This window comes from Curcuma longa, chromosome 1 (assembly GCF_044706935.1).
Source record: "Curcuma longa cultivar G26 ecotype Majalengka, Jawa Barat chromosome 1, ITB_CL_G26_1.1, whole genome shotgun sequence".
Lineage (NCBI taxonomy): Eukaryota > Viridiplantae > Streptophyta > Magnoliopsida > Zingiberales > Zingiberaceae > Curcuma > Curcuma longa.
The window spans coordinates 7,059,166-7,131,254 of NC_133861.1; the positions used below are offsets into that span (position 1 = coordinate 7,059,166).

At 36.0% G+C, this 72,089-nt stretch overlaps 4 protein-coding genes across 5 annotated transcripts in view; 2 read left to right on the plus strand and 2 right to left on the minus strand.

Moving 5' to 3' along the window:
* The window catches only part of LOC141846878 (serine/threonine-protein kinase STY46-like), a 13,673-nt gene extending 4,047 nt beyond the window's left edge, over positions 1-9,626 (minus strand). Inside the window, exons 1-12 of one of the 2 annotated variants that reach the window (XM_074734910.1) lie at positions 9,154-9,626; positions 8,656-8,770; positions 7,413-7,456; positions 6,963-7,079; positions 5,187-5,241; positions 4,348-4,458; positions 3,624-3,674; positions 2,173-2,303; positions 1,983-2,090; positions 982-1,055; positions 703-878; positions 1-61 (exon numbers count right to left, since the gene is read on the minus strand). The exon at positions 1-61 is cut by the window's left edge and continues 35 nt beyond it. In XM_074734910.1, the coding sequence (XP_074591011.1) occupies positions 1-61; positions 703-878; positions 982-1,055; positions 1,983-2,090; positions 2,173-2,303; positions 3,624-3,674; positions 4,348-4,458; positions 5,187-5,241; positions 6,963-7,079; positions 7,413-7,456; positions 8,656-8,770; positions 9,154-9,380 (1,270 nt within the window). In that variant the 5' untranslated portion in view covers positions 9,381-9,626. Of the gene's footprint in view, positions 62-702; positions 879-981; positions 1,056-1,982; positions 2,091-2,172; positions 2,349-3,623; positions 3,675-4,347; positions 4,459-5,186; positions 5,242-6,962; positions 7,080-7,412; positions 7,457-8,655; positions 8,771-9,153 lie in introns of both variants that reach the window. The other variant, XM_074734903.1, reaches the window with a different exon arrangement.
* A 7,565-nt stretch (positions 9,627-17,191) lies between these two features.
* On the plus strand, positions 17,192-19,820 carry LOC141812163 (adenylate kinase isoenzyme 6 homolog). The gene is made up of 3 exons (XM_074700203.1): positions 17,192-17,386; positions 19,162-19,307; positions 19,463-19,820. The coding sequence occupies exons 1-3, from the start codon at positions 17,192-17,194 to the stop codon at positions 19,644-19,646; spliced, it is 525 nt and encodes a 174-aa protein (XP_074556304.1). The 3' UTR covers positions 19,647-19,820.
* Positions 19,821-20,885: 1,065 nt separating this feature from the next.
* Positions 20,886-57,325, plus strand: LOC141833052 (dolichyl-diphosphooligosaccharide--protein glycosyltransferase subunit 1A). Its single transcript, XM_074720448.1, has 10 exons — positions 20,886-21,016; positions 22,575-22,619; positions 24,406-25,040; positions 25,127-25,274; positions 25,380-25,556; positions 27,952-28,020; positions 28,101-28,190; positions 28,983-29,141; positions 30,867-31,091; positions 56,914-57,325. Exons 1-10 carry the CDS (start codon positions 20,918-20,920, stop codon positions 57,103-57,105), a joined length of 1,839 nt encoding a protein of 612 aa, XP_074576549.1. The 5' UTR covers positions 20,886-20,917; the 3' UTR covers positions 57,106-57,325.
* A 13,508-nt stretch (positions 57,326-70,833) lies between these two features.
* Positions 70,834-71,665, minus strand: LOC141823357 (AT-hook motif nuclear-localized protein 27-like). The gene is given in 2 exon segments (XM_074710634.1): positions 70,834-70,854; positions 70,856-71,665. Coding segments are annotated over 2 exon segments (831 nt in total).
* Between the last annotated feature and the right edge of the window lie 424 nt (positions 71,666-72,089).

Below are 72,089 nucleotides of genomic sequence, written 5' to 3' on the forward strand. Positions count from 1 at the left end.
CAGTCATAACTCCAGACTCCACTTTGACACGTGCAACACCAAAGTCTGCAACCTTAACCACCTGCCAAATGGATTAGTAAATAAAGTATGAACAAAAGAATGTAGCTAAGAAAATTCCCAGAGGTCAATAGGGTCAATGTTTGGTGTTCCACTCATTCAAAGCAAAACAACTACAAAAAATGAGATATGTATACAGACATCAAATACAAAGAATGCCAACAAAGAGGATACCATACAACATACTAGTTTCAAGGGACGTGCAAATATCATCTGGTTCTCACTAGAGTAAACTTATAATCCACAAATAAGCTTTAGATTAGTAAAAGAAGAGTTTAGCAACACTGGTGAACTAAGCAGACCTAGAACAAGATAGTAAATGCTGAATCATCATCATCTACCTCAAAGAACAAAAAACATGTTCTACCACTAGTTTTGAAAGTCAATTTGCGAAAAGATATGTTTTTACAATTCAGCAACCAATATTATTCAATCATCTAAAAGTATATGCAAGTCATCTGGATGTTATGGAAGGGCTGATCACAGATACATACACTGAGCGAGACCAAGTAATAGTTTGCATAATTACCACAAAACACCAAGCAAAATAGCATGGAATGAAGAACCATAACCAGATTGGCTATAAAACTTCAAAGAGAACCAATCTAAAGGAACCAGAAGAAAGGTATCCTGAAATTTACTTGCCTCATTCTCATCCATCAGAAGATTGGCAGCCTTCAGGTCTCGGTGAATAATGTTATTTTGATGCAAGTAATTCATTCCCTTGGATATGTCAATTGCTACTCGGAGCAAAGCTGGGAGCTTGAAAATTCCTTTCTGTTTGTGAAGATAGTCATAGACACTACCCCCTGACATAAATTCTGCAAGAATATACAGAAACAACGAGGGAAAATTTTGAGAAAACATGTCTATATCTTGAAAAAGATAGACATACATAATCAAAGGTTTTCAAGATTGTATTACCTGTAACAATACATAATTTTGGAGGTCTAGTACAAGCTCCAATAAACTGAACCACATTCTTGTGACGAACCTTCCTGGAAAACAAAGAGAAACAAGCAGTATAGGTGCAGAGTTAGATAAGAAACCAAAGAAGCATAACCTCAAGGGGCTTATTGGTAAGATATTTGTGGCAATCAGCACAGCAGCAAAGTCTAAAACAATTTATGGCAGGGAGAAATAACATGAAGAAATGGCAAAAGGAACATCTTAGAGGAATATCTCATGAAAGATATAAAGACAAACCTGATTACAAATCAAATCACAAACTGCAGCTACAAATGGTTTTAGATTGTACTGCCCTATACTATACCATCCAATGGCTTCAATGTTGCAACTTCCCAAAGCATAACTTTATGAACACAACAGGTTAATCTAAGATTTTATTCATTTCTCCAAATTAACAAATTTATGCAACACAATCATTTTATGTTCTTTTCAGGAAAATGAGCAGCTACTCCTCAAACGTGCTGGCAAAGAGGGAAGCAGAGAATGCCAACAGAGAGAAAAGAAAGAGAGACAGAAAAGATCATGAATGGAAATCTAGGCAATGTATTACAAGACCAAGAAAGAACTACCATATGTATAGAACTTACTAGTAAACATTAAAAATAAATAAAAAGAAGAAAAATAAAGGAAGCAACTTTAACAAAGAAGAGGATTCTTCAGCATGTATTTCCATAGATCTAGAAAAAGCAAGGAAGCATTCAAGTTTCAAGGTTATTAAATATTAACTACCCCTGATCCAACATTCTATGCAAGAATTTGTATAAAACATAAGAAAATAGCAATATATGTCAAAGCACATCCATAATGTAGTTTTGTGTACTACAGAAGAAATAATAAGACAAGCATGTCGTGTTTGAGCTGTCTTAGAAGTTCTGGTGGAGCAATACCCATTCAGGCAATTGGATGCAATAAAAGATTAGTTCTAATTGCTTATGTACAAGTTAGCTTTCACTGACCGCATGATAAATACTTCCTGCGCAAACTCTCGCTGCATATCTATGTTTACACACTCAGGCTTTAGTACTTTAATTGCCACATCCTGGCTATGGTAGGTTCCACGATAACTGGAAATGAATAAACTAGTAACTGGCAGGAGAACATAAACATCTCATTATGCTACCTATGTTAGTCAATAGTGAAACTTACAGATCACCGTATGATCCAGATGCAACTTTATTTCCAAACTTAAGAAGCTGAAAATCAATTTCCCACACATCAATTCCATCTGTTGGTATCTGAACATGTTCTGGCAGAGAGTTGCCTTCATGTAGTGGACTCTGTATTTGAAGAGACCATGCTTGAGACTTTGACCAAGTTTGTCTCTGAATAAGAAGAATTGAATAATCTTAACTCTTAAGCATCACAATCTTATTAACAAGATATGAATTACAAAAAGACATCATAGTTAATTAATGCATGAGTTGATATATACTGAAGGATACTGCACAAGTTACAACAAATTGAATAAAATATAGAAAATAGTAACTATTAAATCGCATACTCAAACACCGCAAACTTTGGTCCCAATTCCAGATGAAAATAGTGAAGGGTTGAATTAGGCCATAATAGCCAGTATAAACTTATGTCAAAAATGACAAACATGGATCTCAACAGTTGCATTTGCGGTAAAAATCATCATTCTGAACGACCTAGTGATTAGACAAATAGAGCTTAATGGTGGGACCAGATAACATCTGTAAAACCTACCCTAAATACTTAGGAGACATGGCCAAATATTATTGTTTATTTTATCACATTTGTAAGAGATCACATTTTATCTATCCACTTCTAATCATTAGTATTCTAATATAAGCACCTAAACAAGAAACTAATTGGAAAAAACAGACATGATTTTTTTTAGTTTACTAAGATAAATTAACAGGAAAAAAGCAGAATCATTAAGTGCCTCATTATGGTCATCTGAGAAAAAGTAATTTGATGACCCCTCTACTATGAAATAAGCAATGAAATATAGGAGATCTCAAGGATAGCATTGATCCATTTGTAGTTTAGATTTAAACTTCAAGTTTAAACATAGTAGAGATCCTGATGAAATGTACAATTACATTTCAAATCAAGGAAAGGTTTTACAGCCAAATCCAGTAGGAACTATTTAATGTCTAGCTATGCTTCTAAACAATTTAATCTATGGTTCTATTCATTAAAATTTAAAATCTTGCAGTTTTATTTAATGATATCATTACACACAGTAGCATCTCTTGCAACAGCTTCCATATACTTCAATAATTTACATTCTTCACAAATTCCCCTTATGCATACTGCAATACATTTTGTCCTACTAATTGCACAAACTAAGTACTTGTTTAGTCCTAAGCTAAAATCTAGAAGGGAAATAGTATACAAAAAACAAAAAGTAGATAGAATAAACTTAATAGAGACATAAGAATAAGTCTTCAAAAAGTGTTCAGCTTTGGGGGTTTAAGAGAAGAAATAAGCAAAAATATTAGCTATCATCATAAGCAACTATATCAGTTACAATTTATGAGTTCATAAGAAACTTAAAGTTCATATTAATGGACTCATTGATGATCCATTGAGTAAAAGGATTTTTAAGAAGAATAAAGAAAGGATGTTACCCCCATCTTGTGAATTTCCTTCTGTAACAAATCCCTCAGTTGTTCAGTTTCCTGTATATTGAACAGTTTGCAAGTATTAGTAAAACATAAAACTAACACCAACAACTACCTATTGGATGCACCCATAAAAGGAACAACATCATGGTCCAGTTGTAAGTAACAAAGTATAGCAAAAACAGTTGTATGAGCAAATTATATTTCCCCCGTGTTTAAAAAGAAAAGAGTGCAAAATGGACGAAACTTCAAATCAATATAGTAGATTGTGAGAAGTTTCCATCTTATCAAGTTAGTGTAAACTTTGATAGCTGTTGTTAATATCCTGGGTTAAAAACCTATCTCAACTGAAATTAAGGCTTGCTTCCATATGCCTTATCAAAAAAAATATTATAATTGGATTGCAAAAACACTAGTCATATTTTACGGGAAAAGAGTACAAAGATTCAACTAATAAAGTTTTTTCAAATACGACTGGACGACTGTTTAAAAATAATAAAGATTTGAAAAAAAAAATACAAGTATAGCAGTCAAATAGTTATAAACAACTTATTTTATGGTGACTACAACAACAACAATAACCAAGTCTTACCCCACTAGGTGGGGTCGGTTATATAGATCCTTCTACGTCATTGGATTATCCCCTACTATATTGTTTCATGGTGACTAAATGTGGACAAGATCATTAGGTAAGTTAACAAAACATTGCAATAAAATTTACAAGAGTTACCTCGTAAGGCCAACCCTCAACAACAAACACATCCAAGGAGTAGCCATCATTTGTTGAGAATGCATGTGCTTCTTGAATATTAAGGCCAAGCTCACCAAGCAATGAAGTCAGCTGGAATACAAAAAATACATCAATTGACAAAAGTATACTTTAAAATGCAAGCTACATTTGTATGAGATTTCATGATTCCATCATCCTTCAAACTTAAAATGGAATATCAACAAGTCCATATTTACTGAAACTGCAAATAGAGAAGTGAAATATCATTGAAATACAACAATGAAAGCACTTAGGATTCCATTCCTCGTGTACTGCATATTACCAAATTCAGTTTTAAAAATAGTTAAAGGAAATTATGATTTACACTATTCCCCTCAGGCATCATAAACATGAGTACAGTTTAACAAGAACTTTGAAAAAGGATGTCAATCCCACCCATCACAGCTTGTCCGTCCTTGGGAAGTTAGTATATATTAATTCATATTAAAGAAGGTTGCCAGACATGTACAATCCTTGTGCAAAATTTAAAATTTTCTAAGCATTTTCAACAAATGACGGCAACCAAAAAGAAAAAAAAAATCTTAGTTCTTGCATTTCAAAAATGATGCATCCTCCAAATATATGAATGGGTAAACAGAATGAGGACATGATACAGAGCCAATTGGCAGGAAAAAGTTACTAACAACCTAAGAACTTTGGTTCAAGAGTATGAAAAGTTAATAAAGCCATGATTTCTCATAAACTAATATGTTAGAAGTGACAGCAACAAATAAAATATATTAGTATCTCAAAGGAGCATCTTTTGTATGTTCAAATTTGAATAAGATAATGTTTAGTACCAAACTCAAAAGCTTTGGTTTGTCATTAGTTGAAAAGGTGATCTCATGCATTGGCCTGCAACCAAACAAATCTTCTGTGGTTCAGTAGTAGAAACATAAGTTGAATGGCGACATGGACATTAAAAAAACTGGCATAATTTCTAACTGCATATTGATATTACTATTAAAAAGGAAATATTGCCTTTGATAGAACACATCAAAATGAGAGGTTACAAACAAATATAATTCTGTATTCAATGATATTACTGAATCTTCTCGCATCTGAAAAGTTTCTACCAGGAAAAAGGATATAAGTAATCTATAGATCTTATTTATCTTATTCCAGAAACAAAAATAGACTTTCTAGTTTCTATGCCTGCCCTAGTTTTTCCTGATTCAAGGATCATGCCTTTGCAAACACAATCTGGCAAGATCACCTCCTCTGAGATCCCTATCCAAGGTATCTTTAGATCTAAGGCTCCATTACAAATTCTGAGATTAATATAAATTAGTAATTGAAGGCTGTCTTGTTCAGTTAACTAACCTCCATCAGTTACAATTCAAAGGTTTGACTTTGATTACTTCTATATATGTATCCCACACTCTTCCTGATAGAATCATTAAAAAGAGAAAGAAAATATATGGGCAATGACTTGGCATTACATCATTAATTTTTTTCATATCTCTAGAAGTTTGATCATGAAAAGACTTTTTTTTTGTTGCTTGCTGATTGAGTGGAGCTAACTCAATTGATCGGCATTATTTTTCTCAAATTTTTTCTTGACTGAATCAATCAATTAGGTTATATATCCAAATATTCCAAAACATGAAGACCAAATCAAGTATTTTACATAAGTATGACATTTCTTTCAATATTTTAAACTAAATTGTATGCAAAAGTTTCCAAAAAGTTAACAAGGTTTATTATCTACATTTCTTGTCAAACAATATTTTCAAGAAAGAAATCATTTTGGATGCATTAGTAAGTATGATGTGATCACCGTTTCTTTTCTTTTTCTAATATTATGTAATCATTGAGAAAAGCATCCTGGTTAATGATAAGCAATCAACAATCTCTACTATGAGAGATAAAAAAGAATGAAATCACTTAAAGTTTCATGAGCAGCAGTCATATGACAAACAATACGGCGACATGAAATACTGCACATATAACAAAAATGGAATGAATTTGTCTTTAAATTAATGGTAAGTTTAAGATCAGATGATACATTTAGATTTGTTAAAGTTGATTGGCTATCCACTTTTCCCAAAGCTCAAGTTGTTGGAAAAGGGACCGATTATATATTTATATCCTTAATACTACCCCTATGGGTATACTTCACTTGATTGACCCAAAACCATTGGTAAGATATTTCTTTTTGACATGGGCAGGATTTGAACCCTGATCTCCTGATTTGATATGATGCTACAGTCTGTTGGTCAATCACTTCTCCTAAAAGTAAATGTTGTTAGGAAAGGAACTAATTTTTCATTTATAACCTTAATAGAAACTAATTGGTCACACTGCAAAATGAGCATTAAAATCATATGAATACAACAAGGGGCAACACAGAAAAATGTTTAGAAAAAACATGTACATCAGGGTTTCTGTCTATAGAGCAGTCAAATGCAATGCAACTAGCATTGCAGTGAATTTAAAGCCTATTGAAATGTTGATGAGAAGTATAACAGTCATATATATCCTAAAGAATTTTTAGTGTGTTAGTTTTGTTTATTTTACAGAAAAAGCTGGAATCATGAGATAGAATTAGCAAAATTACAGGACTAGCACAAAACCTAGGCAAGTGTGCAGAGTTTGCATCACTATCACCATCTTCAACATCTTGCCTGCTGGCTTCAAGAACAAGAGCCCCGAGATTAGGAGAAGAACCAAAGGCAGGAGGAGGATGAACGCTGAGGGAAATATGGGTGTGAAAATCATTATTAGCATACCATTTGGAACAAGAAAGAGAAAAATACAGCATATCCAATAAAAATTAGAAGACAAGTTAACATAAAGGACAATCTGATGCATGAAACTTCCACCAATACGGATTCCCAGGGAAGGGTCCATTGTACACAGTCTTACCCTGCTTTGCAAGAGATTATTTTTGAGACTCGAACCCATGACCTTTAGGTCACACGGCAGCAACTTTACCGTTGCGCCAAGGCTCCCCTTCAGAAGACAAGTTAACATGCATAGAGAAATTTTCATCTGTTGGAAAACTTTGAAACAAAGAAATATACCTATGTTTGAAGTAATTGGAAGTTGATTGCCCTTCTCCTATTATCTGTGCAATAGAATTAGAACTATTAGCTTGGTTTTTATCAGGACTAGAAGAAACCTAGAGAAGAATTCAATCAATCTAAACAAACGAATTGACTGAGAACAAATAAACAAAAAAGACTAATCAACATAGAACGTATGAAGAGATCTGTCACAAAGTAGAAGCTTGGAAAAGCAATGTTCAATTACAAGAAATCAAATTCATTAAGTTCATTGTGCAGATGTTTAAAACCCAAGATCAAGATTAAAAATTCTTTCATCTTAATACATAATTTTATGTAATATTGTTAAAGCTGTGTGACAAAGTTCTGCATAAATATGATCAAAATAACTTCATGATACCAAAGTGAATCATATTTCCTAATGATGCATTTGAGTCATGCACAAAACAACAGCACAATTTTTCAGTCAAAAGTTGTTTAATCAACACAGTGAAAAATGTTTGGTTGCCATTTCCTTGGGTAACCAAATTGCAAAAACATAACCACAAGCAAAACTATAAAGATTTTTATAACAAAAATAATTTGTAATTTCATTAAGATATCAGTGATATATATTTTTGACATTTAAAATAATTACTTTAAAGATATTTGATGGTCATGCATGAAGAGTTGAAGACCATAAAAGCATGCTTCAAAATTTGGAACTAGGTTAGGTATCCAGAAGATAGTAAAAGTCAAATCTTAAAATAAATAGTCCCCTTCAGAACTCATCAAGGTGACACTGACACCCATAAAAACTAAATATAAAAATGTAAAACTTGGCAGTAAGAAACTGTTTGTTAAAATTCCCTAAAACAATTACAGCATTATTTAGTAAATGTCCGACAATATGTAGTTATGTACAGTGAAATATTCACTAAGCTGCAACAAGTGTTTTACTGATCCTAAAGTTAATGAAGTTATCCCATGCCATTACGTCAACAATTTCAAATGCATAATAGGGCTCAATGACTAATTAACCAAAAAAAATATTATATCCAGCATCACGTTGCTCAAACTGCATAGGAAGGATATCCATTTAATTCAACTCTTCCCACATGCATGCAATTAATTACAGGAAGTAAATCTGTCTTTGATGCGTAGGATCAAATAAAGGGATATCCCTGATGTCTGGAATGGACCACCATAGGCTCTGCCTCCAATAAATATTAAAAGTGAAATCTTACATACACATAAAAGAGGTAGATTGTGAATTGTTTACCTGGACCAAGCGCACGGCAAAGACAGGCCTATTTGCAGGTTCTTCAGCCAGTTCCAGCAACCTTTTATGAGTCAAGACATCTTCTGCTCTCTCCACGTTAACATCCAAGGCATAACTAAGACGAGGGAAAGAAAAAACTATAGGATCAGGGTAGATTCAATGGCAAAATGCTTTACCAAAACCAAGTAAGTACAGTAATAGCTTCAACTCGTAGAAATTTACATTTGTAGATCTGTGCCAACGATAATCAACCACGAAAGCTACCAAAATTCAGTAATTAACCAGAATTCGAAGGATTGAATTCTCAAACAGCCAGGAAAAACATTTCTATAAGTAACTCTACTGCCTCGAGAAGGAACAAAGTCAAGGAAAAAAACACTCATAAGTAAGCGCATCGTGAACGATCTTCCAGAACCCAAATCCGCCAAAAAGTCGGATCAAAATATCAAGTAGTTAATGGCATCAGAACCCAAGAACGGGAGTGAGAAACGGATCTACCGTGCAGGAAGACGATTGAAGTGGTTCCACAACCCGTCCTCGAAAGACGGCGCCAGCACCTCCGGTAATCCGGCTTCCCTCAGGCGGCGGAGGACCTCGTTGTACACATCCAACTTATGGCGCTGTTGCTGTTGCTGCTGCTGCTGAAGCTTCTGCCGACTGTGCACTGGAGACGAATCCGCCGCCGCCCAACTCCCGCAGCTCTCCGTCGCATCCTCCATCGCCATTCAACAATCCAAACCCCAAACGACGGCCGGAAAACCGACGAATGCAAAATTTTAAAAAGAAATCTTCTCCCAACGACCTGGTTTCAGGCGATCGACGGGAGGCGGTCCCGATTGGCCAGGATCCACGTGAGACGAAGCCTTCTCCCAACAACCTGGTTTCAGGCGATCGACGGGAGGCGGTCCCGATCGGCCAGGATCCACGTGAGACGAAGCGACAGCACCGTGAAAGGATTGGCTTTAAACAAAAGTAACGGAAGCGGAGAACAGCACGAGAGAGATGCGAATCTTATATACTGCGCGAGGGGCCGAGGGTTGAGTAAGTCCATCTGGCAATTACCGCAAAACCCAAGGGTTCAAACAAATAAACCGCAAGCCTGATACTTATGCAAACACGCCCTTGCATTATTAGTAATTTGTTTTCAAACTTATCGTAGCGAGACGAGGCACCAGTTTTGAAATTTCTATAATAATTTATACATATTAGAAAACTCATAGTGGTAAATAGTGAAAGTTATAGGAGTTGTTTAGTAAATTCCTTTTTATACATAGGACCTGGTTTTTAACACAATTGCTGTTATTAGAATTTGCATGATAAAAGTAATGCTTATCCATTTTATTGGTCCAAAAAAAGAGTGTGAGAATGAGTCAGCATTGTCTCACCTTCCTATCTCCTCTCCGGGAAAGTTTTCATTTTCGCCCTACAATGTTTACTATTTTAAATTTTCAGATTGTTTTTCCTCTAATGACATTTTCAGGAATTTACAAATTTATAAGATTTTAGGGAATATTTTTTAATTAATATTTCCAAATTTTACAACATTATTTAATTAATTTGACTTATGTTATTTTATTTTTTAAATAAGAGAGTCAGCTATTTAATTGCCCAAGGGTGACGTAATTAGATTAGGCAAGAGAATTAAAACAAACTAAATCATAATCTAATTAATGGATAGACACGTAGTTGAATAGCTGAATTCATCGAGATAAAACTAAAGTAATTAGTCGATAATTAAAATTAGAGCTAAGTATTTGATTAAAATTGAATCGAATTAATCAAAATCAAATTGAACTGATTTTTTTTGAATTAATCGAATCGATCAAATTTTCAAATAAAAACTGAACAAACAAAATCAATAAAATATCGATTAATTTGATTTTCGACCAATTAACTATAATCAAATTTTTTAAATATTATAAAATTTTTACCAATTAATTAAGAATTTACTTACTTAAAAATTTATAAAATATATTTTTTATTTCAATTAATTTGGTTTATTCAATTTAATTAAATAAAAAAATTTAAAATCGAAATTGAACCAAATTAATTGATTTATAAAAAAATAATCAAAATTTTGAAATAATCGAATTGAATTTTTTAAATTTGATCGATTTATTCAGTTTAACTAAATTTTTACTTACTCCTAATTAAAATGATAATGGTATTTAAGAAATTTAAAATGATAATGGTGTTTAAGAAATTTAAGCCCTCATGTTAGTTGTTAGATTGGATATATGTCATGGACGGAGAAGCGTTATTCTCGTGCATGAGGTGGTCCAAGAAACGTAGACAAGGCAATTAAATATAATAATTTAAAATAATTGAGTTGAGTGAATTAAATTATTAAAATAATTATTTAAATTTAATTTAATTTCGTTTATATAAATTTGAATTTGATTAAAATTAAATTTGATTTTGATTTTATTTAAATTTATTTGATTGGTAAATAAATTTAATATCATAAAATTATTTTTTCAGTTTGAGAGTTTATTTATCTATTTAAAAGTTTGATATGAGTTATAAATATGGTTAAACATTAACTAATTATTAAATTTATTTATAAATTTATTTATAAATTTTTTTAAATTTATTTAATAATAATAATAAATCGTTTTTTATTTTGGAAAGGAAGTAGCTGAACAGGCAACAATGTCCATTGTGACGTGGTCGGAGGAAGCGTACAGAAGAGGGAGACACGTTTTCTTTACGTTTTTTTTCTTCTGTTTTGGCCGTCGAAACGTGGCTATTTAAATTACGTGGAGAGTTGGCTCGGTTAGTAAAAATGGCTCTTGGAGGTCGCGAAGGGCCGCCGACAAGCCCTGCGCCGCCGCACGTGCCTGGGAAGTTTGCTGGCGGCGCGGCGGCCGGCCGGCGCAGGCTCATGCTCGTCAATTCAAACACTATGTGCTTGTATTTGTAAGGATAACTTAAAATAATAATGAGCGGAGAATGGGCCCACCGGTGGAGATGACAGTTGGATATATACAGATTTTTATATCAAAAATTATTTAAAGGTTAAATAATTTTAAAAATAAAATATAATTATTATAACAGTCATTAAGACTATTATAATAATATAACAATCATTTAAAATGATTTAATCTTTTTAAAATTAAATGATATCAACTAGATTGATAAAAAAAATTATATATAAAAGTGCTCTGCGCTAAAATAAAGATATCTTTTATATAATAAGGTGCCTTTTGACTTTTGTTTTTTTAGAAATAAGAGTACGATAATTCAGATAATTAAAGTGTCTTTTTAATTTTTTAAATAAAATTGAAAATAAATAACAAATATTAAAATATCTTATCTTAAAAAATTGGTCATTGGTCGGCAGACTGGGAAGAAACAAGTCAAAATTTTATCTCTTCTTCTTCTGAAATACTTAAGAATTATTTTTCAACTATTTTATGGTTGTGATGGAATTAATACTACAAGTATTTTTTTTTCTCAAAAGAAAGTCAACGTTGACCAACATTTAAGGATTGAGTTGGACCTCGATCCAATCCGGAAAAACCAATGCAACTAAAAAAAGAGGACGACAGTTTTCCACACAATTAGTAATCGGAACGGCTCTTTCACTTTTTTAGTGTTTTTTTTTGGCATCCCATGTCTCCCGTCTTTGTCTCTCATTCTTCAAATCAAATCAATTAACTTTAGTAATTAATCTGATTTCCATAAAAAAATTTTATCAGTTTTTAAAATGTGTTTAGTTTAAAATATTATACATAATATGATAATGTGATTATCAGGTAATTACATAATCAAAATTATAAAATATAAAATATAATCTAATATTATTTGGTTCAGTTTATTTATTTAGAAAGAATAAAATATAATCAATTTAATATTTATTATATTATCCTTAATTTAATTTAATTTAAAAATAAAATAAATTAAATAAATAATATTAATAATATTAATGATGATAATAAATTGATAATATATAAATAAATAAATATAATTTATTTATATTTTTTAAATTTAAAATAAATTTATATATTTTTAATAAAATAATTTATTAAATTAATAAATATAATTCATTAATTTTATTTTTTAAAATTTAAAATAATTTATATATTTTTATAAAATAATTTATTAAATAATTATTTTAATAAAATAATTTATTAAATTAATAAATATAATTCATTAATTTTAATTTTTAAAATTTAAAATAAATTTATATATATTAATAAAATAATTATGTTAATAAAATAATTTATTAAAATAATCAATATTAATTTTTTTTAAAATTTTAAAATAAATTATCTCTTTTAAATTTATAAATATTTAAATTAAAATTTATTAAATTAATTAACTGATTTCAATTAGATTTTATGGTACATTTTAATTAACTCAATTTTAAAATCGAAGGTAATCATAAAAAAAATTCATTAACCTCCAGAATCATAAAAACCCTTAGGTTGCTAATGTAATCATATTCTCAGGTTATAATCGATTTGCTGATGTGTCAGTGATGTTGCATTATTTGAAAATCAATCATAACATAAACTAAACAAGGTTATTGATATACCTTGGATAAATAACCAAAATTATCAATGGTAATTCCCAACCAAATGCCCCCTAGGTAAATCTCAAATCCAACTAATTGTAGAGGGTGATCAATCTTAAATTTTTCAAACTAATTAATTCTAAGGTATCTCAAATTCTTTAAACTAACTAATTTTGAGGTGACGATTTGATCCTATGAAAATTTCTTAACATATCTCAAATTCTTTGAACTAACTAATTCTAAGGTATTTAAAATTCTTCGAACAAACTAATTCTGAGATGATCGACTCGACCTTATAAAAATTTTTCATTGCTCTCTCAGGATAAATCTGGATATCACTCTAATTATTGGACACTGACGACCAGACATGCATAATCTGCCCTCACTAGAACTAACCATGCTCCAATAGGTACTCAACCGTGGCTCACAAGGAAATCTATGCTTTTCCTAATTCAAGTACTCAATCATGACCTACAAGGAGAATTCTATATTTTTTCCTTATTCAAGTACTCAACCATGACCCTGCCCATATGTGTTTCATATTTTTCCTACCAAAGAGCATAATCTTGTGCAAGTTGAGATTTGACTTGTAACACCATAGATAGCCTCCATATGTCCTTATCACTACACCGTGTCCTGGGTAGCTCTTTCACTAATCAACAACTAAACCAGTGATATTTGGTGGAAATAATAAATAACCACGTGGTTTTGACTTTAGATCGTGAGAGATAATTAAAAATAATAATGCACAGAATATAGTCGATAATTAAGATTAGCTTTGCGAGGAATGCCATATTAATTAATAGGTTTAGGCGTGCCTAACAATTCGAACGGTCAAGATCGGATTTGAAAAGTTAGGTCACTTAGGCCAATTGGTTTGCTATGCTAATTATATCGATCGATTTGACTCACTCATGGCACTTGTAGTGATTGACAAGTTTGCATTGGGGCGATTAGCTTATGAGCATGCCACTAGTTCGTAGTCAGACAACCATTGCAAGCTCATGGTACTGTCATCATCAAGGAGACAAGGAGACAAGGACGGCACGGTGTCATTGCCTCCCATTCGACCCTGGCCACCATCCCGTCGGCTCCGTCCTTGATTTTCACGAGGAGGGGGACCTTGTCGTCACCTCCAATGCGCCCCCACCATCCCCTTGGCTCCGTCCTTAATTTTCACGAGGGAGACTTTGTCGGCGCCCATACGCCTCCACCATCCCCTTGCCTCGTATTGAAAATTTGAATGGAAATAAAATGTGGTGGAAGAAGAAAGCTCATTTATAAATGAGAATATAGTTATACATTGGAAATTTCAAGACATAGTTGTTAGTTTATATTGTGTCACAAACATTGATATTGTGAACAAATACATGGGGAGAGATTCTCTCATGCGTGGGCGCGCAGAGGGGTGCAAATCTAGGGCCTAGATTGCACTACCCGCAAAGTGACTTGTGTGCGAGCACGACCTGTGCACATTGAATGTCGGACCGGTCAGGATAAAATTTATCTAAGCGAATGAACCAATATTTTACCACTTAAAAATATATTTTTTTGCTCAAATGATAAGTATGCAACTAAATGCATGAACGTATGGATGCAATTGAATGCATGAACGTATGAATGCATGAATGCAATTTAATGGTATGAATGCTTGCAATGTATAGATGAGAAGCTCTATATAAGACTCCGAGTCTTAGCAAATAAAACATTTGAAAGAGCTAAGTAAATCCACCAGCAACCCCATCTTTCATTCTCTCGTGATAGTGTTCGGATACTATCTTAGTTCGCCGTGATTTGTCTGTGTTTGGTGGTCATCGCGGTTCTATCGTTGTATTTTAGAAAATAGACGTCTGTCGTGACCTCTAAGCACCGTCGAAGGGAATGAATCTATTTTAAAGAAACTGCGTTGAACGCAGGTCTCGACATCATCCACTCGCCACTCAGCGTTTTGGCCACTCGACGTCTCGGCCAGACGTCTCGGCACTCGGCGTCTTGACCACTCGGTGTCTCGGCTACTTGGCGTCTCGGCGTCTCGGCTACTCGACGTCTCGGCTACTCGACGTCTCGGCTAGACGTCTCGGCACTCGGCGTCTTGACCACTCGGTGTCTCGGCTACTTGGCGTCTCGGCGTCTCGGCTACTTGACGTCTCGGCTACTCGACGCCTCGGCACTCGGCGTCTTGACCACTCAGTATCTCGGCTACTTGACATCTCGGCGTCTCGGCTCTCGGTAGTCGTCGACTCGGCCACTCGGCCCTCTCGACAATCAGCGACTCAACCATTCAATTGACTCAGTACCGTTGATCAAAAAAATACCAACTCCTACCGGTAGTTTAAAATTATCAATTCAAGTCGTATCTATGCGATAAATTAAATTGTCTTATAATTTAATTTTTGTACAACACCTCAGTCCTTGGTCATCATGAGCTCACGATGGTGGCATAAGACATACTTGGAAGGCACTAGCTCTAAATTGTTGTAAGAAAATGTTTAATTAAATCATAAAAGTTAATTGAAATCAATTTGCAAATAAATTACGTTATAAAAATCTAACTCTAGTGAGCTGGATAGAAACTTTAACTCAAATAAAAAGTTTGATTCCACTCAACGATTTGGTGTGATTTTTTTTATAGTGCAATCTTTTCTCATGCCTAATTAATGTATTTTTATATATATGATACTTTTGTTACAAATATATAACTGATTTGACATTCCCATGGAATAGGATTATATTAACCCGTGAAGGTGCCAGAGTTAGATTCAATGAATCTGGACGCAAATTTAAACAAGATCCCTACGGATCACAATCCGAGTAACATTCATTTATGATCATGCATTAGAAACACTAAATCCAGGATTTGTTGAAAATTAAGAGCAATATGAGATTGATTGTGTGACCATTCTTAAAAAAACTTAAAATAAAAAAAAACAATAAAATAAAATAAATGTAGTCATTAATCATTCTTGGCAAATCCTCATCTAGACCTTGGCTGAAATTAACACAGAGACCTAGCTCTAAAGAAAAATAAAGAGTTGATAAAGCCCAAGTATGGTTGATCGAAATAAAATAATTGTCTTCCTCTTTCATATTAATTTATTATTGTAATTAATAATTATATTTATACAACATCAATTAAACAGCTAAAGCCCAAGTAAAATATGACAAATAAAGTAATAAAAATATCCTGAGCACTAACAAGCACACACATACATGAACAAGTCCCCTGTATTTTGAATACAATAATTATTTGCATAATTGAAATCAATTAATAATTATCATATTGAAATCTTATAAGTTGATGCAAAACATGATAACATTCACATTAAATATCTATCGTCAATTGATTTATTGGGTGAGTATGTTTGAGCATTTCATCGAACGAGAAATGGGCCCCTCACCTTACTGATTGGAGAGGCCGTCAATTGAACCCACTTAGTTTATTTTTTATTTTTTTAATAATCTATATATTTAATTTTTAGATCCAATTAATTAAAAAAATGATCCATCTAGTCACATAAAAAATTTCCACTCCATCATTATAATAAATTGAAAAGCACTTCATACTCCTCATATATAATATATCTTGAAGGAATTTTTAACCTTTGTTACCTAAAAAAATTATTTTATTTTTTACCGTAGCACTATAATCCTAATCCTAAGATAGTTTACTTGAACTAATAAAAAATATAAGTCCAATTAGTGCATTGACCTAACTAAAGTGATTGTTCTAGTCAAAATGGGTTAGCTGTTAAAGCATTGATACCCAAATTATTTCATTAGTGAATTAATAATATTAAAAATGAGAGGTGATATTTTATCGATACAATGGCATAATATTAGAATTTAGATATTTTATAGATGCGGTACATTAAAAATGCTGAGATAATTTGAAAATTCCATGGCAAGTTTGCGATTGAGTCCGTTACTTATGTGGCCCGGCCCAGGTTTAAGGCCTGAATAGTAAGTAGGCGACCTTAAAGACGAGCAACTTCGCTTGCCGACTCATTATTTGGTGCCATGGCCGACGGCGGAAGAGCGAGGCCGAACATCCTGGTGACCGGGACGCCGGGGACGGGGAAGACGACGACTTGCTCGCTCCTCGCAGAAGCCACCAACCTCCGCCACATAAACGTCGGCGAGCTGGTCCGGGCGAAGGATCTCCACGACGGCTGGGACGAGGAGTTCGAGTGCCACATCATCAACGAGGATCTGGTCTGTCTCTCCGTAGCCCTAAACTTCGTATTCATCGTCGATACCCTATATTTTGCTTTTGAGATTCCTTTTCGTTGTCCTTCGTTCGCGATCATTCGATGACTAAAGTTGCAATTTTCTCTAGTATCTCAGAGGAGAGTGTTCGATCGAATCTTTCCTAGTTGTAAATTGACGATTAGAGACAAACTAACTGTTAAAAATACGATGAGATGGTCAAATTTGATCACGGAAGTAGGTTTTGATGGAGTAAGTGTGGAAAATATTAGAATATGAAAGATGGCTCTTTTCCTATTGTTCTCACTATTTTTGCACATTGACCTTGAGTGAGCGTTAACAATAATGTGATTTCTCACTGGCTTCCACTATCTGATTCTTGGTCTTATTGTTCTTCATACCATTTGGTTATCCTTATGCTCTCTATTATTTGCATTATACGCTGGTACAATTGGTGTTCTCAGAAGAAAAAGGGTAGTGAAAGTAACACCAAAAGAGAAGTCACTTAAACTTCTCCAGATCAAGTCTATGTATCATGGATTTCTGCGTTGTGGTGCGCAGTAGCTTTTCCAAGTTTGTACATTTAATTCTTTTTGCTGGAGAAAGCTATAGCCGATCATCTCTCGTTTCATGCTAATAGTGTTGAGAATTTAATCAAGTTTCTGATGCTTTGGATATATGTTCCATAAATATGGGAAATGGGCAAAGCTAAAAAGAGGTGCAGATGATGAATGTAGAGTAGAAACAAGAAATGAAAAGAAAGAAACTGGAGTTAATATGATCTCGTAGAGTTTTACTGCTCAGTATCAAAGGTTTCACTTTGAATCTCAATATGCAAACAGCAAAACTGCCAAGCACAAAGATCGAGCAAGCCCTAACAGTTGGCACTAACAGTTGTTGATTAAGTGTCGAATGATCTCCGCTCGTCGTGAATTACTAATTGATCTTACATGTATGATTAGTCACAATCGTGTTATGTCAACTTTATCTAGTCCACAAACTATTATCTGTTTAATCATGTCTGCATGGCGCCATGGTCATTTACTAATGTGCACTCTTTTCAAAACTTGATATTTCCGAACATCTTAATTGTTTTGGTTCATGTTAAAGTACTTGTTCATTATCTGATTAATTTATAAGATAGTTTTAATTTGCATAGCCATCTGAAGAAGCCGGAAAAGGGGACAACTACAAATATATTTCTAATTTTTTATGGTATTTTTTTCTGCAAAAAGGTTTCTTGGATCTTTCAGATCTTCATAAACCTTCCTTCATTGTTTGCTTAATCCATGTGTTATTTTCAGCGTGTAGAAGTATTTTATGCTTCCAAACTATCCTATTTCTAGTTTACAAGATCATTTTCAGATATATCACCTTTTTCATTTAACAATAAAGCCTCTTACTGTCATAGTCAATAACTGTTTCAAATTATGGCAATGAATCATCATGAACTTGTTTTCGTCCGAGTAAATTAAATTGTTACCACACCTTCACTTAGCACACCATTGGATTGGAATTTGAGACGTGAATCATCAGAAGAATTAGAGCAGAAGGTGATATTCATAAAATTAATTGTAGCAACACACAGTTGGATGATCTACTGTCTTCTATGTATGATATTTATCTTGCTTATGATGGAGAGAGCAATTGTTCAGTGCGTCCCTTGCAGACCACTTTTCCTAAGCTTCATTTGAATGTTCAAATCAATTAGTCTCATGGTGCATTTAATTTGCCGACTGTAGGTCTCATGGTACATTTAATAAGCTGACTGTAGTTTGCAGGTGTGCGATGAAATCGAGGATAAGATGGAAGATGGTGGTAACATTGTGGACTATCATGGGTGTGATTTTTTCCCAGAACGTTGGTTTGATTGTGTGGTGGTTCTTCAGACTGACAATTCTATTTTGCACGACCGTTTAAGTAGCAGGTATTCCTTCCCGTTCACATCTTTCATGAACATAAGAAGTGCTATGTTTCCATTTGATTCCTCTTCAGAAAATCTGGTGATAAACACAACAGATTTTCCTACATCACAGTTCTTAGTTTCCTAACTTGTATTTGTCATTCTTTAACCGCCCACAGAGGATACATGGGTCCAAAGCTGATGAACAATATCGAATGCGAAATCTTTCAAGTCCTACTAGAGGAGGCCAAGGCAAGTTATGCCGAAGAAATTGTAGTAGCATTGCAGAGTGACACTGTTGAAGATATTAGTAGGAACGTAGCCAATCTGACCGAATGGGTGAATAATTGGACTCCTCGTTGATTCTATTAATTCGATATGGTCATTGTAGCTATTACTTCCGAGTGCAGCTATTCTGTGTGACATAAAGCTGAAGAGTGATTAGTTTGGAAGGTTAGTGACCAAATAAATGTTGGTCCCAAGAGTTTGTAGTTTGTACTTGTGATATTTGCTATTTATTTAGTATTTTGCTGTCAATTTACGATGTTTTTGGCTGTTTAAATCTTTTCTTACTAAAATTTCTCAGTTTTGAGAAAAAAAAAAGTGAATTAATAGATTTGTTGAACAACTTAGTGGATGTTAGAAACACTTGTGACTGTAATGTTTATATTATCTTGTCTTGCAAGTAGGACTATTGGTAATATATTGCAAAATAATATTTTACTCGTGTGTGATGCTAGGAATAATAGAATAGAGAGAATACTTTAGAGATTGGTTTTTGACTGGGTATGAAAAAGCTGTACTTTGGATATATATATATATATATATATATATATATATATACATACAGATATATATATATATATATATATATATATATATATATATATATATATATATATATATATATATATATATATATATATATATATAAAGTTTAGGGGTTGAATTGTAATATTAAGTATAATTTTTTTTTGATTCTTATAATTCACTTAATTTAGAGATGATTAATTTGATATTATGAAAATTTTTCATCGGCGATCAACTTCAGCATAAGGTGAAATCCATCGTCTAGTGGCTCCATACAGTCGATCTTATGATCATTTATAAAAAAATAAATCAAGAAATTACAGTTGATCACGACGGATAAGATATTTCCTCGGCATCGTCATAAAAAAAATAATAAATCCCAGTTAGTCTCATAGACTCAATCCCTGGGGGTGGCCGGTCCGGTCCGGAAGTTTCCCACTGACCACCAGGGTAAATCGGGAAGCGCATACGGCGGCCAATACAGATGCCTAACATCTTTTGATTGCGTTCCCCATTTGGAAGAAAATTCTTGCAAATACACTGTAGCTGGGGATCGAATCGCGAGTCTCTGGGTCACAACCCGGATGTCCTATCGTTGCACCATTGCTTCGGGGACCTTGGCATCGTCATAAACACTTTAACCTTGGGAGCTAAAATGAATGCAATTATGCAAAATGGGCTGTGAAGTTGGGCTGACTAAAGAAACTTTTGGCCCAATAAAATTGAACACCGTCAACAGCCTGCCAAGGGTTTTTATCGTGACTGGTATTTTGGGCAGCCGAAGACCTCGTCGAGGGGACTCTCGGTCCGATCCCGATAGTGCCATGGCGACGTCGTCTAGATTCGCCTTCTTCCTCTTCTGCCTGTCACTCCTTCACTCTACCGCGCTCTCCGACCTCGTGATCTCGCGAGTCGATCGACGGGTGAGCAGATCTGTTTCTCTCGCCTTGCTTTTGGCGGATCGTTGGTTGACTAGGATTATTTTGCCTCGAATTTGATCGTTGGATTACATATAGGTTGAATGTGATGCTCTTGTTACTGATCTGTTTCACGAAAATATATTGCTTTTTGTAGAAGAAAAACTTTGTGATGTGGTAGCTAGGTGAACGTACGAGGTTTGAAGAATGGAGTGGTTGTTGGATTACCTTTCTTCTTCACTCGGTGCGCATCATGACGTATATTTGATGGGTTAGTCATCGGGGTGTCAAAAAATTTCGAGTTTGAATTTGTCCTAGTGTATAATTTATCGCGAGTTGAAAGAATCTTATTTCTGAGCATTTTGTATACTTGGAAGCTGTATGCCAATGGATGGGCTAGCTCTCTCCATCTTTGGACTGACAGAGATCTGTTTTAAAATGTTTAATCGCAGTGCTTTGGTGCTGTGACTAAAAGGAAAAAACGTCTTGAATTTGTTATCTCTCTGTCGTAAGCTTCTTGTTGTTTTGGATCGAAAGCAAGCAGAGATCCAGATAAGTTAAATTAGATGCCTTGGAAGTTATAGGTTAATATTATTAGAGTTCTCGATGTGAGATACTATTATTATTATTAATGAAAATCAGGCTCACAAGCAATGACATTATATCAGGCAAGATGAACTCAGTCACATTTCCTGGTAACTGTAACCATGAAATTGATTATTAGTATTTCTTGAACTTTTTTAGTGGAATCAGTGGTTACATATAAGTAGGAGAAGGTCCTTTACATTAAGATTGTCCAATAGACTCAGATAGATTTGGAGCAGTATTTTTGACCAAGTTCAGTGTGAATCTGTAGAATCAGATCAATCACTCAAATGACTGGTCTAAATTGTTTTGATATGATGAAAAGTTAACTTGAAAATGATTACCGAATAGATGAGATTAGTCACAACTTATTTAAGTAAGACTAACTGATTCTTGTTGTTCTCTGACTAACTATTTTGTTCCTCACTACAATGACGCACTGGCAGATGTATCACTTGATAAAGTTACAAGTCTAAGTCACTAATATTTATTGATAATGTCATCTTTTCAGGTCTCGAATTTTTCATGAAAAACTAGAAGTTTTCTTCATTGCAATATGCTTATACAGCAGATGGATGTGTGCTGATTAAAATATAAAAATTTATTGTTTCTTTTTGCAACATCCTCTTGTTGTATAATTGTTTTACAACAGATTTTGTTAATCTTCTTGTCAATCTTATATGAGGACACCACAATTTGTTTCATGTTTGAAGCGCTTTTGATTACATTGATCTTATGTGGTTGCATGCTTGTTTAGTTCTTCATTTTAGCTTTAGTGCCCCTTATAAATCATTGTCTCTAGCTATGATTCTGAGAGACAGATAAGGTAATAACTAATAAGGCCGGTTCTGCTTTGTCATAGATATTCTTGGACACTTAACATTGTTTATCCTTTTTGGTTCCTAGCCTTATTTTGTTCTATATTCATGTTTCTTGCCACCTTCGTATTTCCCATGAATGAAACATCTTTTTCCAACAGGTGGATTTGACTTCCCATGTTGTACGGATATTGTCCTCGTTAAAGGTAATTGATCACTTCTCTACATATTTTTCATGATCTTTATGATACTGATTGGGATTTTGTTGTACCATTTGATATTTACAAGTTTTTGCCAGCTATTCTCTGTGAGAATTGCTATAGTTTGTCTTTATTATTTTCTTGTTTTCAAAACCTAGCCATTTCTTTCTACCATATGCACAATATTTCAAAGTTAAAATTGAGATAAATTAGTAGCCATTTCCATTGGTTTTTATATCTGTATTATTAGGTTGAGTTGTCGATGTGAATGAAATTCTAAAGAATCACCATTTCAGAATAATCTCTGTTGACAATTGTTCTTGTTGATTCTTGTGTTCCAAGATGATTTCTCTTTTAAGAATTATTAAATAAAAGAATCATGATTCCAACTTCTAAAGTTTTAGCCTAAGTTTTAGAATTCATGTCTCTTAAGGTAGAAAGGTTATTGTCTCCATTGAAATCATTCTGTTATGTTAAAAATTCAACCGACGAATTGGTTATCCCCTTCAATCATTCTAAAGCTTGTTCTCACTGTTATACTAATTAGATTAGCATTGCACTTCCATGGATGAATGTATTTTCAACAGCAGTGACCTCAACATAATGCTACTGTTCCTCGAAGAATCAAACACTTCTATTGGATATGTGATCAATATGAAATTCACTAGCACTACCATAAACATATCTTTTTTTTGTCTGTGCTTAGATCCCATGAAACTAATTCGTAAGTCCTGTTTTTTTACTTTCCCAGCATATGCTAAAATGCCTTTTCCTGCATGTAGATTTTCTAAATTGTGAAAGCAATGTGAATGCAACTATACAATTTGCTAGTGTTGATACTAGTTTTTAAAATTTTAATTGGTAAAAATATTTTTATCAATTTGTACAAGTCAGGTTATGCAATACTAGTCTCAGGAACTATCAGAGGCTCTGCTAATTTGTATCAAATGTTTTCTAGGAAAAACTTTTACAAGAAAAATGAATTATTTTCTGTTGTTGGGATATGATAATAAAATATGTTAGAAAACATTTTTTTGTGTTTGCTGCAAAGGAGAAAACATATTTGGTCCGGAGAGGCCTGGTTGAGTCAGGTTATCTGGTCGGTTGATCCGGCTGGGTTGGGTGAGTTAGTCAGCCTAGTTGGGTTAAGTTGGTCAGATAAGCTGGTTGTGCCAGTCAAGTTGGGTTGGTCAGATATTTGGTCCGGAGTGGTCTGGTTAAGTTGGGTTGGGTGGGTTGGTCAGTTCAGTGGGTCGGTCCACTTGGGCCCGTCAGTCTGGTTGGTTCAGTTCAGTTGGGTTGGGCAAGGCCGGTTGGTTTGCTTTGGAAGTATGGATCAAGCTCCTGATGCAAAAATGTTATTTCATACATAATGCTTTATGGTAAATCATTTAGTTATTGTGTCAGACTCCCTGGAAGTATGGAACCTTGCCTGCAAGATAAGAGATTGTTTCCCTGATTCCCTTGCTGCTTGTGTCACAACAAACAACCATATAGTGATTTCATGATGCAGTGTGAAAATGCAAACGTTAGTATAATTCAAAACATTTGCTAGCAAAAAATTTTAGGAGAAAGAAGTATCTTCAGAATATTAACAAATTTACTATGACATGATAACATTTTGTCAACCCATTTGAGATAATCCTCCTTTCTTAGTCTCTGGGAATCATGGGTTTCACAAATCAATTTAATTAGGTTTGTGAACATATATTTTCTTTTTTAGTTTTGAGGTTCTGGAAATGATTTACACATTGATGTCTAATCTGTTTATTTATTTATTTTCTCTTGCTAGGTAGAGAATGTTGGTAATGAAATTGCATCAGAAGTTTTGCTGGCATTTCCTAATATGCAAGCAAAAAACTTGGCAGCTATTAAAACATTTTATAGTGAAGGAAAAGGAAAAGAAAAGGGTTCTAGTGTTAGTCTTCCTACTACACTAGTTGAACCAAAAGGAATGCCCCAAGAGTTGACTTTTTATTCTGTGTCCTTACCTAAAGGTTTAGGAAAGGGAGGAGCTATTACTTTGGATGTGCTTACTGTATTCACTAATTCTCTGCAACCATTTCCTGAAGAAATTACTCAAGCTGATGTGCAACTTGTACTCTACCAGGATAGTGCCTACTATTTGTCTCCTTACAAAGTGAAAATGCAGACTCTTGGTATTAGATTGCCTGGTGGAAGAGTTGAATCTTACACAAAACATCCAAATTCAAAGCTTGTTGATTCAGAAATTAGATATGGCCCATTTGAAAACCTTCCTGCCTTCTCCTACTCTCCTATAGTTCTTCATTTTGAAAATAATAATCCTTTTGCAGTTGCACATGAATTGTTGCGTGAGATTGAGATTTCTCATTGGGGTAATGTTCAAGTTACTGAACACTATACTCTTGTCCATGGAGGTGCCCGAACAAAGGGAGGATTTTCCAGGTAGATTTCTGCTGCATTGCTATTTCTGTTTATAGTTGATCCATTTAAATTTTGTTAGTGAAATTTATTTTATCCTTTTTCTACAGGCTCGACTATCAAGCCAGACCGTCAATAAGAGGGGTTTCATCATTTAATCATTTAATTTTTAGATTGCCACCACGGGCACATTCTATATATTACAGAGATGAAATTGGAAACATTTCAACCTCACATTTGTGGGGTGATTCTAGAAAGGTGATCTCTCATTCAGAAGAGCCGCCATGTATGCGGGTCATTGTAAGATTAGATTAATTTTATGGCATTCATATGCTCTTAAATGAGATTCTGTTATCTCTGCAGACACAACTAGAAATAGAGCCAAGATTTCCAATATTTGGTGGTTGGCAAACATCATTCACTGTTGGCTATGGTTTACCATTGCAAGATTTTCTATTCAAGTTGGATGGAAAGTATATGCTCAATATTACATTTGGCAGTCCTATGGATGAGGTTGTCATTGACAATCTCATCGTAAAGGTAAATTAATTTTCTATTCTATGTTCTCATGCGGCATTTGATTTTTAACATATTGCAGATTGTTGGATGTGCTGTCTTTATTTTTAGAGTGTCAAGAACTGAAAATACCTGATGATTAGTGTTTTATGTTTTTAACTGAAATACCAGATGATTATTTTACAACTTCATGGAACTTCTAAGTATTTATTAAAAATACATGAAATATTTCGAGAGCAGATCTTGGTGCTTTTGATGAGACTTAGTTAAGGGTTTGATGAAATTACTTCCATATGTAAGTAATCTAAAAAACATTCTGTGTATTATAAGAAAGATCTGAAACCTTGAGCCAAGTCGGGATTTCACTCCCCTGTCGGCTCGAGATGGTTCTGTGTGCCAATCACGTGCCGATGATGTGTCAAACACCATAAGAGGAGGACAAGGGGAAGAAGATGAGGAAGAACTTGCTTCGATTTTGGATGTCTAAGAGGAGGAAGAAGGGGAAAAGAGAGGAGGGAGCAGAAGAAGGGGAAGGAGATGAATATGCTTTGTTTTGCATCTCTCTGGTTTTGTCATGCCCCACAGTTTGGGTTTCATTGCGTCACTCAGGTTGCATCTGCGTGTTGGCGTTAAAAGGAGGAAGAAGGGGGAAGGGGAGGCCAGGTGGAAGGTTTAGTGCCGTGGTGCAGGGCTGTTCCACGTGCTGGAATTGGCGGGCATAACAAAATGTTTCACTCGTGCCAACTGACACAGAACCAACTTTAAATACTGATAATAAGTCATCCAGTCCCTAGTTGAGTTGAGAGTTTGGATTAATTTCAGAGATGGGTCCAGTTTTGGCATCTAATTTTGAGATATTTTGGTCTAGACTCTATATATTGTAAGATTGGTGGAAATACATCAATCAGAATCCTAGTAGCATTCCTAGACAGGCTGAATTTTGCTGGTCTTTATTGTAATCAAAGAAAACCTAAATTACTTTATTGATTATTGATGTAAAAATAGGCAATGTCTTAGATGACGTATTGTTGAAACAATAGTTGTTAAACTTGGTTGATCCCAATAAGGTTCAGGCAGGATCAGCAAGAGCCAATCCAATTCTTACCAATATCTCAGACATCTGTCCAATCTGGAATCGTAAAGAATCAATGAAAAGTGATTGAGATCCCGCTAAAAACAATTGTAGGAATTGAAAGATGTCTGGCAATATTTATTCAAAAAATGATCAATTTTAGTAGGATTGGAGGATCTGGTCTGGAGAAAAGATCCATTCACTGCTGGATTTTCAACAGCAATGTGGTTCAGTATGGGAGAAATATGAACAACTAACCCAAATTGCCACCAATAGAAATAAGTGTGTTTGGTATGCAAGAATAGAATGAATAAAACTAGGAACACAATGGAATGAAATTAAAAATGATTCATTCAGCTCTTTTATTTTGTTTTAATTATGGAATGGTACAATATCATGTGATTCATTGTATGTTTGACGTATTTTTTTTTCTTCTTTTAATTCATTCACCCAATTTGACTTAATTAGTCTATTGGGTATGTTTTGAGTGCCCAATATGCCTTGTACTTTTGAGATACCCACCTTGGTCGATCCACCTTACTTGCGCAACGTTGTTGGTCCATTCAACACATTTATCATGTTCAATGGCCTTCCTTATCTCACTCAATCAGTGTGAATGGCATCTCTGGCTTGATCCATTTGCCCGACATGACCGTCTTGATCAGTCAATGTTGCTAGATTGGCCTTGTTGGGTCATGTGATGCTCAATCGACTCGAGTGGTTCATCCTGAATAATCAGATCAATAATCCCTGTTAATCACCAACCTACTTAGCTTGAGTGGTCGATCAGCCTGCTCCTCTTGACTGATCCCCCTAGTTTTTTTGGCTTGACTAACCAGATAGATCTGTATGACCCACCCAAATCGGTTGACCTCATGATTCACTCATTCTATTTATCTTTATTTCAGTTATGAAATGATAATTTGTTAAGTTGTATTATATTTGATGGAAGTGGAATGAAGCTTTTCATATTTTAAATTATGGAATGGATAGAATGGAATGAGTCATTCATTGAAATGGATGATTTTACTTCAAATTGTTCATCCAAAGAATTTAATTAAATCCTGAAGGGAGTGAACAATTCCCACTTCATTCCATCCCCTCTATAAATCAACAAGGCATCCTTTCTTTGTCCTCACGATTTTGTCAATTTTTTTAGCTGAAAAGATGATGTGGATTTTGAGAATGTTGCTCCAACTTTAGTGAAATCTTTACTAGTTGAAGTACACTGTTGATATTTGAGATCACTCATCTCAGAGTTGGATTTATTAGTACTAATAAATATTTTTAGTTGATCTTGGTGTTTCGCTTGGATTAGAAATCTTAAATTAAAGTCACTGGATGCAGATTGTCCTTCCAGAAGGTTCAAAAGGAATTATTGCTGCTGTTCCCTTTCCTGCAAAACAAGCCGAAGAGGTTAAGGATTCTACCTTGAATTTTAATGACATATATTCATCCTTAGCCAGAATATGATGAAATGATTTTTCCTTTTACAGATTAAATATTCCCACCTTGACATTGTTGGAAGGCCCGTTTTAGTCTTGGAAAAGAATAATGTTGTTCCAGAAGATAACATCTATTTTCAGGTATGCTTTGACATTGGCAATCCAGTATTAACATAGCCTAATCTAGTAATCTATTCGTCAATTTGTAGAAACCTAATCTTTTGGTTTGTGGTAAACTCAGAGATTGTTTTGCAAGTTTGATTTGATTTATTTAGATATCATCATAGATGCATATAGTTGTTGCATAGTTTTAACACAACCATGTTGATCTGTTGTTTCTAGAAAAAAAATCTGGCTTGAACCATATGTTGCCATTGATCTTAAAAGTAACTCCTTTGCTTCGGTAAGAATCTGAGCTAAATTTTATGTTGATGCTGATTTGAGAGGAAACTCCTTTTCCTTTGTATATCCAGTTTCACAAATTGTCATCAGCAGATCTGTGCCTCACGAGTCTTACCTTTATGATTTTTATTTATTTTGCCAAAGACTCCTTATGTTTTATCATATATCAGCAAAATGTGGAATATAGCTTAAATGAGATGCAAATTGGTTTTGAAGACAATATTCACCAAAAATAAGCTCTGAAAATTCATATAAACTCTGCTCTTACGTGTTTAAAGATAATTTTTCTCTAGCCTTGCTCCACTCATATGGTTGCCTCATTACTTGGTTTACCAGATATTGAGTCAACCAAATAATGTTGCATATATTGACTCCTGATTTCCTGCATCTCTCTACTAATTGGGGAATTCTATTGATTACAAATTTATGATGTTTAATTCACAGAATTTGCTAGTTTGTTATTATTGTGTGGTAATATCACTGTTGATTAAGTGTCATTAAGTGGATTAATGGATCTCATTTGACTTTTAGGTCTACTACCAGTTCAGCAAGATCTCATTGCTAAGGGAGCCAATGATGCTAATTTCTGGCTTTTTCCTCCTTTTTGTTACTTGCATTGTTTACATTCACACTGATATGTCAATCTCGAAGTCTTCCGCTTCATATATTGCAAAAATTCAATCAGAGGAGGTATTAAACTTTTTTTATTTCTGCATCTTGTCCTCATGGAGTTAAATTCATAGAAACAATTTCTCTTTGATTGGGGTAGCAACAACATGATTTACATTATGGATAGTTTTATTCATATTGCAGAACAAAGATTCTTAAGTTCTGTGTTTATATAATAAGTAGCAAATTTTATAGCACGAATGTGAGATACAAGATGATGATAATAACAATAATTTAAAAATATTCTTTTGTTTTGGAGTTAAAAGGAATCTTATATTTTTGAAAATTTTCTTAAATGCTATGACATGGAAAAAAATATTTTCTATACTAAATATCCCTCTTTAAAATGTCTAATTGAATGTACAAATTGATTTATCTAGTTGTGCTTGTTGGGATCTAGATCCTGCATAGGAACACTAAATGAAATATCATAGGTTTGATCCTGCCCTAATTCAGATCCGATATAGGATCTGGATCATGTAGGTAGTTTGGACTGTAAGATTGTAAGATCGGGATTGCAATCTTTATTACTATGGTTACATTACTATGGCATCCATCTCTCACCAGAAGGGAAGCCTCCACAAAATGCAGCATAGATGTTCCTAAACCTAAATTGTAGCGTCAGGAATTCTCTAAAGAAATTGCATCTAGCAAGGCGATTTAGGATTGATGTTATTGTTTATATGATTGTTATACTTACCTTCTGGTTGAGAGTTTAAGCATGATATCTTGGATCACTTTTTTTGGTTTTTTTATTCTTGATGATGCTGTTATGTTATGAGGAAGGTTTTAATCGCTAGGATGACCGAGCTAAAAATATCTGGATAACCTAAATAAATTGGAATTCCTGTCTTTATTGTTTATTCTTATCAAGTATCAAGAACCAAGGGAGTAAGTTATTTTTTTCAAGTGTAAATTTTCAATAAACAATTCAATTTTTGTTTTGAATGATACAGTGATAGATATGACTATCTCTTACCTTCCTAACCTGCTACTCTTCTTGATATGTATTGTTTGTTTCTAAATGTTTAACACAGATGCATATTCTTATTTTGCTTAACTACTTAGGTCAATTACAGAAATAAAAAAAGATGATTGTAATGTGTACATTCATAACTTGACATCAGATATCTAAAATCCCCCATGCCTTCATGTCCCGGAGGAAGCAATGTATGACTATGATTAAAAGTGAAGGGACTGTGTAAAGAAGAAAAGATGCATAGCGTTTCCTATCCAGAATGTAGAGGGTTTTTATTCCAAATAGAGACTCCACAAGTTATTCTCACAACCCAGGATTAGTACTTACTGCTATATAAAAGATTTTAATGAACCAGAACTATACTTGGATTGTACTTGCAAATGAGATTTAGATTATTTTCATGTGGGGTCGAATCATTAACACAATAATTTTTGTCTTTGTTGGCATGTATTGATATTTGGTTTGCATCTTTATCAGAGGGTTTGTCTTTGATTTAGTTTTCAACTACTCTTACTGTTATCATTTTAATCCTTTAGACCAGTTATTACATTTCCTCTCGAGTTTCTTTTGTGGTCAATTGCTATGTTTAAATGTTTCAAAGTTTTTCTCAGTTGCATTATGTCATTTGATTAGGCAGTTCCACATATTAAACACAATTCTTTTATACTTTTTCATATTTTCTGACTATCACAGTTTACAATATCTTCTCCAATGATGCCCAAATTGAGGTGTGCTTTAATTTGACGACCATATTGATTTTGTTGCAGGTGCAAGCAACAGTTCAACAGGTGCTTAATATCATCAACCAATGTTTAGCAGTGCATGAGAAGCTGGAGGCCTCACTAAGAGATCTCTCAAGGACAGGAGATGTCCAGTCTTGTAAAACACTTCGTAGGACAGCTGATGCACAGCTGAAAGAATTGGTCAAGGAGTTGAAGCCATTGACAGCATTTTTACACCATTCTCCTCAGGCTTCCCATATATTACCAAAGGTAATAGCATTTTTTATTTATAAACATGCAATGTGGACTCTTCCTTCTCGTATAAACTATGATGGTGTAACTTTCTCATAATGAAGTGGTCTCGGGAATATTAGAGTTGACATTTGACGCTATTAAAATATTACAGTCAAGCATTGGTTTAATGGTGGCTAAACTTTTCATACCTGTGCTCGCATTGAAATTGGTCAACTAGTTCATATGTGTAGAGAATGAGAATGAAAAAAAAACAGTTACAACAACAACAACAACAACCAAGTTTTATCCCACTAAGTAGATCGGCTATATGGATCTTTTTTACGCCATTGAGCTCTATCTCCTATTATATCATCATTTATATTTAAATAAATTTTATCTTGTTTGTATTTCCTTCACAAAGTCTTTTTTGGTCTACCTCGCCCTCGTTTGATATGCGTATTTGTCATAAGTTTAAGACCGCCTAACTCGGGACCATTATCGGTCGTCTAAGTACATGTCCGTACCACCTTAAACGTGTTCTCACGGAGTTTTTTCTCAATAGATGCAACTTCAACTTTCTCTCTAATGCTCTCATTTCTTATTCTGTCCATCTTCGTATGTCCACACATCCTCTCTTAACATCCTCATCTCCCGCAACTCTCATATTTTGCTCATGTGCTCGAGTCATAGCCCAACATTCAGCGCCATATAACATGGCAGGTCTAACTGCCGTTTTATAGAACTTTCCTTTAAGTTTTAGAGGCACTTTACGATCACATAAAACACCTGATGCTCTCCTCCACTTCAACCATCCTGTTTGTATTCTATGTAAGACATCTCTCTCAATCCCTCCATCGGCTTGCAAAAATGATCCTAAATATTTAAAACTCTCAGTTCCAGACAACTCATCATCTCCTATTTTAATACTTGTCTCATTACGTTCAATATTGCTAAACTTAAATTCCATATATTCTGTCTTTACTCTACTAAGCCTAAAACCTTTCTCTTCTAGTGTTTCTCGCCAAGATTCTAATTTAGCATTTACTCCCTCACGTGTCTCATCTACCAATACAATATCATCTGCAAACAACATGCACCATGGTACGGTATCTTGAATGTGTCCAGTAAGTTCATCCATGATTAGTGTAAAAAGATTCTTCACATTTGACCTGAAGGTTTTAAAACCTGACATGCGTTTGATATTATTTAATCATGAGAGGATGAGGTGCTTACATAACCATGCCATGCAGCGGAACTGGGGGCACTCGCCAGTTGAAGTGGCTGGGAGAGTGCCCTATGTTGTATGCGTTCTGCGATCACTTTTTCCGCTGAGATGGTTACACCTGGATATACACCAGCAGTAAGTGCAAGAGGATGGGCCTCGAATGTAGAGGAAGCCTTGCTACCAAAGAAGCCTACAAGGTGGAATAATAGTTCTGAATGGTTTCAGTTACCTCATGCTAATATCAACAGAGGATCCATATTTGTCATGCCCTATGACTTCGATGTTAAGGTATTTGAAAGATGGGAAAGCTCTACTTTATTATTAATGGCTGACAAAAATATTGAGGATGCAGAAAATAAAATCCTGTACATAGAAAATTTGCTGGGTGAATCAGAAAAGAAAATGTTCATGACTTGGAGGATGAGTTATCCGACAGAATATGAAGCATTAAAATCTTCTGCATTAGGACAAAATGGAACGCAGAATATCCTTAATCAAATAAGGATGATATTCTTTCTTGAAAATCCCAAAGTTGGCACTACAGATGAACAAGATGCTGCATACAAGACACTGAAAAGCCTGGTTTGCAATGAAATGACAGATAAGGCTTTATTTAGATATATGAATGATTATTTTCATTTAGCATCTAAATGTGGCAGGCCATGGGCAGGTGAAGAATTATCTTCTGAATTCTTTACTAAAATGCCTAGGACGCTGGGTGACAGAATTGAGAAGGCGTTCAAGGAAAGGCATCCTACTAACACGGTAGGAGTATCTGCCCGAATTGTGTTTACAAAAAATTACCTTATTGATATGTGCCAGGAAGCAGTCTTCCAAAGCAGACTGAAGAAGATGAACTTCTGCAAAGACACCTCTGTCCATGGTGTCTATGGAAAGGAGAAAATGTAAAGAAATATGGTGCGCGCAAGAGTACTACCTACAATGGTAAACCTCACAAATCCCATATAAGAATAGAAAAGCAGAAATACTTGGCAAAAAGAAAAAAGGATTGTAAGTGTTTGTATGCCTGTATTGATTAATTTATGTGAGTAAGGTGGTAGAACCGCACCTTCACAGGCAGCTAGGTCATAGCCAGCAGCTCCCTCGGTTTTCCTCTGAGGTAAGAAAGCCAAAGGATGTGACCTGAGTACTTTCAGTGTAGGAGCATCTTCAATCAGTTCTGATTCTGGAGGCTTCCTTTATTTGCCTCCTATAATCTCTGGCATTTCTAAGGTATCTTCTACCTGCTGCAGAATCATGCTGAGAAGTATTATATGCAGGGGATTCCTGTAAAGTCATAACCTCAAGAGAAACAATCTGATTGTCTTCATTTTCAGATACAGAATAAATATCCGATCTATCAGATTCATCCATCCCAACCGAGACAACCTCCATACCATCATCTAGCTGAAGGGATTCAAGAATAGATACCCTATGCATCAACTTCTTAGGGTTAGTGCATTCAGATGCATAATGACCAATTTCTCCGCAAGCAAAACACTTACAATCCTTTTTTCTTTTTGCCAAGTATTTCTGCTTTTCTATTCTTATATGGGATTTGTGAGGTTTACCATTGTAGGTAGTACTCTTGCGCGCACCATATCTCTTTACATTTTTCTCTTTTCCATAGACACCATGGACAGAGGTGTCTTTGCAGAAGTTCATCTTCTTCAGTCTACTTTGGAAAACTGCTTCCTGGCACATATCAATGAGGTAATTTTTTGTAAACACAATTCGGGCAGATACTCCTACCGTGTTAGTAGGATGCCTTTCCTTGAACGCCTTCTCAATTCTGTCACCCAGCGTCCTAGGCATTTTAGTAAAGAATTCAGAAGATAATTCTTCACCTGCCCATGGCCTGCCACATTTAGATGCCAAATGAAAATAATCATTCATATATCTAAATAAAGCCTTATCTGTCATTTCATTGCAAACTAGGCTTTTCAGTGTCTTGTATGCAGCATCTTGTTCATCTGTAGTGCCAACTTTAGGATTTTCAAGAAAGAATATCATCCTTATTTGATTAAGGATATTCTGCGTTCCATTTTGTCCTAATGCAGAAGATTTTAATGCTTCATATTCTGTCGGATAACTCATCCTCCAAGTCATAAACATCTTCTTCTCTGATTCACCCAGCAAATTTTCTATATACAGGATTTTATTTTCTGCATCCTCAATATTTTTGTCAGCCATTAATAATAAAGTAGAGCTTTCCCACCTTTCAAATACCTTAACATCGAAGTCATAGGGCATGACAAATATGGATCCTCTGTTGATATTAGCATGAGGTAACTGAAACCATTCAGAACTGCTATTCCATTTTGTAGGTTTCTTTGGTAGCAAGGCCTCCTCTACATTCGAGGCCCATCCTCTTGCACTTACTGCTGGTGTATATCCAGGTGTAACCATCTCAGCATCCTGTGGAGGTCTATAGGAACTAATTGCAGATTCATTAGTAGATAAGACCTTTTCAATATTCTGTAATTCAGGATAATCATCAAGATGATTAATTTCATAACTACTTTTAAAGGATTCTGAGTAAACCATGGAGCTTTTGCTGCTTTCACAATCATAATCAGTCTCGTATCCTGCCACGAAGTCATCATCCTCAGACGAAATTTGTTGTTGTAGGAATGATAAAATTATCTCTTCCTCCTCTTCTTCTCCCACCATGCTTTCTGGACAAGAACTTGGTTCGATGTCCACAGCTGCCAATACTGGATAGTCATCTGCAGAATCATCCAGAATTGTTATGACAGCAACTATATGTTGCTCATCATCTGTCTCATCATCATGAGCATTGTAGTGAGGTGGTTTTGATGAGGACGCCATTTGGTAGTTATTGAATTGAAGCGTCTGACTGCCATCATAGTTAGAAGAGGCAATTAATGATGAAGGTAACATGGGAGTAATTACCCTTGATGGCCTTAAGTTCCATGAAAGCCTTTGGAACTCCTTGGATGACTGTTTTGAAGCATCCAAAGCTTTAACACCTTTTGATCTTAGGTATTCTGCTACCTTGCTGACTTGGAATGCAAATCCAACATTTGGGGTGTTGGACAATCTTGCAGTAATACTTCTGGTGATTAGTAGATTAGCTTCGGCTTCAGTCCATGCTTCATAACCACGAGTCTGTATGGAAATCTGTATATGCCTATAGAAATCCTTTATAGTCATCATTATATCAGGCATAATGTAAATTAATTGATTTCCTTCTGCTAAGTCAACTTCCATAGCCGCTATGATACTTCGCTCATCAGTGCTCCAGCGAGTATCTCTGAAAACAATTAGTGCCATAGTTCCAGCATACCTTCTATGAAGTATTTGGAAACGTACCTGAAGTATACCCATATGGATATATTCTAATTCAGCTTGAGCAAGGCGCTCAAATGAGTCTTCAACAATGAATGTTCGATCTTGTTGGTCTGTGCCTGTGACCAACATCCTTTCTTCCGCCCTGAAATGATAAACTCTGTGATGTATAGTGTCCCGGCGGGTCATATATAATACTTCTGCAGGTACCGTCCGTGCACGTTGTTGCATTGATCTCCTGAGCTCAGTCTCAGGATTCATTATAAGGGCTAGGGTGTGCTCCCTAGGTTGCCTTCCAACGATAGTTCTTCCTATGTTGGCAATACTCCGACCGACTCTCTGTGCTTCATATCTGGCATGCGCAGCCCGTCGGTAGTCTCTAATCTGATCTTCCACAAGTGGTGCTCCAGGAACTCTATTTGCTGTAGTCACTTCAGTTCCCGTGATGGATGGAAGATATGACCTCTCAGAAGTCATTTTGAAATTTCTTTCAGGATGTCAAAGGGGTTTCTGTATACTTTGATGGTCCCCTTATTCTTCTGAAATGATGCCCCTTGAGGACTTAGATGAGTCCTGTTGAGTTGCTCAATTATGGAGAGAGATCTTGAGCAAGGGCTTTGTCTCTTTTGAGCTCCGCAACTTCTTGCCTAAGCTTAATAACAGTGAAGAGTATAGAGTTAAGTTGTCTAGAAAGAGATGCTAGGTTTTGTACCGTCTCCTTCTCTGTTATACCCACACCGCTTTCTGGCCAGCCTTGAGATGTAGCACCAATTGCTTCTTTGTATTCAGCTGAGTCCTTTAATGGGTTCATCCCATAATGGACTCCTTCAAGAGATGGATCAGCTCCTCCACTTTATCAACTTTCTTTGATAGTTCTTCAGTAAGAGCTTCCGTCTGCCTGTTGATGAACTTAGGTTGCTCACTGATTTTAACAACCAGTTCCTCAACGTCCTCCTTAGATAAAGGTCGTCTTGTGAGATAATCTTGCCTGAGATGCAAGATTTCTGTCTTCAACAGGTCTTGCTTGGCTAACAAGTCTTTTAGATCAGCTCGCTGTTGCTTTACAATTTTTGCAAGTTTAGGAATTTCTTGCAACTGCTGCTCCTGTTCCTGCAATTTAGTTCGTAAATCTAAGAATATGTATGCAGTTTTGTTTGCTTATAGCAAAGAGAGCTTTATTGCCCAAATCAACCCTGTATGCAGTAACCTTCAGGTTATGAGCAAAATCTGCCTTTGAAGTGGATTCTAGGTTTAAGTAATCCAAATTTTTTCTTTCGTACCAGTGATTTTTCCACAAATTAAACTGGTTTTCAAATTCTCTAAGGTCTGAGTTCATGCAATTTTTATGACAAGATTTAAAATTAACAGAATAGGTTTACCTTTCATAGGATGCTTACCATTGCTTCTTATTTTTCTTCTGCTTTGTACGTCTTACCAGGCATGTGTAATTCTTATGATTCTTAAGAGGCAACTATCATGCTAAGTATAACAAGTACTTCACGTAGTTCTACTTTCCTGATGGAGGATACTAGAAGATCTCCGAGTTTTGACACGGTCTGAACGCCCTCCTTGGCTAAAGCGACCTTAAGCAAACAACTCCTCTGCCTTCCCAACTCCATTTCTTTAGAATGTAGATCATTTTTCTTCACCATACTTAGCATTTCAAGAATACCTCTTCAGTTTCATGAAGAATAATATACCTGTTCGACTTATAGAAGCATTAGAGTAATAATAACAAGTATAGGCAGAGCCTAATAAGGCCCCTATTCTTAAGGTTTTACCCCATCAATGCCATATGAACTAACTCCCTTATTCACAAACCTTAGCACTCTGATACTCAGAAAAGTAAAGGTAAGCACAACAAAGAAGAAACACACCACACAAGCAGTTAACAAAGACTTCACTTATTTCAGATGAAGTTACAAAATAATACTTACAGGACCTTGTTTTCTACTAGAAGACTCGAACACTTGAGCTCCTTTCAAAAACGTCAAGTGAAATAGGCAGAAGGGGTGATGTTTTTCGTGCCTGTAACACTATGAACTAACTCCCTTATATAGAGTGCGGGAGTGAAGAGTCTGGAGACAGCCAGATTCTCTTCTGACTCAGCATGTGCTGTAAAGCGACATAAAGTACCCACTAAGAAAAGATAAGCATGTGCTGTAAAGTAGCACTACTATAAAGTAAGCACTCATAAAGCTAGTACTATAGATAAGCTTTCGGTGGGGTGAGTGACATAAAGCTAGTACTATAGATAAGCTTTCGGTGGGGTGATAAGATTCTTTGGGCCCACCATGTCCGCCTAGTCATCTTGTTGGTGGAACAATCCAGAGTCCTCAGGAGGGTCATCTATCTCAGAGTTAGCCCAATCCTCTTCATTTAGTACTTCTGGTTCATCAATTGGGTCTTCGTCTTCAGGAAACCAAGGCTCATTGTTGTTGATATTATTTGCCATAACGTTATCTACCATAAGCCTTTGTTGCACATAATTTTCAATCAGATCAGCCCAGTACCATACATGACAGCGGTTATCCGCACATTTGTAGAATCTCCTTCCAGGGTTCCTACTGGTATGGGATGTAAGATAAGCTGCATCCTTTCCACAGGCGCATTGAAGAGCCATAGGCGGCGCCATAAAGTATACTGGAATACTTTTAAGAAGCATTTTGGATATGCAGGCAGCCAACCTTTTTTCTGCTTGTAAATTTTCAGTTCTTCCAGTGACCTCAGCAGTAGCCTTAAGAAGAGGTATGAGCGAAGGATGCTCAAACCTTTCCATTATCAGGGCTTGAACAAGCCTTGATAACTCATCAGCTAAGAGGTTTTCCTTTCCATCAATATGTTCAAAGGAAACCTTAATACCGCAACCAGAAATATAATCTGAGAGAGTCATCCATCTTATTCTGGACGGTTTATGCTCAGAACACTTCTCGTAAAATTTGACAATAGCTTTACTGTCAGTCCTGATAATCAATTCAGATTTGTCAAGGTAATAGATCTTAAATTTTTCAAGACTTAAGATTACCGCCTGAATTTCAGCATCAATTGCACCCTTGATAGGATTGAAGCGTCCACTAGCATAGGCGCAAATCTTTTCCTTCATTCTTGTTTCGCTCTTGTTAAGCTTCCACTTGCAAATCCCTCCCCAGCCTTCCATGCAACCATCTGCTTCAATAATCATTATTGCATTTTTAGGGGGAACATCTAAGTCTGGAAGTTTGCAAACCTGATCTTTAATTTGCCTTATTATCTTCAAGTCTTGTTGGTTAAGCCTTCTTTCTCCTTTCCCTGAGGTCTTTGAGTATAGAGGCCCTAGAATTTTTCCCAGGTTTGGGATATATGCTCTGGCATAATTGAGAATACCCAACCAGCGCCTTAAGGCTTTAAGCTCAGTAAGACTTTCTTCCTTTGTGTCAAGGATTTTCCTTATAATATGCTGCTGTAATTTGATTCTTGAATCTCCAATAATTGCACCAAGGAATTCCACCTGCCTGACACCAATCTTCATCTTCGTTGGGCTTAGAATGAGTCCATTAGCCTCGCATATAGAAATCAAAATCTTCAAATGCCCTTTGTGGGCTTCCTTTGTCTCAGAGAATACCAGAATATCGTCCACATATACTGCTATGAAGGCCTCAGTACCTTTGAAGCAATTATCCATTTTCCGCTGGAAGATAGCTGGTGCATTTTTAAGGCCAAATGGCATAACCAGCCATTCATAAAGCCCATCAATAGCCCAGAAGGCGGTCCATGGAATTGATTCCTCTGCCATAGCTACTTGATGAAAACCGCTTTTCAAGTCAAACTTAGAATATATCTTAGAATGACTAATTTTTGCAATAATAGTATTAATGCCAGGTAAAGAATATTGATCCTTTTCAGTATTATCATTAAGTCTTTTGTAATTAAAGACTAATCGTTCTTTACCTTTTGTTTCCTCACCAGTTATAGGATTTACCTCAGTACCAGAGTTCACTATTATTGCTGTGGTACGATGTCTACTGGTGGAAGGTCGAATCACCTTGAGTTCCAGAAGTTTGCTTACATGCCTAGTCATGGTCTCCTTTAGGCTTGGAGTTACGTGCTTTAAGGGACGATCTTCAATTGTCAGATTAGGATTCATAATCTCCAATTTGCACTTGATTTTGTTTTTGGCCCAGTGCTTTAGGGGTTCTTCGCCAATGACACAAACCTTGCTCTGATACCAACAAAGAAAAACACAACACAAGCAGTTAACAAAGACTTCACTTATTTCAGATGAAGTTATATACTTACAGGACCTTGTTTTCTACTAGAAGACTCGAACACTTGAGCTCCTTTCAAAAACAACAAGTGAAATAGGCAGAAGGGGTGATGTTTTTCGTGCCTGTAACACTATGAACTAACTCCCTTATATAGAGTGCGGGAGTGAAGAGTCTGGAGACAGCCAGATTCTCTTCTGACTCAGCATGTGCTGTAAAGCGACATAAAGTACCCACTAAAAAAAGATAAGCATGTGCTGTCATAAAGCAAGCACTAACATAAAGTAAACACTCATAAAGCTAGTACTATAGATAAGCTTTCGGTGGGGTGAGTGACATAAAGCTAGTACTATAGATAAGCTTTCGGTGGGGTGAGTGACATAAAGCTAGTACTATAGATAAGCTTTCGGTGGGGTGATAAGATTCTTTGGGCCCACCATGTCCGCTCAGTCATACTGTTGGTGGAACAATCCAGAGTCCTCAGGAGGGTCATCTATCTCAGAGTTAGCCCAATCCTCTTCATTTAGTACTTCTGGTTCATCAATTGGGTCTTCGTCTTCAGGAAACCAAGGCTCATTGTTGTTGATATTATTTGCCATAACGTTATCTACCATAAGCCTTTGTTGCACATAATTTTCAATCAGATCAGCCCAGTACCATACATGACAGCGGTTATCCGCACATTTGTAGAATCTCCTTCCAGGGTTCCTACTGGTATGGGATGTAAGATAAGCTGCATCCTTTCCACAGGCGCATTGAAGAGCCATAGGCGGCGCCATAAAGTATACTGGAATACTTTTAAGAAGCATTTTGGATATGCAGGCAGCCAACCTTTTTTCTGCTTGTAAATTTTCAGTTCTTCCAGTGACCTCAGCAGTAGCCTTAAGAAGAGGTATGAGCGAAGGATGCTCAAACCTTTCCATTATCAGGGCTTGAACAAGCCTTGATAACTCATCAGCTAAGAGGTTTTCCTTTCCATCAATATGTTCAAAGGAAACCTTAATACCGCAACCAGAAATATAATCTGAGAGAGTCATCCATCTTATTCTGGACGGTTTATGCTCAGAACACTTCTCGTAAAATTTGACAATAGCTTTACTGTCAGTCCTGATAATCAATTCAGATTTGTCAAGGTAATAGATCTTAAATTTTTCAAGACTTAAGATTACCGCCTGAATTTCAGCATCAATTGCACCCTTGATAGGATTGAAGCGTCCACTAGCATAGGCGCAAATCTTTTCCTTCATTCTTGTTTCGCTCTTGTTAAGCTTCCACTTGCAAATCCCTCCCCAGCCTTCCATGCAACCATCTGCTTCAATAATCATTATTGCATTTTTAGGGGGAACATCTAAGTCTGGAAGTTTGCAAACCTGATCTTTAATTTGCCTTATTATCTTCAAGTCTTGTTGGTTAAGCCTTCTTTCTCCTTTCCCTGAGGTCTTTGAGTATAGAGGCCCTAGAATTTTTCCCAGGTTTGGGATATATGCTCTGGCATAATTGAGAATACCCAACCAGCGCCTTAAGGCTTTAAGCTCAGTAAGACTTTCTTCCTTTGTGTCAAGGATTTTCCTTATAATATGCTGCTGTAATTTGATTCTTGAATCTCCAATAATTGCACCAAGGAATTCCACCTGCCTGACACCAATCTTCATCTTCGTTGGGCTTAGAATGAGTCCATTAGCCTCGCATATAGAAATCAAAATCTTCAAATGCCCTTTGTGGGCTTCCTTTGTCTCAGAGAATACCAGAATATCGTCCACATATACTGCTATGAAGGCCTCAGTACCTTTGAAGCAATTATCCATTTTCCGCTGGAAGATAGCTGGTGCATTTTTAAGGCCAAATGGCATAACCAGCCATTCATAAAGCCCATCAATAGCCCAGAAGGCGGTCCATGGAATTGATTCCTCTGCCATAGCTACTTGATGAAAACCGCTTTTCAAGTCAAACTTAGAATATATCTTAGAATGACTAATTTTTGCAATAATAGTATTAATGCCAGGTAAAGAATATTGATCCTTTTCAGTATTATCATTAAGTCTTTTGTAATTAAAGACTAATCGTTCTTTACCTTTTGTTTCCTCACCAGTTATAGGATTTACCTCAGTACCAGAGTTCACTATTATTGCTGTGGTACGATGTCTACTGGTGGAAGGTCGAATCACCTTGAGTTCCAGAAGTTTGCTTACATGCCTAGTCATGGTCTCCTTTAGGCTTGGAGTTACGTGCTTTAAGGGACGATCTTCAATTGTCAGATTAGGATTCATAATCTCCAATTTGCACTTGATTTTGTTTTTGGCCCAGTGCTTTAGGGGTTCTTCGCCAATGACACAAACCTTGCTCTGATACCAACAAAGAAAAACACAACACAAGCAGTTAACAAAGACTTCACTTATTTCAGATGAAGTTATATACTTACAGGACCTTGTTTTCTACTAGAAGACTCGAACACTTGAGCTCCTTTCAAAAACAACAAGTGAAATAGGCAGAAGGGGTGATGTTTTTCGTGCCTGTAACACTATGAACTAACTCCCTTATATAGAGTGCGGGAGTGAAGAGTCTGGAGACAGCCAGATTCTCTTCTGACTCAGCATGTGCTGTAAAGCGACATAAAGTACCCACTAAAAAAAGATAAGCATGTGCTGTCATAAAGCAAGCACTAACATAAAGTAAACACTCATAAAGCTAGTACTATAGATAAGCTTTCGGTGGGGTGAGTGACATAAAGCTAGTACTATAGATAAGCTTTCGGTGGGGTGAGTGACATAAAGCTAGTACTATAGATAAGCTTTCGGTGGGGTGATAAGATTCTTTGGGCCCACCATGTCCGCTCAGTCATACTGTTGGTGGAACAATCCAGAGTCCTCAGGAGGGTCATCTATCTCAGAGTTAGCCCAATCCTCTTCATTTAGTACTTCTGGTTCATCAATTGGGTCTTCGTCTTCAGGAAACCAAGGCTCATTGTTGTTGATATTATTTGCCATAACGTTATCTACCATAAGCCTTTGTTGCACATAATTTTCAATCAGATCAGCCCAGTACCATACATGACAGCGGTTATCCGCACATTTGTAGAATCTCCTTCCAGGGTTCCTACTGGTATGGGATGTAAGATAAGCTGCATCCTTTCCACAGGCGCATTGAAGAGCCATAGGCGGCGCCATAAAGTATACTGGAATACTTTTAAGAAGCATTTTGGATATGCAGGCAGCCAACCTTTTTTCTGCTTGTAAATTTTCAGTTCTTCCAGTGACCTCAGCAGTAGCCTTAAGAAGAGGTATGAGCGAAGGATGCTCAAACCTTTCCATTATCAGGGCTTGAACAAGCCTTGATAACTCATCAGCTAAGAGGTTTTCCTTTCCATCAATATGTTCAAAGGAAACCTTAATACCGCAACCAGAAATATAATCTGAGAGAGTCATCCATCTTATTCTGGACGGTTTATGCTCAGAACACTTCTCGTAAAATTTGACAATAGCTTTACTGTCAGTCCTGATAATCAATTCAGATTTGTCAAGGTAATAGATCTTAAATTTTTCAAGACTTAAGATTACCGCCTGAATTTCAGCATCAATTGCACCCTTGATAGGATTGAAGCGTCCACTAGCATAGGCGCAAATCTTTTCCTTCATTCTTGTTTCGCTCTTGTTAAGCTTCCACTTGCAAATCCCTCCCCAGCCTTCCATGCAACCATCTGCTTCAATAATCATTATTGCATTTTTAGGGGGAACATCTAAGTCTGGAAGTTTGCAAACCTGATCTTTAATTTGCCTTATTATCTTCAAGTCTTGTTGGTTAAGCCTTCTTTCTCCTTTCCCTGAGGTCTTTGAGTATAGAGGCCCTAGAATTTTTCCCAGGTTTGGGATATATGCTCTGGCATAATTGAGAATACCCAACCAGCGCCTTAAGGCTTTAAGCTCAGTAAGACTTTCTTCCTTTGTGTCAAGGATTTTCCTTATAATATGCTGCTGTAATTTGATTCTTGAATCTCCAATAATTGCACCAAGGAATTCCACCTGCCTGACACCAATCTTCATCTTCGTTGGGCTTAGAATGAGTCCATTAGCCTCGCATATAGAAATCAAAATCTTCAAATGCCCTTTGTGGGCTTCCTTTTGTCTCAGAGAATACCAGAATATCGTCCACATATACTGCTATGAAGGCCTCAGTACCTTTGAAGCAATTATCCATTTTCCGCTGGAAGATAGCTGGTGCATTTTTAAGGCCAAATGGCATAACCAGCCATTCATAAAGCCCATCAATAGCCCAGAAGGCGGTCCATGGAATTGATTCCTCTGCCATAGCTACTTGATGAAAACCGCTTTTCAAGTCAAACTTAGAATATATCTTAGAATGACTAATTTTTGCAATAATAGTATTAATGCCAGGTAAAGAATATTGATCCTTTTCAGTATTATCATTAAGTCTTTTGTAATTAAAGACTAATCGTTCTTTACCTTTTGTTTCCTCACCAGTTATAGGATTTACCTCAGTACCAGAGTTCACTATTATTGCTGTGGTACGATGTCTACTGGTGGAAGGTCGAATCACCTTGAGTTCCAGAAGTTTGCTTACATGCCTAGTCATGGTCTCCTTTAGGCTTGGAGTTACGTGCTTTAAGGGACGATCTTCAATTGTCAGATTAGGATTCATAATCTCCAATTTGCACTTGATTTTGTTTTTGGCCCAGTGCTTTAGGGGTTCTTCGCCAATGACACAAACCTTGCTCTGATACCAACAAAGAAAAACACAACACAAGCAGTTAACAAAGACTTCACTTATTTCAGATGAAGTTACAAAAATACTTACAGGACCTTGTTTTCTACTAGAAGACTCGAACACTTGAGCTCCTTTCAAAAACAACAAGTGAAATAGGCAGAAGGGGTGATGTTTTTCGTGCCTGTAACACTATGAACTAACTCCCTTATATAGAGTGCGGGAGTGAAGAGTCTGGAGACATCCAGATTCTCTTCTGACTCAGCATGTGCTGTAAAGTGACACAAAGTGACATAAAGTATCCACTCAAAAAAGATAAGCATGTGCTGTCATAAAGCAAGCACTAACAGGTAAAGCTAGTAAAGATAAGCTTTAAAAGCACTTACATAAAGTAAACACTCTACGTGACATAAAGCTAGTACTATAGATAAGCTTTCGGTGGGTGATAAGATTCTTTGGGCCCACCATGTCCGCTTAATCATATTGCTGGTGGAACAATCCAGAGTCATCAGGAGGGTCATCCACATCAGAGTTGGCCCAATCTTCTTCATTCAGTACTTCGGGTTCCTCAGCTGGGTCTTCATCTTCAGGAAACCAAGGCTCATTGTTGTTAATATTATTGGCCACAACATTATCTATCATAAGCCTTTGTTGAACATAATTTTCAATCAGATCAGCCCAGTACCATACATGACAGCGGTTATCCGCACATTTGTAGAATCTCCTTCCAGGGTTTCTACTGGTATGAGATATAAGATAAGCTGCATCCTTTCCACAGGCGCATTGAAGAGCCATAGGCGGCGCCATAAAGTATACTGGAATACTTTTAAGAAGCATTTTGGATATGCAGGCAGCCAATCTTTTTCTGCTTGTAAATTTTCAGTTCTTCCAGTGACCTCAGCAGTAGCCTTAAGAAGAGGTATGAGCGAAGGATGCTCAAACCTTTCCACTACCAGGGCTTGAACAAGCCTTGATAACTCATCAGCTAATAGGTTTTCCTTTCCATCAATATGTTCAAAGGAAACCTTAATACCGCAACCAGAAATATAATCTGAGAGAGTCATCCATCTTACTCTGGACGGTTTATGCTCAGAACACTTCTCGTAAAATTTGACAATAGCTTTACTATCCGTCCTGATAATTAATTCAGCTTTGTCAAGGTAATAGATCTTAAATTTTTCAAGACTTAAGATTACCGCCTGAATTTCAGCATCAATTGCACCCTTGATAGGGTTAAAGCGTCCACTAGCATAGGCGCAAATCTTTTCCTTCATTCTTGTTTCGCTTTTGTTAAGCTTCCACTTACAAATCCCTCCCCAGCCTTCCATGCAACCATCTGTTTCAATAATCATTATTGCATTTTTAGGGGGAATATCTAAATCTGGAAGTTCGCAAACCTGATCTTTAATTTGCCTTATTATCTTCAAGTCTTGTTGGTTAAGTCTTCTTTCTCCTTTACCTGAGGTTTTTGAGTATAGAGGCCCCAGAATTTTTCCCAGGTTTGGAATATATGCTCTGGCATAATTTAGAATACCCAACCAGCGTCGTAAGGCCTTAAGCTCAGTAAGACTTTCTTCCTTTGTGTCAAGGATCTTCCTTATAATATGCTGCTGCAATTTGATTTTTGAATCTCCAATAATTGCACCAAGGAATTCCACCTGCCTGACACCAATCTTCATCTTCGTTGGGCTCAGAATGAGTCCATTAGCTTCGCATATAGAAATTAAAATCTTCAAATGCCCTTTGTGGGCTTCCTTTGTCTCAGAGAATACCAGAATATCGTCCACATATACTGCTATAAAGGCTTCAGTACCTTTGAAGCAATTATCCATTTTCCGCTGGAAGATAGCTGGTGCATTTTTAAGGCCAAATGGCATAACCAGCCATTCATAAAGCCCATCAATAGCCCAGAAGGCAGTCCATGGAATTGATTCCTCTGCCATGGCTACTTGATGAAAACCGCTTTTCAAGTCAAACTTAGAATATATCTTAGAATGACTAATTTTTGCAATAATAGTATTAATGCCAGGTAAAGAATATTGATCCTTTTCAGTATTATCATTAAGTCTTTTGTAATTAAAGACTAATCGTTCTTTACCTTTTGTTTCCTCACCAGTTACAGGATTTACCTCAGTACCAGAGTTCACCATTATTGCTGTGGTACGATGTCTACTGGTGGAAGGTCGAATCACCTTGAGTCCCAAAAGTTTGCTTACATGCCTAGCCATGGTCTCCTTTAAGCTTGGAGTTACGTGCTTTAAGGGACGATCTTCAATTGTCAGATTAGGATTCATAATCTCTAATTTGCACTTAATTTTGTTTTTGGCCCAGTGCTTTAGGGGTTCTTCACCAATGACACCGAGCTTCTTCAATCTTTCAAGCTCCCTGGGCTCAATAAATTCTTCATTGATAAATCCTTGTCTAGGAACTGCAGCGCAAATATCATAGTATTCTGTTAATTCTAAATCAAGTTCCTCTAGGAAACATACCTCATGGGGCTTTACTGAAGTAGTTACGGTTGTAACTAATTTATAGAAAGTTACTTCGCCCCTTTCTATCCTTAGCCCTCCTTCAAGAGCACGGATAAAATTCATGCCAATTATGAAATCCAGATGCGACTGCATCGTTGGCATAATGAAGGTTCTCGGTATCCTAAAATATTGATCACCGATCCATACCTTCCCATCCAGAAGTATTTCAGAGACTTGAGTTGCCCCATTAACCCCCTGTATAAGTGAATTAGTTAATGAGGGCCTTCTAAACCTTGCAGATACCCTTTCTCCATTGCACACACAGATAGCTGCACCAGTGTCTAGGATAGCATTTAATGGAATTTTTTCTCCATTAATTTCAAGGATGATCTAGATTCATCAGGTTATTATTAGGAATAGCCGCAGAAATAGAATATTCTTCATAATGTAATAATGGAATAGCTGGATTTAATCTTTCCTTTAACTCAGCAATTTCTCGTTTATCAATGTCGGCTAACCTTTTGAAGAGTTTCATTCTCCTGCTTTAAGAATTCCAGCTCACTTTTCTGTTGTTGATTAATCATAGTCATGAGCTCATTATCCTGCCTGAACAAACTCTCAGGTGCTTCCATTAAGGTTCTGCTAATCTTTGCTTTAGCTCTTTTATTTTTCATAAGGATCTGCTCTGAAAGTTCAGAATCTCTGGCACTATATTTTCTCAAAAGATCACTTTGCTTCTCTGCTAAGAGCTTTAATTGGAGTTGTATTTTTTCTAGGGATAGTCTGGAAGCAATGATGAGTACATAGTGCACATATAGTCAATTTGCATAGCAAGCAATCCATTCTATTACCTGATCTGGCTTCAAACTTACAGTCTCTGCAAGTAGTGGTTCCTTCTTGAGTGTAGTCCCATTCATGTTTACAATAATACTCAGTCTTTGAAACCTTCATTTTATCTCCAGCCAGATTAATTTACGGCTGTTGATCTGTTCCTCCTGAAGCATATAACAATGAAAAGTATTAACTTCATCTACCTTCTCTTGTAGGGTTCTGACTGCGCACCTTCACAGGCATCTTCTTGGATCATAGGAACATCTTGGCTAGTTGAGCCAAAGCCCTTATCTCCCCAGCATTTAATGACTCAACCTCCTTCCTCAGGGGTCAGGATTCTTTCAATAATTAGCTGTTTGTCCCCAATGTTTATAAACATGGGGAAATTAAAAAGAATAGGAACATTAATGAATAGTCTTTTCATACTTAGGCCAGATCGTGGGGCTATTGACCTGAGTACCTGTATGCCTGTATTGATTAATTTATGTGAGTAAGGTGGTAGAACCGTGCTAGGTCATAGCCAGCACTCGGTTTTCCTCAACCAGTTCTGAGACTTTCAGTGTAGGAGCATCTTCCTTCTATTCTGGAGCTTCCTTTATTTGCCTCCTATAATCTCTGGCATTTCTAAGGTATCTTCTACCTGCTGAAGAATCATGCTGAGAAGTATTATATGCAGGGGATTCCTGTAAAGTCATAACCTCAAGAGAAACAATCTGATTGTCTTCATTTTCAGATACAGAATAAATATCCGATCTATCAGATTCATCCATCCCAACCGAAACAACCTCCATACCATCATCTAGCTGAAGGGATTCAAGAATAGATACCTTATGCATCAACTTCTTAGGGTTAGTGCATTCAGATGCATAATGACCAATTTCTCCGCAAGCAAAACACTTACAATCCTTTTTTCTTTTTGCCAAGTATTTCTGCTTTTCTATTCTTATATGGGATTTGTGAGGTTTACCGTTGTAGGTAGTACTCTTGCGCGCACCATATCTCTTTACATTTTTCTCCTTTCCATAGACACCATGGACAGGGGTGTCCTTGCAGAAGTTCATCTTCTTCAGTCTACTTTGGAAAACTGCTTCCTGGCACATATCAATAAGATAATTTTTTGTAAACACAATTCGGGCAGATACTCCTACCGTGTTAGTAGGATGTCTTTCCTTGAACGCCTTCTCAATTCTGTCACCCAGCGTCCTAGGCATTTTAGTAAAGAATTCAGAAGATAATTCTTCACCTGCCCATGGCCTGCCACATTTAGATGCCAAATGAAAATAATCATTCATATATCTAAATAAAGCCTTATCTGTCATTTCATTGCAAACCAGGCTTTTCAGTGTCTTGTATGCAGCATCTTGTTCATCTGTAGTGCCAACTTTAGGATTTTCAAGAAAGAATATCATCCTTATTTGATTAAGGATATTCTGCGTTCCATTTTGTCCCAATGCAGAAGATTTTAATGCTTCATATTCTGCCGGATAACTCATCCTCCAAGTCATAAACATCTTCTTCTCTGATTCACCCAGCAAATTTTCTATATACAGGATTTTATTTTCTGCATCTTCAATATTTTTGTCAGCCATTAATAATAAAGTAGAGTTTTCCCACCTTTCAAATACCTTAACATCGAAGTCATAGGGCATGACAAATATGGATCCTCTGTTGATATTAGCATGAGGTAACTGAAACCATTCAGAACTGCTATTCCATTTTGTAGCACTACAGATGAACAAGATGCTGCATACAAGACACTGAAAAGCCTGGTTTGCAATGAAATGACAGATAAGGCTTTATTTAGATATATGAATGATTATTTTCATTTGGCATCTAAATGTGGCAGGCCATGGGCAGGTGAAGAATTATCTTCTGAATTCTTTACTAAAATGCCTAGAACTCTGGGTGACAGAATTGAGAAGGCGTTCAAGGAAAGGCATCCTACTAACACGGTAGGAGTATCTGCCCGAATTGTGTTTACAAAAAATTACCTTATTGATATGTGCCAGGAAGCAGTTTTCCAAAGTAGACTCAAGAAGATGAACTTCTGCAAGGACACCCCTGTCCATGGTGTCTATGGAAAGGAGAAAAGCGTAAAGAAATATGGTGCGCGCAAGAGTACTACTTACAATGGTAAACCTCACAAATCCCATATAAGAATAGAAAAGCAGAAATACTTGGCAAAAAGAAAAAAGGATTGTAAGTGTTTTGCTTGCGGAGAAATTGGTCATTATGCATCTGAATGCACTAACCCTAAGAAGTTGATGCATAGGGTATCTATTCTTGAATCCCTTCAGCTAGATGATGGTATGGAGGTTGTCTCGGTTGGGATGGATGAATCTGATAGATCGGATATTTATTCTGTATCTGAAAATGAAGACAATCAGATTGTTTCTCTTGAGGTTATGACTTTGCAGGAATCCCCTGCATATAATACTTCTCAGCATGATTCTGCAGCAGGTAGAAGATACCTTAGAAATGCCAGAGATTATAGGAGGCAAATAAAGGAAGCCCCAGAATCAGAACTGGTTGAAGGTGCTCCTACACTGAAAGTACTCAGGTCACATCCTTTGGCGTTCCTACCCCAGAGGAAAACTGAAGGAGCTGCTGGTTATGACCTAGCTGCCTGTGAAGGTGCGGTTCTACCACCTTACTCACATAAATTAATCAATACAGGCATACAGGTACAGTTACCTGAAGGAACCTATGGACGAATAGCTCCACGATCTGGCCTAAGTATGAAAAGACTATTCATTAATGGCGGAGTTATTGATGGAGATTTCAGAGGGGAAATCCAGGTTATTCTTTTTAATTTCTCATTTGAAACCATGTTTATAAACATTGGGGACAATATTGCGCAGCTTATTATTGAAAGAATCCTGACCCCTGAAGTGAAGGAGGTTGAGTCATTAAATGAAACCTTCAGGGGAGACAAGGGTTTTGGCTCAACTAGCCAAGATGTTCCTATGATCCAAGAAGATTCAGATGAATATGAGCAGTCAGACTCTAGTGAAACTCCTGATATTAAAGGCAAAGGCAAACTGACGCAGAAGGTCAGAACCCTACAAGAGAAGGTAGATGAAGTTAATACTTTTCATTGTTATATGCTTCAGGAGGAACAGATTGAACCTGAGCCGTCAGAATACTTGATTGGAGAATCTGGCTGGAGATCCAAAATGAAGGTTTCAAAAACTGAGTATTATTGTAAACATGAATGGGACTACACTCAAGAAGGAACCACTACTTGCAGAGACTGTAAGTTTGAAGCCAGATCAGGTAATAGAATGGATTGCTTGCTATGCAAATTGACTATATGTGCACTATGTACTCATCATTGCTTCCAGATGACTATTCCCAGAAAAGATACAACTCCAATTAAAACAATAGATTGGAAAGACTTAGCTGAGAAGCAAAGTGATCTTTTGAGAAAATATAGTGCCAGAGATTCTGAACTTTCAGAGCAGATCCTTAAGATGGAAGCAGAAATAAAAGAGCTAAAGCAAAGATTAGCAGAACCTGTGATAATTCAGGAAGCACCTGAAGAGCTTGAGGAAGAAATTCTAAGGATCAGGCAGGATAATGAGCTCATGACTATGATTAATCAACAACAGAAAAGTGAGCTGGAATTCTTAAAGCAGGAGAATGAACTCTTCAAAAGGTTAGCCGACATTGATAAACGAGAAATTACTGAGTTAAAGGAAAAATTAAATCCAGCTATTCCATTATTACATTATGAAGAATATTCTATTTCTGCGGCTATTCCTAACAATAATCTGATGAATCTTAAGATCATCCTTGAAATTAATGGAGAAAAGATTCCATTAAATGCTATCCTAGATACCGGTGCAGCTATCTGTGTATGCAATGGAGAAAAGGTATCTGCAAGGTTTAGAAGGCCCTCATTAACTAATTCACTTATACAAGGGGTTAATGGGGCAACTCAAGTCTCTGAAATACTTCTGGATGGGAAGGTATGGATCGGTGATCAATACTTTCAGGATACCGAGAACCTTCATTATGCCAACGATGCAGTCGCATCTGGATTTCATAATTGGCATGAATTTTATCCGTGCTCTTGAAGGAGGGCTAAGGATAGAAAGGGGCGAAGTAACTTTCTATAAATTAGTTACAACCGTAACTACTTCAGTAAAGCCCCATGAGGTATGTTTCCTAGAGGAACTTGATTTAGAATTAACAGAATACTATGATATTTGTGCTGCAGTTCCTAGACAAGGATTTATCAATGAAGAATTTATTGAGCCCAGGGAGCTTGAAAGACTGAAGAAGCTCGGTGTCATTGGTGAAGAACCCCTAAAGCACTGGGCCAAAAACAAAATTAAGTGCAAATTGGAGATTATGAATCCTAATCTGACAATTGAAGATCGTCCCTTAAAGCACGTAACTCCAAGCCTAAAGGAGACCATGGCTAGGCATGTAAGCAAACTTTTGGGACTCAAGGTGATTCGACCTTCCACCAGTAGACATCGTACCACAGCAATAATGGTGAACTCTGGTACTGAGGTAAATCCTGTAACTGGTGAGGAAACAAAAGGTAAAGAACGATTAGTCTTTAATTACAAAAGACTTAATGATAATACTGAAAAGGATCAATATTCTTTACCTGGCATTAATACTATTATTGCAAAAATTAGTCATTCTAAGATATATTCTAAGTTTGACTTGAAAAGCGGTTTTCATCAAGTAGCTATGGCAGAGGAATCAATTCCATGGACTGCCTTCTGGGCTATTGATGGGCTTTATGAATGGCTGGTTATGCCATTTGGCCTTAAAAATGCACCAGCTATCTTCCAGCGGAAAATGGATAATTGCTTCAAAGGTACTGAAGCCTTTATAGCAGTATATGTGGACGATATTCTGGTATTCTCTGAGACAAAAGAAGCCCACAAAGAGCATTTGAAGATTTTTATTTCTATATGCGAAGCTAATGGACTCATTCTAAGCCCAACAAAGATGAAGATTGGTGTCAGACAGGTGGAATTCCTTGGTGCAATTATTGGAGATTCAAAAATCAAATTACAGCAGCATATTATAAGGAAAATCCTTGACACAAAGGAAGAAAGTCTTACTGAGCTTAAGGCCTTACGGCGCTGGTTGGGTATTCTAAATTATGCCAGAGCATATATTCCAAACCTGGGAAAAATTCTGGGGCCTTTATACTCAAAAACCTCAGGTAAAGGAGAAAGAAGACTTAACCAACAAGACTTGAAGATAATAAGGCAAATTAAAGATCAGGTTTGCAAACTTCCAGACTTAGATGTTCCCCCTAAAAATGCAATAATGTTATTGAAACAGATGGTTGCATGGAAGGCTGGGGAGGTATTTGTAAGTGGAAGCTTAACAAGAGCGAAACAAGAATGAAGGAAAAGATTTGCGCCTATGCTAGTGGACGCTTCAACCCTATCAAGGGTGCAATTGATGCTGAAATTCAGGCGGTAATCTTAAGTCTTGAAAAATTTAAGATTTATTACCTTGACAAATCTGAATTAATTATCAGGACAGACAGTAAAGCTATTGTCAAATTTTACGAGAAGTGTTCTGAGCATAAACCGTCCAGAGTAAGATGGATGACTCTCTCAGATTATATTTCTGGTTGCGGTATTAAGGTTTCCTTTGAACATATTGATGGAAAGGAAAACCTCTTAGCTGATGAGTTATCAAGGCTTGTTCAAGCCCTGGTAGTGGAAAGGTTTGAGCATCCTTCGCTCATACCTCTTCTTAAGGCTACTACTGAGGTCACTGGAAAAACTGAAAATTTACAAGCAGAAAAAAGATTGGCTGCCTGCATATCCAAAATGCTTCTTAAAAGTATTCCAGTATACTTTATGGCGCCACCTATGGCTCTTCAATGCGCCTGTGGAAAGGATGCAGCTTATCTTATATCCCATACCAGTAGAAACCCTGGAAGGAGATTTTACAAATGTGCTGATAACCGCTGTCATGTATGGTACTGGGCTGATCTGATTGAAAATTATGTTCAACAAAGGCTTATGATAGATAACGTTATGGCAAATAATATCAACAACAATGAGCCTTGGTTTCCTGAAGACGAAGACCCAATTGAGGAACCTGAAGAAGTACTAAATGATGAAGATTGGGCTAACTCTGAGGTGGATGACCCTCCTGATGACTCTGGATTGTTCCACCAACAATATGACTAAGCGGACATGGTGGGCCCAAAGAATCTTATCACCCACCGAAAGCTTATCTATAGTACTAGCTTTAGGTCATGTTTAAGTGTTTACTTTATGTAGTGCTTGCTTTATGACAGCACATGCTTATCTTTTGTTGAGTGGATACTTTATGTCACTTTACAGCACATGCTGAGTCAGAAGAGAATCTGGCTGTCTCCAGACTCTTCACTCCCGCACTCTATATAAGGGAGTTAGTTCATAGTGTTACAGGCACGAAAAACATCACCCCTTCTGCCTATTTCACTTGCTGTTTTTGAAAGAAGCTCAAGTGTTCGAGTCTTCTAGTAGAAAACAAGGTCCTGTAAGTATAACTTCATCTGAAATAAGTGAAGTTGTTAATCACTTGCACTTTTTGTGTGTTTCTGTGTATGGTATCAGAGCAAGGTTTGTGAATTTATGGCTTTGATGGGGTAAAACCTTAGAATAGGAACCTTATTAGGCTCTGCTTATACTTGTTATTATGACTCTTATGCTTCTATAAGTCGAACAGGTGTATTATTCTTCATGAAACTGAGGAGGCATTCTTGAAATACTAAGTATGGTAAAGAAAAATGATCTACATTCCAAAGGTAATGGAGTTGGGAAGGCAGAGGAGTTGTTTGCTTAAGGTCACTCTCAGCCAGGTAAGGCGTTCAGACCGTGTCAAAACTCGGAGATCTTCTAGTATCCTCCATCAGGAAGGTAGAACTACGTGAAGTATTTGTTATACTTAGTATGATAGTTGCCTCTTAAGAATCAGAAGGATTACACATGCCTGGTAAGACGTACAAAGCAGAAGTGCATAAGAAGCAAGATAAGCATCCTATGAAAGGTATCCCTATTCTGTTTCTTTTAAAAATCTTGTCATAAGATTGCATGAACTCAGACCTTAGAGAATTTGAAAACCAGTTTAATTTGTGGAAAAATCACTGGTATGAAAGAAAAAATTTGGATTATCTAAACTTAGAATCCACTTCAAAAGCTGATTTTGCTCATAACCTGAAGGTTACCGCATACAGGGTTGATTTGGGCAATAAAGCTCTCTTTGCTATAGGCAAGCAAAACTGTATACATATTCTGGATTTACGAACTAAATTGCAGGAACAGGAGCAACAATTGCAAGAAATTCCTAAACTTGCAAAAATTGTAAAGCAACAGCGAGCTGATCTGAAAGAGTTGTTAGCCAAGCAAGACCTGTTAAAGACAGAAATCCTGCGCCTCAGGCAAGATTATCTCGCAAGACGGCCTTTATCTAAGGAGGACGTGGAGGAATTGGTTGTTAAAATCAGTGAGCAACCTAAGTGCATCAACAGACAGACTGAGGCCCTTGCTGACGAACTATCAAAGAAAGTTGACAGGGTTGAAGAGTTAATCCATCTCTTAAGAAGATCCATTATGGGATGAACCCATTAAAGGACTCAGCTGAATACAAAGAAGCAGTAGGTGCTACATCTCAAGGTTGGCCAGAAAGCGGTGTGGGCATAACAGAGAAAGAGACGGTACCGAACCTAGTATCCCTTTCTAGACAACTTAACTCTATACTTTTCACTGTTATTAAGCTCAGGCAAGAAGTTGCGGAGCTCAAAAGAGACAAAGCCCGTGCTCAAGATCTCTCTCCTATAATTGAGCAACTCAACAGGACTCATCTAAGTCCTCAAGGGGCGTCATTTCAGAAAAATAAGGGAACCATCAAGGTATACAGAAACCCCTTCGACATCCTAAAAGAAATTTCAAAATGACTTCTGAAAGGTCATATCTTCCATCCATCACGGGAACTGAAGTAACTACGGCAAATAGAGTTCCTGGAGCACCACTTGTGGAAGATCAGATTAGAGATTACCGACGGACAGCGCATGCCAGATATGAAGCACAGAGAGTCGGTCGGAGTATTGCCAACATAGGCAGAACTATTGTTGGAAGGCAACCTAGGGAACACACCCTAGCCCTTATAATGAATCCTGAGACTGAGCTCAGAAGATCAATGCAACAACGTGCACGGACGGTACCTGCCGAAGTATTATATATGACCCGCCGGGATACTGTACATCACAGAGTTTATCATTTCAGGGCGGAGGAAAGGATGTTGGTCACAGGCACCGACCAACAAGATCGGTCATTCATTGTTGAAGACTCATTTGAGCGCCTAGCTCAAGCTGAGTTAGAATATATCCATATGGGTATACTTCAGGTACGTTTCCAAATACTTCATAGAAGGTATGCTGGAACTATGGCACTAATTGTTTTTAGAGATACTCGCTGGGGCAAATTTAGCATTTACTCCCTCACGTGTCTCATCTACCAATACAATATCATCTGCAAACAACATGCACCATGGTACGGTATCTTGAATGTGTCCAGTAAGTTCATCCATGATTAGTGTAAAAAGATAAGGATTTAGAGCTGACCCTTGATGTAACCCTATATTTATTGGAAATGCTTCAGTTAATCCGCCTGAAATCTTCACATTTGACCTGAAGGTTTTAAAACCTGACATGCGTTTGATATTATTTAATCATGAGAGGATGAGGGATTGTTGTTCATTAACCATGCCATGCAGTGGAACTGGGGGCACTCGCCAGTTGAAGTGGCTGGGAGAGTGCCCTATGTTGTATGCGTTCTGCGATCACAGTTGGAAAAAGTTATGCAAACTGTTTGTTTCGTGACTCAAAGAATTGGACTTAAAAGCACTATCGTTCTGGTTTGTTTGAATTGTCAATCAACATTGAAATAGATTCCTGCTTTTACAAAGGGTCTACTTTGCAAATGCCAACAACAGAAATTGTTCTAGCTTCTTGCTTTTACCTATTTTTTTCTTCTTTCTTTCTGATACTTTTATTATTATTTTTTTTGTGCGAAATATATTTTTTCCAGGTGGAGGAGCTGATTGCTAAGGAGAAAGACATGCAAGACAAGATGATGCTGAAACACTCCACGGTGGTTGATTGTTTTGAAAAGAAGTATGGTGGAAAAGATATAGAGAACCGTATTGCTCCGCAGCAGCAGAAATTAACTGTCCTAAGGCAAGAGATTGACGACCTTCTCGAGTTCCTTGATGAGATCTAAGATCATCGCGATTCCCATCGTAATCCTTAACATTATGAAATGTTTTTGAGAGTTTTGTGGTACTATGAGATGTCTTGATTATTAACAGTACGAGATGTTTTATTTTATTTTTATCAGTAGGTGGCTGGAAAACAATCTGTTTTTTAGATTCTCAGCATTCTCTATCATAGAACCTGACAGCCCTCAATTCTATAGTTGAATAACTTTGTTTTTTTTTGCTAATGCACAATCCGCATGGCTAGTAGAAGCTTGAATTATGGCATAAAGATGCAGAAAATAGTTGCCACCGAAACAAAATTTCTCATAGCTCATGTTATATTCAAGTATTCAAGTTTGCTCGATGCTTTTCATTGCTATTGTGTTTCCATTGTGCCAGATGATGCATAAACTACGTGAATCACCATCAACCACTCGAGGGTTTGTGAGCATGGGAAACAAAACAAAAGCCTATGCTAATTTTGACTGATTAAGGGAGGCCAAAACTTGAATGAAAAATGAGACTAATTCACAAGTTAGGGCATCGAAAACCAACTTGGAGAATGAACTCATGGTGATTAGAGGAGCAAAATTCTTTTGAGTCTTCTAAGAAGGTGGCTCCCATCAATTCCAAAACAAAAGAGGAAGAAATAACCATCACACCTAAAGAACATATGACCTCCTACGACAGTTCAAAAAAGAGGTACTACTACTCGGAGCCAAATGATATCATAACAAGAAGAAGATACAAATGTGTCAAGTTATTAAGAAGGAACAACTTGTAAATAATAGGGGAGCCCATCCAGTGAGTCTGATATTCTCCAAGTTGCCATGGTTAGCATCAACAATATAGTGAATGATTAGGCAGATAAATGGATTGGAAGCAAGTGGGACAATTTTGATTAATTTCGATCATTATATTAACCACTGATTAAATATGTAATCATAAATTAATGGCAAATTGGAAAATTGATTATTGAAATAACAATTGATTGCAAATTCTATCATTAAATTGGCAATCAATTGCGAAATCAATCATACCGATTGTAAAATTGATCGTTAATTAGCAACCAATTATAAAATCGATTGTTAATTTAATGATCAAAATTTTATTCGATGAATTTAAAATTGATCTTTAATCAGCACTGAATTTAAAATCGGTCGCGCTAACTGAATAAAATTTCATGATCTTGAAAACAATCTACTTTACAAAATGATAAATGCAAAAAATTAAGAATCTTATTAGAATGAGGTAAGCATGCTTACCGTGTGATTTTATATTTCAAAGAAAATAGAAGAATAAATTAAAACAATAAGCAACAACAGATTACACCATCAATCTTTTTGAAATTGATAAAATATATAAAACCAACTAACAACTGAACTAGCTAGAAAAAGAAGCTTTTATTGTAATAAAGCAAGAATACGAAAAGACAAACTCATCCGAAAATGGCTGCCATGTATGTATGCAGGTGGTTTCTAATTAACGATGCACGCGGGAACACAAATGGAGTACAAGAAAAAACTCTAAACCACTAGCTTCCTAATGAGATTCTCAATGCACATGGACTCGGAGCTATAAAATATGCCGAGCTTGTTGACTATCAGACAAAAGGCTACAATAAATATAAATGACCTTCTACGTCAATAATGTTGTACCAACTAAGTGTCAATGGAGAATGCAGTGATGGTTTTTATTTATGTAGATAGGCCCAAAGATGATCGATCGATTCATCCATGAGCATTTGCAAGGTTGACTAGCTAAAAAGTTAATTGGGAGGAGGTCAAGGCTAAAAAGAAATAGAGAGAATATTGCATCATCAAGGAGCTATATATTAGTCATGTGATCCTCAGAGGAAATATTAGATAAATATTTTCTATGGGAATTAGGAAGATGGTGAAAGGATTCAGGAAGGGTCAAGCAAGATCTAGGGTTCATGGTGTCCGAGCTTGTGCATCAAGCATTGACACAAATTGCTGTGGCATTTTTGATATCTTAGTCGAAATTTTATATATTCCAACGTGATATTGGATATCTCGATATCTTCACAATGAACACAAGACTAATGGCTGTTTCTGTGCTTGATGTCTTATAAATTTTACATCCTTGATCTAAACTTTAGATGGCTCTTGGTGCAGACAAAAGATGATATATATGACACCGTGGTATTACACACAGAGTACGGGTAGTATCGTTTGGTCGATTATGATTGGGTTTCGAACACTTATCGTGATGATATGCTCAAAGACAAGTGAGCAGTGAGGGGTGAGGATACAGAAGTATACCATGTCTTGATCCTGACTTCATTGTCGGACCGATTGAAAGTGCAGTTTGCCATTGTCAAGCCTTCCACGTTGTTGTGTTGCAAGCTTGAGCCGATTATACTATTCGATCATAACTTAATGACCGATTATAATTTTTTATCATAATTTAATAACAAAATTAATTTTGATCATTATATTAACCACTAATTAAATATGCCATCGTTAATTAATGACAGATTTTAGAATTGGTTATTAAAATAATAACCGATTGTAAATTCTATTGTTAAATTGGTGATGATTGTAAAATTGATTATTAATTAACGATCAATTGTAAATCAATCATACCGATTGCAAAATCGATCGTTAATTAACAGCCAATTATAAAATCGATTGTTAAGTTAATAATCAAAATTTTATTCAATGAATTTAAAATTGATCTTTAATTAGCACTGAATTTAAAATTTGTCACTAAAGAAAAAAATTTCAGTGTGGTCTAGAAAACAATCTGCTTCACAAAATGATAAATGCAAGAAATTAATAATCATATTAGAATTGAGGTAAGTAAAATCTTACAGTGTGATTTTTTATTTCAAACAGTTCGTGAAAATGGAAGAATAAATTAAAACAATAGGCAACAACAAATTAATTACACCATCGATCTTTTTGGAAGTGATAAAATATCTAAAACTAACTAACAACTGAACTAGATAAAAAAAAGAAGCTTTTATTATAATAAAACAAGAAGACGAAAAGACAAACTCATCCGAAAATGGCTGTCATGTATGCATGCAGGTAGTTTCTAATTAACGAACTTGGAACACAAATGGAGTATAAGATCAAACTAACTCTAAACCACTAGCTTCCAAATGAGACTCTCAATGCACATGAACTCGGAGCCATAATTAAAATATGTCGAGCTTGTTGATTATCAGACTCGGAGCCATAAAACATGAACTCGGAGCAAATGAGACTCTATGGGAATTAGGAAGATGGTGAAAGGATTCAGGAATTAAGGGGTCAAGCAAGATTTAGGGTTCATGGTGCCCGAGCTTGTGCGTCAAGCATTAACACAAATCACCGTGACATTTTTGATATCTTGGTCTGGGACCGTTATATCCCAACGTGATATTGGATAGCTTGGTATCTTTGCAGTGAAACAAGTCATAGTCACTGCACACGAGACTAATGGTTGCTTCTGTGCTTGATGTCCCTCTAAAATCTATAAATTTCGTGTCCTTGATCTGAACTTTAGAAGGCTCTTGGTGCAAACAAAAGATGATAATTAATTAATTAATAGTGTGTGTGCATATAGATCATTGTGTTGTAAATATACGATACCACATAGAGTACGGGTAATACGTTTGGTCGAATATAATTGGCCATTTTGAACGCTTATCATGGAGATATCCTCAAAGACGAAGTGAACTGCGAGGGATGAGGATATAGACGTCTATCATGTCGTCCTCACCTTGTCATCGACTTTGGCATCTGCTTTTGCTCCATAATTCATCACGTCGAAAACACCTTATCTATTATCGACGACTCGAGTTGAGTATTCGGTTCAAATCGAATCGAACTGAATTAATCGAAATTAAATCGAAACGAATTTTTTCAAATTAACGAAATCGATCAAATTTTCAAATAAAAACTGAACTCATAAAATATTGATTAATTCCATCGAAAATCAAATTAATCGAAATAATTAAATTTTAAAATATTATGTAATATATATTTATAGGTTTACTTATTTAAAAATTTATCAATTATTTTTTTTATTTTAATTAATTCAGTTTAATTAAATAAGAAATTTTAAAATCGAAATCGAATAGAATTAACCGATTTTTTTAAAAAATAAAATTCTCAAATAACCGAATCGAATATTTAAATTCGATCGATTTGATCAATTTATTTAATTTAATTAAACTTTTACTCACTCCTACCGATGCTCCCAGAGTCATCAAAAATATAGCAGCGTGGCGAAGGCGAGAATATGAATGTGACGACGTGAATCCATCTTTTAGTTAATTAGATTATCATACTATTTCTAAATGATAATGTACGGGGAGTATAAATAGGAGAGAACATATAGTCGATCTGGTCTAGGATTTTAGGATAAAGTCTTTTCTAGGATTTTAGGATAAAGTCTTTTCTCAACGTATTAAAGAGGAAAAGAGGGATTAATTGGGTTATATGGTTGATCTGATCTAGTGTTTCTGGTCTAGGGTTTTAGGATGATTAATAAATTAATTAACTTATCCAAAATTATCCTCTTAATCTAATTAAAATTAGTATGGAACTCATTTTTTAGATATATATTTAAAATAAATCTCAACTATATATGTATATATTATACTTGATTAAAATAAAATTTAAAAATTGTTTTTTTATAATCAAATTGAATCGGCCTAACTTACAATTTTATTTAATTTATTTATTTCATAAACAATGAATATTGAGATGTTCAATCTAATATATATTTTTATTCTTGTAAGATATTTAGTAAGATTAAGATTAATAATTAATCTAATTTTTAATTCTTCATCCAATGAGTAATTAAAAAACTAATTAAGTAGGATTTTAATTTGATTAATGATTATTATATATATACACATATAATTGAAAGAAAAAATTATTTGACCATCAAATTAATTTTTTATCTTTTGCTTCTGATGTTTTTTTTTTTTTTTGCAAACTTATGCATGGATTTATACAAAAAAAAAAATTCTATTGAAGGTAGATATAACTATCTAAAAATATTTTGGATTGGCAGCTTATATAAAAAGTTTAAATTATGCATTATTTTTTTAAATTTTGTATCAATTTATTATATATATTTAAATTATACATTATTATTTCAAAATTTTATTTTAATTTCTGAAAAACTAATGTCAGATCGATGAAATAATCATGTGAAAAAGGACTGAAATAAAAATTGAGATTAATTCTTTTATTTGCGATAAAATTTAATTTATAATCTTTCAATTATTTAAAATAAATCCCAACTATATATATTTTTACGATTGGTTAAATTTTTTGACATAAGGAAATTGAATTGATCTAGTAAAAAATTAAATCTAATATTTTATTTTATTTATTATTTAACAAATAATACAGGTGTCAACTTTTAGAAAGGTCTGCATCAGCTCAAATTGAAAAGTAAATGAATATAATGATTAAAATTATCTAATATAATTAACTTATCCAAACTATCCTCTTTATCTCTTAATATAATAAAATTATAGTGTATAACCCTTCTTCAGCAATTAGTGTGTAACCCATACAATAATAATGTAAAAAAGGGGAATGAGTTTTTTTATTTAGCATAAACTTTATTTTATAATTTTCAATTATTTAAAATAAATCTCAACTATATATTTATATTGTAATTGATTAAAATAAACCTAAAAATTATTTTTTAATAATAAAATTGCATTGGTCTAGAAAATAATTAAATCTACTATTTTATTTTGTTTATTAATTTGACAAATAATGAATATTGAGATAATGAGATGTTCCATCTATATTTTTACTTTTGTAAGATATTTAGTAAAATTAAGTTTACTAATCGATCTAACTTTTAAATTCTTCATCCAATGAGTAATTAAAAATAATAATGAACTAGGATTTTAATTTGATTAATGGTTTATTATATATATATATATATAATTGAAAGAAAAAAAACTATTTGACTGATCTTTCAAATTAATCTTTTATCTTTTGGTTCTTTAAATATGTTTTTTTTAACTTATCAATTTATATTAAAAATAATAATATTTTGGCAGATTCGCATAGTTGTAAACTTATTAATTTGATTAATAAGAGCTATTAACGGTGATACTTTTTTCCCACCGTTAATCATTTCCCGACGAGATGACAACTACTTATGGTGTTGTTTAAAAAAAACATGATAATCCCAGTAGCCAACATCTCTAGGGGTGGTCGGTCCGGTCCCACGGAAGTTTCTCACCGACCACCAAGGTAAATCGGGAAGCGCATACGGCGACCAATCCAGATGCCCAACATCCTTTGATTGCGTTCCCCATTTGGAAGAAAATTCCTGTAAATACGCCGTAGCTAGGGATCGAACCGCGAGTCCCTGAGTTATAATCCGGATGTCCTACCGTTGCACCATTGCTCCGGGGACACTTATGGTGCTGTTTAGTACCATAGTTGATGAGCTTTAACGACAGAAATTATCATTTTTTTGCTGCAATTGGATCGTCGATAAATTAACCTACACGAACGTAGTCGAGTTGGTACTTAAATGGTAGATTATCGTATAAAAATAAAGATCGAATGCAATTCCTTGATAAATAAAATCTAAAATCGTTCGGTCATCATGATTTATTTTCTTTTAAATTATTATGGGGACGACATTGAGAGACATTTGGATCGAAAATTATCACTTTTTTTTGCCACATTGATTTGCCGATGAGTTGCTTCTTCCTTTTCATTTTCAGTGACCCTGGTTCATAGAGTTGTAGCACATACTAGATTTTCAAAATTGATTGTCTAATTATATTACTACAATCAACATTAAAAAAACTATTTATTGTTTTTTTTAGAACTTTATTATAAGTGGAGGTGTCTGACTTAATAGAGGACATGTACAAATGTTCCTTACCAAATTGACCTTAAAATTTTTGAAAATTAACTTTAGAAAGGGAAGATTCCCCTCGTAATTATCCTTTTACGAAATATAAAAAATATAAAAATATCTATACAAATATATTATTTAACCCTAAAATCCCAAATCCCATTCATAAATTCAACATGTATTCCTAAATCCCCATTCATAAATTCAACATCACAAGAGAAAAATACCAAGAAAGGGCAAAAGAGGAGGCGGAGTGTCTTCTTTGCCCCTCTCTCTCCTGTGCGGCTTTAGCTTCTGCTCCTTTTGTTGCTGTTTCTGATCGAATGATCAGTGGGAGAGAGAGCTTGTTGAGGCAGGGAAATGATTCTTGTTCTGCTTACTCTTCGAAAGTGATATTTAATGTCTCTTCTCTTGCCGTCTTGCAACTGGTTCTCAGGTAAAAAAGAAGAAGAAGAAGAAGAAGAAGAAGAAGGGAAATTGAGTCTACTTTTGAGTTGCTGTTAAGCTTCTAATTTGAGATTTACTGTAGATTTGGAAAAGGAACTGCTTTGGCCTCTTACATCCGACATATGTATTGTTATTCGAAATCAGGGTTTTCCCTTCTTACTTCTGTATCACGTAAAACTATCAAACCATTCTTAACTGAACATTTTGTAGGCATTTAATTTGTATGATCATTTGTTTTCTCTGTTCTACTTGTTTAATTAAATTAATCTCATGAAGCATGAGGGAGGAGGTGTTGTCATAACTAAACTGGAGTATATAGAGGTATTTAAATTTAGATTTCCTCTGCAAAGATATGTTTCAATAAAATGTTAGACTTGGTAAGAGCACCATATACTTTGCTTACACGAGCTAGTAATGTAGACTCACAATCCTTTTGGGATGACTTTCAATCATCATATGTTCTTACAAAAAAGTGATGCTTCAAAGTCTCACTCTGAAATCTTTGAATGGCCAAAATTGGCAGCAATATTCTAAACTGAAAAATTGCAAAAACTGTAAAAAGAACATAAAAGTTTAAATTTATGAAGAGGCTTATATATAATGGCACTTGATACACTAATTAAGCCAGTTTGGCTGGTTTCATATAATGCCATAATTTAATTTTGTAACATGACCATGTTTGATCATAATTGATGCTACAGTTCAGTTATAGTATGTTGCATATATGGTTGTAGCAAATGCTACTAGTTCATTATATTAGGTGTTGCAGTTTAGTTGAAGTGATACAGTTTGATTTTGTTGTATATTGGCACACTAAAAGTCTTAGTTGAATTACAGTGGGTGTTACTATTTGGTTAAGGTACCACATTTTGATTTTGTTGTATATTGATACAATAGGTAGGTGCTACAGTTCAGTTGTAATCAACCAGTACTGTCTTCTTGTGATGTTGCAGTGCTCTCACTATTGTTTTCTGATTCAGTTTCCTAGAATGGAAGACAGATATTAAAAACAAAAAAAAAAGAACAATATTAACAAGTAAAGGATGAACTTATTGAATCAACCATTCCATTGAGACTCAAGTCTGAATTAAATTCATCCGTCTCAGTTTCTTCAATATTGGAACTATCATGAGTGAGTTCCATACTGATTGACGAAATAAATTTCCTGTGGTCCAACCTGAAAAAATAATATGATTAAAGTAGATATAACAATTTCTGCAACTAAAAAAATTAAGAAACTCAGAGATTTGAAATTTTTTATGTTAATTCAATGAAAGCCTTTAAGTATTAGAGTCAATCCAACTTTGTAGCTAGCAAACTTCTCACAAGCTTCATTTTGACTTAATTGTGCTGAAAATTCAGATTTTGTTGAATCAGGAGAAATAGTTGGAGTGGTCGAGTACACAACATCATCATAGTAGTAATGATAATTCAGATATAGATCAAGTGCATATATCCCAACAACTTCCTCACAATCGAATTCCAAAGTCTTCAGGCTTAAGCCTTCAATTCGTTTATGAAAATTCACACTTTTTTACTACTACAGTGCAGCTGGATTCAATGCAACTATCTTCTTCTTTTGAATCCCTTTCAATGACATATTGTCCAGGGAAAAATTCATTATTGTGAGTATGATGTTCGATTAGCGATGTTGATTGTAGCCCATATGCTTTGGTTCTGTTTTGCCAGAGCACATCCACCTTGGTAACTATATATGTTAGCAATGAGAAAAGCTATTTCAAAATCCTCTTTTCTTTCCTGAGCTTTCTCATCAGTAGATGACAACGACTGACAAGATTGAAGCAGACACCAGTGAACTAATTGCCCGTTTGTGTACGTAAATAAAGATAATGATGCTGAATTATTACCAACATCCTGAGTAGCTGAAGCTATCCAACGGACATTCACTGAAGTTGTCTCAACTTTGATGACAGTGCATTTAGGGAGTTTGGGTTCATCCATTTGAAGAAAGGTGTGATGAACTCTTTGTCCTAGATAGAATGGACAATCTGCATCATCACCAATAAGGCTCAAAACAAGTATCTCCATGATGATTTGTTTCTTGATTTTGATGATTAAATCTCCAAGGCTAGAAGGGAAAAAGAACATTAACGACGAAATCACTGATTTTTTTCTGACAGAGATGTACTGAAGCTCTCAAATTAATGGCAGAGCCTATATTGGAGCAAGTCTTTCATGACTACCTTAAGCAACGCTTAAAAGATAATTTCATCTGACAATTCTAATTTTGATATTTAGGATTGAGAATGAAGAAAAGATCTTCCAATCAAAGTGATTGGAGCAGAAGCAATGTCTATGTCTAACTTAAATAGGCTAATTATCTAGTCTTAATAGGCCAATTGTAAGCATAAAAATTAGATGTATGGATTGTGTCATCAAGCTTAACCACATCGATGGTAGAAAAGGCCTATTAATTATTGATAAATGATAAGCCTTGTGAAACAATTGGAATCATCGATCTATGATAGAAAAGGCCTACTATTAATTGATAAGTCTTGTGAAAAATTTGAAGTCATCGACGATTCATAAGAATTTTTTATTTTTTTAACAATTAAAACTATTTGATTCCCAAGATAATAAGGTTGATGATAAGTAAATAATAACATCATTTTCTCATATAATAAGAATAAAAAGATAAATGAATTATGTGACATTGTTTTATATACCCTAAAGGGATATATAAGTAACTTAAATAAGTATAATTTTTTAAAAATAATTTTTTTATTTTTATATATTTATAATTTTTAAATATTTTTTAAATTAAAAAATAATTTTGAACCCTTGCGAATCATGAACTATAATCGTCTTAAACGGTTAATATTAAGAATTGATATTCTTGGAATTGTTGAATTGACGATTTCAAATTGTGATCGGGTCTACATGGAGCCCCAAATAGTACAATAGAAAGAATAAAAATGATAAGCAATTGAATAAAAGTAGATGAGATCCTATTCTAGAGAATCCTCCTTCCTTTATTTGAGAGAAATCCAAAAAGATGCATCTCATTAAAGGGTATTATTGTAACTATCATGCCCCTTCATATTATAGTAATTATTATGTCCCTTCACATGATGATAACTATTGTGTCCCTTCACATGCCAGAACCAACGGCAAGTTGAGAGATCAGATCGTAGTTGTGTAGCCCCACCTTTTAATCTGCTAGGTAAACCCGAGCTTGACTTTGAGTTGAGCTAGCTTGGTTTTGCATTGATTGAATATTGAACCTACCACATGATGTGGAGGTAAATAAGAGCCCCATGTGGTAGGTCCTTGAATGACTTGGTCAATATTGACTCAACATGGCAAAACCTTGACTCGGTCGATAAAGACTCACGTGGTTTATCCTTGACTCGATCAACATAGATCTGAGTCATTTGAAGTCTCGACTGCATTCGATTTTAGTCAAATTGGGTCAAGATGACTTCGGATTAGATCGGTTGTACTTGCAAGAACTCGAGATTAATCAAATTTACTGAGTCCAACAAAGTTTAGGTCAAGTCAGTGGAAGATTTGGTCCAACAAATCAAATCAGCAAGGTTGTGTTTGAGAATGGCAGAGCAAGGGAAGCATTAGTTGTGGGAAAGACATTAGATGAAAAAACGCCTAAATTATCTTAACAGCAGTAATGAGCGTTGGCGGAAAAAATGCGTCGGTTACAAACGTAAGAAGTTATGTAGTCGACTAGTCGCCCAGAATGATGACATCAAATAAAGGGAAGAGAAGCAACCGTTCTAAAGAGGAGGTCCTTGATTGATCCGACGCTTTCTTCTTCTTCTTTCCTATATAAGGTAGCAATTTCAAGAAAGACAAGGGTATATGCAATATACTTACACTATAATTCTCCTATTATTCTATGTTCTTTTCTCTGTTGTTCTCTACTTGAGCATGGAAGGACCAATGTCAAAGGTACATGCTATTTAATTACTTCTCAAAAGAATAAATTACACTTGATATTACTAAAGCTTTTATTACTCCCATAGGAGAGATCGTTGTGAAAAGCAATTCAATCTCAAATTTTGTATCATACACAAAAGTTTCTACATGCGGCACTTCCTCCACTAGTAGTGTCTTCTTGTGTATATGAATTTAATCTATATCTAAATTATGATTAACGATATGACTATATTGTTGTTCATTTAGTCCCTCATATTATCTAATCTGAATTTTCTATGAGTCATATTTCTATCGAGTCAATATTTTTTTTATTAATCCATATATCTAACTCTTCAAATAATTCTGAAAATGATCAATCCAATTTTATAAATTTTTTTTATCAATTATTAAAATAAATCCAAACACAAATATCTCGTCGCCCGACAACCAACGTCCTAATTTTTTTTTAATCTTAATGGAAGAAATGACTTTACAATGCATCGTAACTAAACTATGAATGCTTGAAAACTACTAGAGCATCATTACCGCTACATCCTAGCCCAGGGCACAGAAGTAGTAGCAAATGAATAAAACAAAGGTGTAGATGATAAAGAGAATCATGTGTAAAACGATGAGGCTTGTAAAAACTTTAGGCATTGAAGTTACAATGCATCGTAACTAAACCATGAATGCTTGAAAACTACTCGTTACCACTACATCGTAACCTGGGGCACAGAAGTAGTAGCAAATGAATAAAGCAAAGGTGTAAAACGATGAGGCTTGTAAAAACTTTAGGCATTGAAGTTACATGAGCTGATGGAATTAGCTCAAAAGTTTACTATTTACTTTAAAAAGTCGGACTGATTCTAATACTCGAGCCTTCGTAGAATTAATATATATAATTAAATTCTAAATCTACAAGTTTCTTAATTTTATTGGTTATAACAATTATTATATTTATTTCAAATACATTATTTTCTTCAGGTCAAACCTCAGGAAATTTAAAATTTATGTCGGACATGATAAAATAGTATAGTCAGGAATTCATATCGTCATATCGACCAATGACATAAATTTCCTGAGCTCTGACCTAGAATAAAAAAAGAATGATGATTGAAGTAGATATAACAATTTTTAGTATACCTAAACCCTAAACACTATCCAACTATATTTTTAACCCAAGATAAGCTTGTAAAATTTTAACAAGCCTCATCGATTGAGTCAGGCCAGAGCACAAAGGCTCGCGAGTGGCTTGATTCGTTTACACCCTTAAGGCCGAGTCAAATCATGATTCAAAGGCTGGACCTATCATCTGCATCATTCTGATCTACAACAAATCAATATCAATATCAATATCAATATCAATATCAATATTTCATTGTTTGGCGTTTCTACATCATCGTCGCCAACAATGTCAAAACTGTCAAATTCAGATGGTTCCTGTAAGTAGAAATGCTCGATGGATTAACTAGAACTGATTGTTTAACAGCACCCTTTTACACAGGCCCGTAACCTGTGAAGGAGAAAGATGCAACCATTGCTACTCATCCAAGACAATCCTTAACGCTAATGCTAACTGGAAGACAGATAGATACTAAAACATAATAATGCACAATCATATCGTCGATCATGTCATTAACATCAGATTACTACGTATAATCTGATACCCAATCCGAATCCCTAGTGATAAGCAGCAACTCTAGCGTGCATGCTTCCCTTGGTGAGGGTTTTAGGGTTTGGAGTGAACATTCAGGTAGAGGATTTTGCTTTTTCATTCAACAAAGTTCATAATTAAGGTATCAAAATTCACACACAGAATTGTAATGTTTTGCGAGCATGAATTGTTTATAGTTTATAACGTTGAATTAACATTAATAAAATTACAAGGTCGGTCATTCATTAATCCTCAAGTAAACTTAAAACTAGAATATGAAAGAGAGAAGAAGCATGCATGCATGCTTTAAAAGCTATTTATTGCCGCCCGCGGCAGAAACCTCCTTTTCTTTCTAGAATTGTACCTGGAAAAAGATGAGAAAGCAGACGGGAGAATCTTTCAGCGTGCTGTGCTGTTCAGTATCTTATACTCAATTTTATTTCGCCATTAAATGACAACATAACTGCGCCAGTCTTTTCCTTTGACTGACCCTTCTCACCTTTAACTTGAAAGGCAACAACCACCTTCTCCAGATAGCCCTCCCTCTTCCTCTTCCCCTTCCCTCATGCTTCACGAGATAAATTTAATTAATTCAAAACCTAGACCAGAGAAAACAAATGATCATTGCAAACTTCTACAAAATGTTCAGTTGAGAATGGTTTACGTAATAAGAATGTATGAAGGGGAAACCCTGATTTCGAATAACAACAGTACATCAGATGAAGATCACATGAATTGCACTAACCTAATCTATGTCTACTGATTTTGTTCTTCGGAGCAGAAGTTGAAATCATTCCTTTTCAAAGGTCTTCTTATCAGTGGTTAGAAGGAGATGACAGAAAAGGAGATTACTGCTTCGGGTTCTTGCAATGGCAGTGGGAGTGGATGAGAATGGTTAGAAGGGAGGACGGAGATGATTCGGCAGAGGTTGCACCCCAACCAAAAGCGTCGCTTGGTAGGTGGTAGCTTCGAATGTTACCGGCCAAATTGCGGAAAGGAACGCCTCCGGTGACGCCAGAGGGCTGCGAGGCGCCCGGCGGCAGCCCCTTGGCGGATGCAATAGCAGCCTCCTCCTCCTCCTCGCCCTCCAGCGGCAGCCGCTCGTACACGGCGTTTGCGAACCATGAGGCCATCAGCACCACCGGCCCCGCCGCCACGAGTGGGCCCACCACGTTCCCACCGACCACCTGCCCCTGACCGCCTGCCAGGAACACAGTAAGGCCGCCGGCGCCAGGGGGCGCCGGCGGCGGGAGCACGGTCCCTGTCAGGGAGAGGATCTCGAACCGCCCCATCAGCATCGCCGCCATGCTCCCCGAGCCGGGCTGGCGGAGGGAGACGTTGTCCACGGCGCCGCAGCCGCTGAGAACAGAGACGCCGCGGCCGCGGCGGCGGGCGTACTCGCCGATGCACTCGACGACGTCGGCGCCGGCTGCGACTTCGAGCATGTGCGAGTGCAGCGCGTTGGGGCTGTCGCGCGTCACCACGATCGGCGGTTTCGGCTTGTTCTTGGAGCCGGGCGGCCGACCGCGAGGGCGGCGGATTGGGCCGCCGCTGCCAGCGGCAGCAGAGCTAGAAGGCAGCTCCCCCTGATCACCGCCGCCCTCCGCCGAAAGGATCGCGTTCTCTTCCGGGGAAGCCTTAGATTCCTCCAGCTGCTCCTGCGGGCCGAGGAGGTGCTTAAGGTACCCGGAAGAACCTCCACCTGCTTCAGAACCCATTCCGGCCATCGCCGTCTCATCGGCTCGCTCCCACCACTTGTTCGCCAGCTTACCTCTCGCGCTCTCTCACACACAACTTCCAATATAATCTCCAAATCAAGAGCCAAAAGCAATTCCCTTCCCAAATCCACAGCAAATCTCACATTAGAAGCTTAACAGCAACTCAAAAAGTAGACTCAATTTTCCTTCTTTGTTTTTTTACCTGATCAGCGACGAACCAGTCGCGAGAGCAGAAACATTAAAAATCACTTTCGAAGAGGAAGCCGAAAAAGAACCATTTCCCTGCCTCAACAAGCTCTCTCTCTCTCTCTATCCCACTGATCACTCGATCAGAAACCGCAATAAAAGGAGCAGAAGCCGAAGATGAAGAGGCACAGGAAAGACCGAGGGACAAAGAAGACTATCCTCCTTCTCTTTTTATCAAATCTTTTGG

Excerpts from the sequence above, each read along its gene's own strand:
- LOC141833052 (XM_074720448.1), top strand. The coding sequence starts at position 20,918 with ATGGCGACGTCGTCTAGATTCGCCTTCTTCCTCTTCTGCCTGTCACTC. Across the intron at positions 21,017-22,574 it reads TCTCGCGAGTCGATCGACGG|GTGGATTTGACTTCCCATGT; the intron begins GTGAGCAGATCT and ends TTTTTCCAACAG. Across the intron at positions 28,021-28,100 it reads CTGCAAAACAAGCCGAAGAG|ATTAAATATTCCCACCTTGA; the intron begins GTTAAGGATTCT and ends TTCCTTTTACAG.
- LOC141812163 (XM_074700203.1), top strand. The coding sequence starts at position 17,192 with ATGGCCGACGGCGGAAGAGCGAGGCCGAACATCCTGGTGACCGGGACG. Across the intron at positions 17,387-19,161 it reads ACATCATCAACGAGGATCTG|GTGTGCGATGAAATCGAGGA; the intron begins GTCTGTCTCTCC and ends TGTAGTTTGCAG. Across the intron at positions 19,308-19,462 it reads CACGACCGTTTAAGTAGCAG|AGGATACATGGGTCCAAAGC; the intron begins GTATTCCTTCCC and ends AACCGCCCACAG.